This window comes from Monodelphis domestica, chromosome 3, assembly GCF_027887165.1.
Source record: "Monodelphis domestica isolate mMonDom1 chromosome 3, mMonDom1.pri, whole genome shotgun sequence".
NCBI classification, from domain to species: Eukaryota; Metazoa; Chordata; class Mammalia; order Didelphimorphia; family Didelphidae; genus Monodelphis; species Monodelphis domestica.
In genome coordinates this window covers 415,701,728-415,773,816 of record NC_077229.1, presented here as the reverse complement: position 1 = coordinate 415,773,816, position 72,089 = coordinate 415,701,728, and the positions used below count along the sequence as shown (strand labels likewise).

At 36.6% G+C, this 72,089-nt stretch overlaps 1 long non-coding RNA gene across 1 annotated transcript; it reads left to right on the top strand.

The window, feature by feature from the left end:
* Positions 1-14,479: 14,479 nt before the first annotated feature.
* On the top strand, positions 14,480-70,381 carry LOC130458485 (uncharacterized). The gene is made up of 3 exons (XR_008917826.1): positions 14,480-14,644; positions 16,926-16,983; positions 70,101-70,381. It is a non-coding gene; the product is annotated as an uncharacterized LOC130458485 (long non-coding RNA).
* Positions 70,382-72,089: the final 1,708 nt, after the last annotated feature.

Here is a 72,089-nt window from a genome sequence, read left to right as displayed (position 1 = left end):
GCCTCAAGATATTGGCTTTCATAAGGCAAGGAGGTAGCGACTATATTTTAATTTTCCAGCATTTTGGCAGCCTTTTTTTCTCATAGTAAATTCACAGCTCCTCAAATCCCTAATGATAGTTAAGTTTAATCGCCAAAATATTAGGAATCTCATTTGGGGGAGGTTAAATTTGCATTGGTCTACAATACATTGGAGCTAAAAAAGGATACCTTGAAGAAATAAATGGCAGGAGAATAGCAACATATTCTGGGATATAAGTGGAATGAAATATTGTTGCATTATTTTTAAAAGCGAATATGAAAAAGTCAGAGAAACAGAGTATGATTACTGGAATTGATTTTGAATGAAATGAGCAGATGACTAATATACAAGATGGCCACAAAAATAAAGTGAAGGAAAACAACTTTGAAAAACCTTCAGAACCCAATCAAAGCAGTGAGAAATCAGGACTTCAGAAGGCTAATGATGAGGCATGCTTTTCATTCTTTGAGATGAGGTGTTGGACTGGAGGTGCAAAAGGAGATATGTACTCACAGACATGTCTAAAGTGCTAGTTTATTTTGTTTGACTATACATATATGTGTAAAGACATATGTATGTATGTACATACATATATGTATTCTATATGTATTAGAGGGTTGGTTTGGGTATAATGGAGGAAAAGTAGATGATAAATGTCCAGAAGACAGGAGGGTGAAATGGATTCCCCCCTTCAGTCTTCCTCAAAATATGTCTCTCCACTAACCCTGTCTTTATTCCCCTCTAATAACTGATTTTAATGAGTGAACCTCTTCCCTTGGGGAAAGAGAGAGAAATCAGCTCTCTCCTTTTCCAATATGACAAGGAAGTCAATTTAAGAAAACTGACAACTTTATTCTAACAAATTTTCATTAGGGGTAAGATAAGCAAGATCTCTGCAGGTTGGATTTTATAGAAAAGAGGGTAAAGGAAGTCCCTGTTTGTCTAAAATATTTTTCCCTTCCTCCAAAGTTGAGAGACTCAAGCTTGCCAGCCTGGTATCTAAAAGGTTCAGGGTTTTGTGACCCCTGGTCTATCACAGCAGTGCCAATGTCTAGACCCAGGGTGCCACAAGAACTGTGTGAGATCTTCTTATGCTGTTCTTATTCTTCTTTGTTTTTGCCACAATTCTTGGTATTTGGGGGAGGAGGATGGTGATAGGTTCAATGAGGGATTTGAATAGCTCAGGAGAGAAATCTCTGAATCAGACTGTCACCTTGGCTTTCTCAAGACATAGAGAGAAATCAACTGCCTCCCACCTGGAATCTCTCTTCCCTCAAGATTCCAAGCCTCCTCAACCATCCCCTACTGTGGATGGAAACCTTTGTATGTCTTCCAGGCTCTGTCCTCCAAAGTCTCTGGATCATTCCTCTATCACATATATTACACAAAAACATTTCTATTTGGAGGGGTGGGTGCAAAGAAGAGCACTAGCAAAGTGCTTTATAAATGCTTAGAGGAAAACAAAAGAGAGTAGAAGCAGACACAAAAATAAGCCATATAAAACAGGTTCACTTTCTTATATAATGCTCTTCCTGCCCCTCCTCCCCCACCATATTGCAGTGTTTGTATACGTTGATGATTTCAAAAACTGCCTTACAGAGTCACTGAATGTCCTAGCTGGGAGGAACCTCTATAGATGTTCTGAAGTATTTGAAGGGCTGCTGTATTGAAGGGGTAGTCAACATGTTTTTTGTGGACCCATAAGACAGAACTAAAAGCAATGGTTAGATTGGCCATCTGGCCTAACTGGAATCTGGCCTAATTGGAATAGGCATGCCCTCTATAATACTCATCTATTAGCTCCTTGAAGACCTCCAGTAATGGGGAAGCTATCCCTTGGGTGATTACCAAGACAACCTATTCCTTTTCAAATTGCCCATATACCCAATGTCGTACTAAGATTCAAGATATTTCCTGGACTTTTCTCAGTCTTCTTGAGTTCTGTTATTACTTTAAAGCCAAATAAAGTAAGTTCTTTCTCCTTTGTGAAACTTTCCATATCACCCCAGGCCATAAAATTCCCCCTGGTTCTAACCTTTCTGAGCATTTATTGGGTAGATATAAGTGTACATATATCATGTCACTACCTAGATGGAAAAATCTTTCAGCTTAGGGAACTTGTATTATATTTCTTTGTATGTTACTTAAAAACATTTTCCATGGCATATAGAAGGCACTTATTTGTGGATTCCTTATATTTTTTTGCTCTCCTAGTAATATAGTTTTCTTGCATTCACCCTCTATTAATAATAATCATAGGATCCTTTTTCTCTCATCCTGCCTAACTCAGGCCAAGTGAAGATATCATGTCCTAGGTAAATTATTTCTGGAAGAAGCTGATGAAGCCTCTAATCTCACCAATAGTAGCTTGTCACCTAGTCTCACAGAAGTAAGGGAACAGAAAGCACATGCCATCTGTTGCTGTGGATTGATTTTCAAAATTAGACAATTATCAATCAATATACATTCATTAAATACCTACAATGTATGAGACACTCTGCTGGGAATACAAATCAAACCAGGAATCCAAGTCAGTGAAAACCAGTTGGTAATCATGCTTTGGAAACTAGTGATTGTTGTGACTCTCATTGGCAGGTAGCCAGGGTGACCAGGGAACCTCCAGCTGTTCATCTTACTATGGAATCTCCCATAGAACTGGACATGTGGTCTGACTCTGTGTAGACAGATATGAGTCTTCCTGGGATGACTCAAGGAGCTCTTGATTGGTGCCCTAGTGACTTCCATACCTCAATAAGACCACCAGGAATAAATTCCTACTACTCTAAAGATGGATTGGTCATTACAATTAACAATCCAGAGACCTAACTTTGGAAGAGTTGACTATACTTACATACTTTAAACCTCCAGCTAATACTTCATTCTTTGAATTTTGACTTCCTCTTTATAGCCTATAGTATCATAAGCTGCCGTGGCTTAAAAAAAAAATCTTTTTGGTGACAAAAGTCTCTGATTGTGAGCCTCTTTGAACCAACCTTGACTGGTTCTTAGACAAAAGCTATCTAGTCCATCATGGGGTCCATTTGAATTTTCTTTGCTTGGCAGGATCTGCCAGAGCTCATGCCCTCTTGGCATAACATTCACTAACTCATGAGATGTAAAAATGCCCTACAGGGGGAAGAAAAATAAGCTTGTTAATTAGTTAGAGTCTACTGTATAGTCAATTCTATTGTAGAAGACTCAATTAATATTTGTTGAATTAATATTGAACTACTTGAAAACCATTTGTTAGCTAAAGGAACTACACCTTATTTACTGCAATTTGCTTTCCATGTGCAAATGATGAAGGACCTTAGGCCATATTAGGAAAGGAGGAAAACATATTTGAAGCTCTTCATACCTCCTCTTTTTGAGTCTCCCAAAAAAACTTTGCAGAGTCCTTTCCATTAAAACATGATACTGTACAGACCTATATCAACCTCTATATTCAAATTTGGTCCTCTTACATTCCATGCCTTTTATCCTCATCTCTAATTTCAAGAGGCTAACTACCTACCTTGTAAATTAATCTATACTTCTGTGTTCAGGGGTAATGGTATGTAAATGGAGAATATCAGTCCCCTTCTCTGTTTCCATTTTCATATTGGTCTCTGGAGATAATAGTTAAATTTCTCTAAAGGATTCCAATAATTCCAGGTGCCATGACTTACTTGGGGGTTAGATACTTTAGTTAAACCAGGTCCTTCTGGTGCCCTTGAGATTCTACTTCTCAGGCATTTAGCAAATCACTTACTCAAAAGATCTGTAAAGCATCCCAAAATAACTTTCTTGAGAAATCAAATTACATCTTTTCTTATTGACAGATATAAATAAATGGAATGGATTAAAGGGATCTTCTTTAAAATAAACAAGTGATTGCAATTAACAATGAAAGTATAAATATGACCTTGCCATTGGTCTTGATGTTTTTAACCATAGTCTATAAGTTGAAGATGGCAGATAGGAGAGATAGAAGAGAATCCCACCCTCTTGCCTTGTTTGTCTTGGGTACCTGATTTTAGAAACCACTAGAGTTACTGTGTTAACGTTGCCAACCATTGCGGAGCAATTTACCTTGCCAAAAAAAATCCCAAATGGTTCTGAAAAAAAAGGTTTTTATTTCCTCTCTAACCAAACACTGATTCAGATTTCAGCTCTCATGATCCAAAGAAAAGAACTTTTTCTAGCCTTGGTTTCTAATTCATGTTTCATTTCAACTCAATATTATGTTATAGAGACTCCTGGTCAAAATTATTCATGGGAAGGTGATTAATAAATGTTATTTAAGGGAGCAACTAGGTGGCTCAGTGAATTGAGAGCCAGACCTAAAGACAGGAGGTCCTAGGTTCAGATCTGGCCTCAGACATTTCCCAGTTGTGTGACCCTGGGCAAGTCACTTAACTCCCATTGCCTAGCCATTACCACTCTTCTGCCTTGGAGCCCATATACAATATTGACTCCAAGATGGAAGGTAAGGATTTATTTAAAAAAATAAATGCTATTTAATTATAATGATACTATGTCACTTTATCTATATAGAATGTAATTCTGATTTATAGCAACCTAATAAATATTGGGGCTGTATTTATTGTTTTAATACTCCAATATTAACCAAAAGTGAATTTTAACAGTTTAATCTTCTGTACACAAAGTGAGCTGTTCATTGACATTACAGAAAGCAGACTTCACTCATTTTAAATTCTTTTATAATGTCCATAACTGTCCAAACTCAGAATTGTGATAAAACAGGAAAAAAGAAGATGCTGGGTCTTACCATCCTTTAAGCAGGTGTCTTAACCTAGTCAGATAGGAAAATACATCAGGGGCAGTTAGGTAGCTCAGTGGATTGAGAGCCAAGCCTAGAGACAGGAGGTCCTAAGTTCAAATCTCACCTCAGACATTTCCCTGGGCAAGTCACTTAACCCCCATTGCCTAGCCCTTACCACTCTTCTGCCTTGGAACCAATACACAGTATTGATTCCAAGATGGAAAGTAAGGGTTAAAAAAAAGGGAAATACAAATATATTGCCTATGATGTTAGAAGGCTTCATCAATGTATTGAATCAAATATGTGGAATAGACTTGATTTTCATCTTCAGAACTTGGAATTACAGTGAAACTAAAAGTTTCTTTGTGCACAAATCAACTTTGACTTGGAGAGCAGAGGGGTGGAGTAGAAAGATGGTTTCTTGATGACCCAAGTGCCCTATAATTCTTTCGACAGCAAACATGGCTTTCTTCATGTGTCTAAGACACTGCTATTTAGCTGTCACCACTTCCTGTTGAGTAAATTTAGTTTAAGAGAAGACCAGGCTTGCTTTCCTACTCTAAGATCCCAGCCTGACCAGATTCCAAGCTCTTTAAAGTTATGTTTAGTTGAAGAAATTGTAGCAAGCAAGGACATAGTCAATTTCCAAGGGTTGGACCTTGAGGAGAAGAGTGGGCACCTGGACTCTGTGTCTCATCATCAGTTTAGGTACCTTCTGTGTCAGCCAACTTATTTGTTTTAGCAAGGTACAGCCCATTTTTCTATGCCAGGTATTTTCTCCACAGACCTATTCTAATGGTTCAAATTCCCACCATAAGAACCCACTTTCTCATCTGCGGAATGGAGATAATTGTCTCCACCTCATTAGTGGCTCAGGGTTGGTATAATAAACATATGAACTAATGGATATAACAAGACTCCAAAGAGTTAAACCTGTCAACAAATCAGTGGTACAATGGAATGAGAATTGATTCTAAAGTCAGAGGACACAAGTCTCTTAATTTCCTTCAAACTCAGTTTCTTTATCTGCAAAATGAAGCGTTGAAATAGGTAGTATACAGAGTACCTTCTAGCTTTAGATCTATGATCCTATGATTTATTATTATTACTTGTGTTGTCAGAGGTATATCATATCTTAATATTAGAGTACATTGAAGTAACTTTGTTTAAAGGCTACCTTCATGCCTGATTTGCTACTTATTCCATTTTTTCCCACTATTTTATTCCTAAAAAACCTAAACAAATAGCAAAATATTACAAATGATTTCCACTGGATTTAAGAAAGTAATAGAGTAAAGGAAATATCTGTAAACATAAAGAATACAATAAGAAGCATTATGTAGATGTAAAAAGAAGCTGAAATAATGCCAAGAGAACAAGAGAAAAACTTTATAGTTTGTCTCAAAAGAATTATAAAATTAGTGGATAAAGGCTATGTCATTTTTTATATACGCATTTTGCCAATGGATGTGATAAAGTATCTCATAATATTTTACTGTACTTGTAGACTGTAGGCAAATTGGCTCAATGGCCTATTACACAGGCTGTGGAAAGGCTGAATGTCTTTGAATGAAGATATGCTGGTGAGCAGTTCCAATTTTTGGGAAAGAGGTAGCCTGCTTTGCTGCATAAAGGAATCAGGACACATTGAATTGTTACATAAGGGTCAGTAATGAAGTTTGTGTCCACTGAAGAACTCTTCCTTAGGGCTCTAGTCTAAGGATCAGAGCTCATGCCCAAAGGGGAAAGGCCACTTTAATTAAGACAACCCCTCAAGAATCTACCACAGCTGTCCTTTTCTCCTTTTATTTCTGAAGATACCAGTCCCTACCCCACTTTGTGCTCAGTAGCCAAAACCTGAGGCTGTGTCTGTCTATTCAGGGCATAAGGAACTGAAGGAATTCAATTCTTATAGCCACCTTGATGACTCTATTCTGATATTTTGTGTGGTAAGAAGAAACAGAGAATTGTAAATAAAGACATGGATGGTGAGGCAGTAAGAGATCTGGGTCCAGATCCTAAGTCTGTCACTCCTTCCCCCCTAACTGAAACATCTGTAAAAGGAGAATATTACCTTTGCTACCTACTTATGTATGGTTGTTGTGAGGATTAAATATAATAATGAAGATGACATTTTAAAGCATGGTGTAATGCAAGGTATTAGTTGAAATATCCATGTTGTTTCCAGTCAATAAAGAAGAAATCATTTGATTATTGCATTGCTGAGAGTTATTTGAAAAGAAAGGCTAAACTTCTTAGATTATCTTTATTCCCTAGACAAATTCTCCTTTGTAGGAGGGAGAGAGAGAGAAATATTAGTAAAGAAAGGGTTTTGCAGGAGAAGAAGTAGCCACATGCCAGGAACCAAATGACAAATTCTGGAACTCAGAGAGGGGATTTAAGGGAACACCAACTGCTCCTGAGGGCTCTTGGCTTCCTGTCTCTTAGCTGAGTGGAGGTCTTGGCTTCCTGTCCACAGACCTGAGGAGAGTTAAAATACCTTATCTCTGTTGTTCCTGTTGGTAAAAGCTACATTGAAGTGCAAGTCAAGTGTTCCTGTCTGCTGAGAAGTACCTTCCTCACTAAGAAGATTAACCGGAAGAAGATCTGGGTAATAGGGAGCCTGACCTGATCCAAAGAGTGTTGGTGAAAGCCTGAGGCCAAACTTTGGCCTGGCCCAGCTGGGTTGAACTCTGCCATCAAGAGTTCAATCCTGACTCTATTTGGAGACCTGTTTCATCCTATAAAGGAACCTGGGAGGATTAATTAGATTCAGGTGTTGATAGTAAGGTTTGGGGAATCTTAGCCAGGGATAGGCCAGGGCTTAGAGGGTGTCAATATAAAGAAGAAATTCCTGTGAGGGAATTGTAGAAGGGGGAGGCTAGTGAGATTTCTTAGAGCTAGGGAACCCCTGTTCCTTAATCCACCTTCCTACTTCTTTGTTTATTATAAAATAAATCCCTGTTTCCTGTTTTTACCAATACTGTTTTGGAGGCCTTATGGAGCACTGGTCCTAGTGAGTGAGGCTATCAGCCTTACTTCACTGAGGAGTACTGAGGATTGAAATATACCTCAGTAAACCACATTATTATTATTTCACCTTCATGATCCTATTCTTCTCCTAGGCACTCAAGTCCATAACCTTAGAATCACACTTCACTGCCCCCCCCAGCCCTTTCTCCTTCATTGTCCACAGTCAATCATTTTCCAAGCATCAGAGTTTCAGCCTCCAGAACATCTTTCACAACTCTCTCCTTCTCTCCATTTTCACAGGTGTCACCTTAGTGTATCACCTCTAACATGGAATATTGTCAGAGGTACTACTAATTTTTCTCCCTGCTTCCAGTATCTCTCTCTTTCTAATCCATTCTTCCTATAGTTGTCAAAATAATTTTCTTAATGCTCAGATCTGACCACATCATTCCCCTACTCAAGTACCTACAATAGCATCCTTTTGTCTCCAGGATAAAGTATGAAATCCTGAGTTTGCCACTAAAATCTTTCATAATCCACCACTAGACTCTTTCTAGACACATTTTCCCATTATTCTCCTTCATGTACCCTTCATTCCAAATAAACTAGACTCCTTGGTTTCTCTGAACTCAGAACTCTATTTTTCCCCCTCCTATAGTCTTTGGTCTAGCCAAACTGGCCTTCTTGTTCTTTTTAAAAAACAATACTTCATCTCTTATCTCATTAACCCTGACAGTCCACATTTGTGGAATGCATTCCTTCCTCAGCTCTGAGAATCCTAAATTGCTTCAAAGGCTAAGAGCGATGTAGCTTCCAAATAGGACCTTTCCTAATTCCCTCCCTCCCCATTCAATTATTATTTTTATTTCCTTGTTCAAATGTAATGTCCCAAGAGAATGCAAGAGACTGGAAGACAGGGACCATCAGTCCCATCTTTACATCCTCCTGGTCTTAGTACAATATTTTGCATATTGAACAAAAAAGTGAAGATATAGCCCTGTGATTTCATTGGCATAGGTATATCCTAGTAGGTTAATTCTCTCTACCCATGCAGTTTTGCACCTGGTCTACAACTTGTATTCTTGGGAGTAGCTAGGAAGCCCTAAAAGGTGATATGATTTGCCCAAGGTTACACAACCAATATAAGATGCTAGAAATGAATCTTCTTTTTTGGTATTGACTTTTTATCCACTAAGTCAAAGTTTCAAAAACTGTGCTCCAAGGGGAATGTGGAAAAATGAGGAAACTAATGCACTGTTGGTGGAGCTGTGAACTGATCCAACCATTTTGGAGAGCAATTTGAAATTATAGCCAGAGAGTTATAAAACTGTATATACTCGTAGTCCAACAATATTGCTGGGTTTGTTTCCTAAGGAGACTAGGAAAAGAGGAAATGAACCCATATGTTCCAAAATACTTATAGCAGCTCCCTTTGTGGTGGCAAAGAATTGGAAATTGAGTGTATGTCCATCCACTGAAGAACGGTTGAATAAATTGTGGTAAATAATTGTGATAGAATACTACTGCACCATAAGAAATGATAAACCAATTTATTTTAAAAAAAACAAACAACAACCACAAAAAATCTGGATTAGACCAGAGAGACAGAGCCAAGATGGCAGAGAAGGTACAGGGATACATCTGATTTCTACCAAATCACCCTCCAAAAAGCAATGATATAATGCCTCAGAATTAATTCTGGAGCATCAAAAAACCAAGGTGAAGTAATTTTTTAGCCCAAAACAATGTAGAAGGCCAGCACAAGGTGTCTAGTAGATGGAGGGAAAGTGCAGCAGACCAGGATGGGGCCCACAGAGGTAATAGGCCTGGAGCATAACTGAAACAGCCAATAAAGCTACCGGAACTCTCAGCTTCAGAGGGTAAAGTGGGGTTGAACAGTTACTCAGAAGGAGATGCTGGGTTTGGGAGCAAGAATCTTGTCTCATTGCCCATATGCAGAACCAGGTTGTAATTCTGGGGTGCAGTTTCAGGGTGACAAGGAACAGTAGGGTACATCAACACTTGGAGGTAAAGGGGAGCAAGGGACATAGTCACAGTTCCAAAAGAGTACTTGGCGTTACTCACAGATCATAGCAAATGTCAGGGGAGTATTAAACACATCTCTTCTTACAACATACCACCTTGGAAGAACTGAACGCAGATAGATGCCCAGAATCAACTCTGAAGCTACTTCACAAAGAACCTGAAGCTTAGAATACTGCTCCCTGCACCACAGTTACTGATCTCAACTTCAATAGTTTTTTTTTAAACTAAAAGAAAAGAAAAATGTAGGAGAATGAGCAAACAATAACAACAAAAAGAAACTCAACATTGAGAATTATTTTGGTGACAGGGTAGTACTCAAACTCAGAAGAAGGCGACATAATCAATAATGCTGAATCCAAGGCCTCCAAGAAAAATACGAACTGGTTTCAAGTCCAAAAATAATTAATGAAGTTCCAAAAGGATTTTAAAAATTCAAAAAAAGAGGTAGAAGAAAAATTAGGAAAAGAAATGAAAGTGATACTGGAAAATCATGAAAACAGAGTCAACAGCTTGGTAGAGGAAGCACAAAAAATAGTGAAGAAATTAATATCTTAAAAAACAGAATACATCATTTGATAAAAGAGGGACAACTATCCAAAGAAGATAAGAACTTCCTAAAAAGCAGAATTGGCCAAATGGAAAAAAGATATGCAAAAATTCACTGAAGAGAAGAACTTCTTGAAAGATAGAATTGGCCCTTTGGAAAAAGGTACAAAAATTTCCTGAGGAAAAGAATTCTTTACAAAGTAGAAATGATCAAATGGAAATGGACATACAAAAGCTCACCTAAGAAAATCATGCCTTAAAAATTAGCATTGGGCAATAGAAACTAATGATTTCATGAGACATCAAGATATAACCACAGTCAAAACAATGAAAACATAGAAGAAAGTGTGAAATATTGCATAGGGAAAACAACTGATCTGGAAAATAAATCCAGGAGAGATAATTTAAGAATGATTGGACTGCCTTAAAGCCATGATCAAAAAAAAGAGCTTAGACATTACCTTTCAAGAAATCCTCAAGGAAAACTGGCCTAATATTCTAGAACCAGAGTCCAAAATAGAAATTGAAATAATACACCAACTACTTCCTAAAAGAGATCCCAAAATGATAACTCCCAGGGATATCATAGCCAAATTCCCAAACTCCTGGGTTAATGAAAAAAAAAATTCAAACAGACAAAAAAGAAACAATTCAGATATTGTGCGGTCACACTCAGAAATAACACAGGACTTAAATTCCATATTAAAGAATTGGAGGGTGTGGAATATGATATTCCAGATTGCAAAGGAACTAGAACTTCAACCAAGACTCACTTATCCAGCAAAGATGAACACAATCCAGCAGGGAAAAAATGGACATTCAATGAAATAGAGTGCTTTCAAATAGTCCCAATGAAAAGACCAGGGACACTTGGAAAATTTGACTCTCAAATAAGACTTAAGAGAATCATAAAAAGAAAAACAGGAAAGAGAAATAAAAAGACATTCAACAAGGTAAAACTGTGTACATCAATAATTCTAGTCATGCCAAAGAACTTTGTAAATATTAGAGCAGTTAGAAGGAATATACAAGGGCAGAGGGTGAGGGTGTGAGTTGAATATAATGGGCTGATATAAAAATTAAATTAAGGTATGAGAAAGAGATATGCATTGGGAGGATGAGGAAGGAGAAAATAGAATAAATTATTACACTTAAAAGAGGCACAAAAGAGTGTTCCCAGTGGAGGGGAAAGATGAGGAAGGTGGGAAGGGAGCATTTGAACTTTACTCTCATCTGAATTGGCTCAATGAGGTAAAAACATACACAATCAATTGGGTATAGAAAGTTATCTTACCCTCTAGGGGAAAAAAGGAGGGGAAGTAAGTAAGAGAAGGGGATAGAAAAGAGGGTAGTAGGTTTTGAGTGATAATATCTGTATAACCCAGGGGAATTGCTTATCAATTCTGGGCAGGTGAAGGGAAGAGAAAAGGGAGACAATCATGTAACCATGGAAAAATTAAAAAAAAATTGAAAACCCAAAGAGATAAAAAATTTGGGGGAGGAGGACCTATAGGCACAAAAATATTTAAAGAAGGTTTTTTTAGTGGGACAAAGATTTAGTAAGAGAGGGATATCAATCAATTGGGGAATGGCTGAGTAAGCTATAGTATATGATTATAATAGAATACTATTTTGCTTTAAGAAATGACAAGCAGGAGGAGCTCAGAAAAACCTGGAAAGACTTATATGAACTGAAGCAGAGTGAAATAAGCAGAAACAGGAGAACACTGTACAGTGACAGGAATAATTTATGATAAGCAACTATGAAAAGCAACTATGAAAACCAACTATTTTCAGTAATATGATGATCCAAAACTATCCCAAAAGACTCATGATTAAAAAAAAATGCCATCTACTTCCTGAGAAAAAGAACTGAGTCTATACCCAGATCAAAGAAAACTTTTTCGCATTCTTAGTTTTTTTCTATGTGTTTCCTACCACAAAAAGATTATTATGGAAAAATGTTTTACATAATTGCCCATATAAAATTTATATGAGATTGCATACTACCTCAAAATGGGGGCAGGAATTTGGTATAGGAAGGAAGAGAGAGAATTTGAGATTCAATGCTCTTTGAAAAATGTTGGAAATTTTTTTTACATGTAATGGGGGAATAAAATAAAATTTAATATCTTAAAAAACTAGAAAGAACTATACAAGATAATGAACAGTTTAATGAGTGGAACCGGGAAAACATGCATAGCAACAGATCTAGTAGTAGAAGAATAAACTGAGAAGTTACACCTAGAAAGTGAACAGAAAAATGAAGCAAGAAAGATTTAAATTTATATGAACATGTTGGCCTCCATGATGATATCCTATATGATGTAGGGAGAGTGAGGAGGCGTTAGGACACTAGTGGACATGGTCTATTATGTAGACATAAAGAAGAGTAAGTTAAACATATAGATTTGTGATTTCATTTGTGTAATATCTTATTTTTCTTCATATATGGAAATGCTTGTTTTGTTTGGATTTCTAAACATTTGTAATTATAAAATAAAATAAAATTGTGCTCCAAGGAATCATGAAGTACCCTAAGATGATTGTTTGTTTGTTAATGATCCTTGTATTAATGCTGAAATAATTTTAGAAGATTTGACCTTAGTGATTTTGTCAAAATTTTGCTTTAAATAGAGGATTTATATCATTGTTAAAAAAAAATTAAACCTTTTCATGTGCCAAGCTATGTTTCATGTTTAGCACATAATAGGCATGCAAGACATTATTACTGAATTGAAGTCCATTGAGCAACTGGGGAAATAGGTGACCTTTGTTCTTGTAGCATGCAACCTGACCTAGGGACCTTGACATTTGGTTTGTTATATGGAATGATAGACACTCTTGCTATTAATACCTAATTCTAACACCTAGCTTCCCCTGAACAATTTACAATTGGATTTTTAGCTGGCTTTGACACTCATACTCACACACACTGGCTGATATCCTCTAAAATGTTAGCATGTCATTGTAAAAACAGAATTATGGAATCAGGAAGGTAGATTGCTCTTAATCTATCTTATTAAAGGCCTTGCCAACATTGTCAATGTTCATTTTAGGACAAAGGTGGCTCAGTGACATGAATAGAATGCTAGATGTAGAATCAAAAAAGCAAGGAAAAAAGGAAAGAAGAAAAGAAGGGCAGGGGGAAGTAGGGAAGGAAGAAAATAAGACATGGAGAAAGAGAAGGAAGATGTATTTAAATAGTATCTAATTAAGTATCTATTATATGACAGACATTATTCCAACCCATAATGGCATAAAATAAAAGAGTAAGATAGTTTCTGCTCTTAGGGACCTTACATCCTAATAGAAGGAAACAGTGCATAAATGGGAGGGGTGGCCAAGGAAGGGAGGCACAAAAATGGGGAGCCATTGGGTAGATCATTATCTAAAAATGATAATGTTGAGTTGATTACCATTGGGACAGAGATGATATGGATTTGGTAGCAGAGCAGACAAGATGTCCCAAGATGTGACAAAATGTAAAATATAGTCTGGGGGTGCAGACACTCATAGATCAATCAAAGTCAGTCTAGTGTGGAGTTTCTAACTAAAATTCCTACCTAGAGAAGAAAACATGCTTTCTTCTTTGCTTTGGATAGAGTGATTCTAAGTGGAAGTGGTAGGACAATGACTGGGTAGATGATAAAATATCAAGATTTAGCTCCATAATTAACTGTCTGTATGATGCTAAGCAATTCATGTCATGAATCCGAGATATGATTATATAATTTGTAAGGTAAGAGAATTGGATTAAATGATTTCCAATGTTTGTCTTTCAGCTCTAGGAGTCTATGGCTTCTTGAAGAAGGAAGATGAGATTAAAAGCAATACCAATGGTTTATTTTTATTTTTTTTTTTTTAAGAATGTAATGTCCTTGTTGGAACTATTTTTAAAAAAAAAATTTCACTTTTCTTTTAAATTTAGAATACATTTCCGTGGTTACATGATTCATGATTCCTCCCCCCACATTCTTTTCTTCCCCCTCCCAAATCCGACAAGCAGTTCCACTGGGTTATAAATGCATCATTGTTTGAAACCTATTTCCCTATTATTCATATCTACAGTCGTGAGATCCTTTAACATCAAAACCCCAATCATATCCCTATCACATTATGTGATCTATCTGTATTAGGTGGTTATTTTGTTAGGTGGTTTATGGTAATAGGGGCTGCTGAGCAAGCACACTGAGCAATAAGGTAGTGAGAAGTCAAACCCTGTCTCCCTCCTCCCCTCCCACCAACTTCCATTGTTCTCTTCTGTTGGAGTGAAGCTGGGATTCAGACTGAGTAAGTTAACTGGAAATCTGAAAGATAACTCACTCTCTAAATTTGTTAGAAATGGGGTTTATTTTAAGGAAAGAGGGGAAAGGAGGTTGGATAGGAGAGAGGGGTTAGGATTTCCCTAATCTAGATTAAATCTTAAAATAAGTAACTAAAGTATATATAGTCTTATAAGAGGGATGTGGTAAATAGGTTTCAAAGGTCTTCAGAGTCAAAACTGCAAGGGTTTCAGAGACAAAATCAGCAGGCCACAGGCAGAAACAACTCCTGGGCTTTTCCTCCTTTAAGTGTTAGGAAAAAGAGTCCCCAGCAGCAGTTTGGGTCCCTCTGCTTAACTGCCTTCTCCAGGTCACATTCTCCCCTGGAATCTTCCTTGATGGACAGATCTCCAAACTTCCATTCATTGCATCTTTTCTCCAGGTTTTCTGCAGTATTATTCTCTTACAATGTATTAATCTTATATATCATTTATTTTTCTAATGCATTTCTGTTTTCACCGTTCTTTCTCTGGATGTGGATAGTGTTCTTTCTCACAAGTTCCTCTGAGCTGTCCTGGGTCATTGCATTGCTGCTAGTAGAAAAGCACATTACATTTGATTGTACCACAGTGTATCAGTCTCTGTATACATTGTTCTCCTGGTTCTGCTCCTTTCACTCTGCATCAGTTCCTGGAGGTCCTTCCAGTTAACATGGAATTGCTTCAGTTCATTATGTTGAAACCAATTTTTAAAATCACCATTATTGTTATTTGCTTTTCTTATCAATTCATTCATTAATTATGCTTGCTTATTTTTATATTTATTTATTCATTCATTTACTTACTTATAGTACAGTATATTATACTTTTAAAGATGTATCTTTTAACAACTGTTCTTGGCATACTCCCTGGGAAACACACTAGTGGGGTCTTGTGATCTACTGTGTTAGATGCATACCATAAAGTTACCCTTAAAATCTTAGGAGCATATAATAGGAATTTAGCAAATGTTTATTGATTGATTGATGAATAAAAGTAATTGCACATCATTAGCTTTGGTATCTATTGAAGAATAAAAGAAATGGCAAGCAACACACACACAAAGTAAATGAATGCAAATTTGGAACAGAAGAGGACATCAGAAAAGAATTTTCTTAAGAGCTGGAAACAGTTGGGTTTTGAAAGAAGTTAAGGATTCTAAGAATCAGAGGTGATGAGGAAGTTCTTCCCAGACTTGAAGAACAGTCTATGAAATGAGTAAAGGCAGGATTTGGAACACCAAGTGAGAGGAACAACAAATAGACCAGTATTTCTGTACCACAGAATGTGTGAAGGTAAACAATGTGTAAAAAGCCTGGGAAGAAAGAGACTGAGCCCAGGTTTTGAAGGTCTTTAAATATCAACCAGAGAAATCTGTATTTGATCTTGGAGGAAACAGGGAGTCACGGGGGGCTTCCTTTATGTGAGGAAGTGAGGGGTAGGGCTGGACAAAGAATAACATGATTAGACCTTTCCTTTAGGAAGGTCACTTTGGGAATTATTTGAAGGTCCTGGAAAAACTGGGATTTGAACCTTGGTTCCTAATTCCCAATTCAGGGATCTTTTTCATTGTCAATATTCAGTGATGTAGTCCAAAAGGTCAACCAGGTATTAAAGATTAATAGAAAAAAATAACTGGATTTGGAGCCCTGAAGAATCCAATATTTACTAGCTATGTGACCTTGAGTAAGTGACTTGATCCACTGAGCCTTTGTTTCTTCATTAGCAAAATAAAGATAATAATACTTTTGCACTGCCTACCCCACACAATTATTGTGCACAAAGTATTTTGGAGGCACTTTATAAATATTTGTTTTTCTCATCATCATCATCATTATCAAAAACTTAATTTAAACTTATTTAACTTAAACTATTTGGGGGGGAGGGAAGACCCTAAATACAACAATGTTTTCTACTGCAGGGACTTAAGGAGTTCTTTACTATGTCTACTCCCTACTCTAAATATCTCTTATTATACTTTAGGCTTATTTTCCCCCTGTGGGTGCTCTTTAAAAAGATAAAGTACCTGCTACCATCTATTCTGTAAGTAGAACACTTAGAACAAATTTGGTCTAAAAGTTACAAATTAGAATGTGAGGATGTACCATCAAGGAAGATGGGTTCTACTCTTGGTTGCTTTCCAGTATACAGTTTTATGTGATGACTCTACCCAGCTAAGAGGAATTTGCAATATGAAGACTGTGCACATTTAGCCAGTGAAAAGAAAGTGAAAACTCCCCATATGAATTTAGCTTTTCCCCTCTCCTACAGAAAACACAGCTGAGAACCAGGATGGAAGCCAAAAAAGATCTCTGAGCTGCCAAAACAGGTAAAATCTATGCTCTAAAACTTGAGCAATTTACTCAAAGAAAAATAACCTTTCAGGCCATTTCTCAGAGACAATATATTACTAGTTTACTCATATTTCTAAAAAGCTTGGTTACCTGATGTCTAAGTAAAAGACAGATTAGAAGAGGAAAATTAGGTAGGAGAGGGACTGCTAGAAGGAAGGGTAGTGACAGCAATGAGAAGTTGTTTGCACAAGAGCAATGTAGGAACATAAATATTGCAAAATGTAGAAATGAAAACAAATAACAAACAAAATGAAGATAGAGCTATTTAATGCAGGGGTCAAATGATCTATGGGCCATCAAGAAAAGGCTAAATTATGTCCAATATAGTTTGCCTAAGAAGTCAGACTTAATCAAAATATTTAAATTCAAAATGATTAACACTTGAAAAATATTTTGATATTTTTAATCAATAAACCCATAATTATCAAAAATGAAAAACAAAACAAAACAAAAAAAACCCAAATACTGAGCTATCCAGAATGAATCATGAATTGAGAATTCCAGGTAGCTAAGGTTAGTTACATTGAATTCAGCTCACAACAACAACAGATGAGAGAGACAGAACATAAAGAAAAAAATCCTCGGCAAAAATAAATGAGAGTTAGACTGTATATAGGATTTTGTCTCTATGTACACATGGCAGCACAGATGTATATACAGAATGAAAATACCTTCCTTTTCTAAAGGCCTTGTGATTTAAGGTTTAAATATATATTGTGCATTGGCAAAGTCATAGTGTGGCATGATGTATCATCAGTTAGACTTTCTCACCAAATCAGTACAACTTGTTTGGCTCTCTGTCCAAGTGAACCAAATCCAAGAGTTGAGCAAATAACTTTATAAGCTACAAATTTACAAGCTGCCTTTGTCCTTGGTCAAGGAGAGTCCATTCTAGAGTCAAGCCTAAGTCACATTTAGAGTGATGCCCTTTTGTTTTGCATGTTTCATGTTTGTAATGGATTTTATTTTCTTGACTTCTCACTGATGGGGGAGGCAGAAGGAGAAATGAGAGGGAGAATCTGGAATTGCAACTAAAATGAAATTCAATTAATAAAGTGATACCCTCATTTGTAGACATGGAACAGAGCTCTGAATTTCTCTGGCACAATTGTTTATAGCAACAAATAAGTGCAGGACAGAGCTGCACTGGAGACTTCATCACCATCATTCAGGATGTCAGATGCTAGAGACACAAGAATTTTGATATTGTTTCCTGAACAAGAAGTAATCAAAAGTTTGGCTCCACTCCCTGTATATTACATATTTCATATGACATATGTGTCCTTTTTTTCTCTTGTTCAGTTCTCAAATACCCAGAAGAAATATGATTTCATCGACTGTAGGAAAATCCTGGTATGAGCATTCTATCCAGTAATGCTTATTTCTATCAGTCTTTGACCTAGCAGACAGGGAATGCCTGAGGGAACCATTGGTTAAATAATTTGCTCAATCATCTCACCATTCACAGTAGAATGTCCTGTGTGCGTCCACCTCCAGATAAACAACTGATACCTCAAAATAAGTAACACATAGTTTTATATATTCATATATCTTTTTTTGTCAAATGATGCCTTCTCTAATGAGGAGAGGGCAGGGAAGGATCAACTGGGTATTTAAATGTAACAAACTAATTAAAAAGAAGTCACATTGGAACCCAAGGCTTTTTGATGCCAGCCCTAGCAATTGGTTGCTATGTTAGAATGCCACATTTGCCCAGTATTCCCTTTTCTTTTTGTATCAATTCACTATGAAATATTTATTAAGCTCCTGCTACCTGCCAGTCACTGTGATAAGCATTTAGGGTATAATTATAGAGAAGAAATATCCAATTTCTCTATATTGAAGGAACTTACATTTAGGTAGGCAAAAAGTACTTTGGGGCAGGTGGGTGCCTCAGTGGATTGAGTACCAAGCCTGAAGATGATAAGTCTTGGGTTCAAATCTAGCCTCAAATACTTCTTAGTTGTATGGTCCTGGGTGAGTTACTTAAACATTGCCTGTCCCTTATCCATCATCTGCCTTGGAACAAATATACAGTTTTGATCTTAAGACATAAGGTAAGGATTTAAAAAAAAACTACTTATGTATGAACAGAAGAAATATAATGGGGATATAAATATTTTGATAAGAAGTTGTTAAATGCAAGGTAGTTTGGGAGAGTTGGGACTAACATTTGGGGCAATCAAGAAATATTTCCCATGGAATGTAGTGCCTGAGTTATGACTGAGAAGCAGAGAGTGATTCTGTGAGGTGATGGTGAGGTAGCCTATTAATTAAGCAAACATTAATATCACTTATAGTAGCTAAAATTAGAACAATTAAAAGTGCCAATTAATGTCAGTGTGTGCAGTAAGGAGATGCTAGGAACAAAAACTAACAAGGAGAATAATAACTATGTAATATCAACACATACTTGTTAGCTATTTGTTAACCGCTTCCTGTAAAGGAGATTACTGGTGCATTGTCTGCTGAAGTTTTTTTTCCAATAGTGGATGAGAAATCCATATTTCCTCACCCAGTCTGAAGTATGCAGTGGACAAAGTACTGACAAGGAGTCAAATCACTGTGGTTTTACTCTTTGCTCTGCCATTTGCTGGCTGTCACTTTATCTCTCTGAGCTTAAGTTTACTCATCTGTAAAAGAGAAAGGTAATAAGAATTGCCCTCCCTACTCTATAGTTTCTGTGAGAATTAAATAAATATTTTCATTTTATGAAAAGACTGTAAATAATATAATATGTAATTGAGGAGGAATTTACCCATTCACCATCTACCTTTAATTAATATAATCACAGAAGTGTCAGAAATTACAATTGTATCAATTAATCCTGTAAAGTAGGTGTTTAGAAGTTTTTCAGCAATTCCACTATAATTTGTAACTGAGTCCATAATCACTTTTAGAGGATTAGAGGATTTTGGACATTGGATAAAGGCACAGTACCACACAGGAAACATCTTGTGGTTGGTTAAGAGAATCAGACATATCTCTGGGTCTTTGTTTAAAAATAGTAAAGCAGAATGGAAGGTAGAGCAACCCACAGTTGATATCTTCAAGTTTAGGAATCAAGGATTGCCATTCAAGAGTGGAGTCAGACAACTGATAGAGAATTGTTATTGTGATTATTTTATGGTGGCATGGGTAAGTGGAGATAGTGTCTCTCTCTCTCTCTCTCTCTCTCTCTCTCTCTCTCTCTCTCTCTCTCTCTCTCTCTCTCTCTCTTTCCTCTCCTTATTCCATTGACCATGTCATTAGAGAGACTGGACTGTGAATAAAAGAGGATGCAATTAATGCATCCTCTTGGGAACAGAAAAGCTAGACCAGAAGGAGACAATGTGAAGAGACATAAGGAGGACAAATAGATTCAGAGAGATAGTCACACAAAAGGATTTGTGTGAGGAAACTACAAAAGAATAAATGACTTTCAGTTCCAGGAGCTGTGAGGAAGACAGCTATGGGAAATATGACTGTGGCTGAACTTCCTTGTGGCTGGAAGAATTTTCATTTGTGAACTCTAGAAAACCACAGATTCTAAGATTCCAACAGAGTTTCCTACAGGGAACTTTGTAGGGACTACATTAAAGGGAGAAAAGTCTGCCTGTACTAGCAATTGTGAATTCGCCTTATGTATTCTCCACATGTATTCTTAACTACCACTGTACTCTAAGTTTGAGCCTACTTATCTTATGGATGCTATTTGTATGTGTGCGAGTACTTACCCCAAACTTTTTGGGAAATATTTTGCAACTATCATTCTTGTTTTATCATTTTAGTAAGTGCCTTTGCTCAAAGCTAATCACATCTAATGTCCAGTTGTTACTAGGAAATATGCTGGTGTGGGCTCATGAGATTGTTAGAAGTATAGACCTACAGTATAACCTATCGAACGGAGAATCTTATCTGTCCTTTGTGGACTCCAATGCATAACTTTGGAGGAGTTGTCCAGAATCAATGATATACATATATAATAAATTCAATCAATTCAAATAGACAAGTATTTGAGTGCCACACTTAAAAGTGCATTAATATGAAAAAAATTAAAACCATTTTTAAGAATGCATTAAGATTTTTGGAATATCTTATATTAACATAGAATTGTGCAGATCTAATAAAAAGAACTTTAAAATGAAAAGGAAATAGATTTGACAAGTCTAGTAACAAAGAGAACAGTGAAATAAAATAGAATTGTAGAAATAGACATGGATTCTAATTCTATATAGGAAATATTCTGACAATGTGATCACAGGCAAATCAGTTCTCTCAGACTCAGTTTGTTCATTTGTAGACTGGGATTAATAATAACTATTGTACCTAGTTACTATTGCAACTAGTACCCTCATAATGTTTGATATTATGATTAAATGAGATAATTTATATAACATGTTCTGCAAACATTAAAACATTATATTTATATATGGAGAAAGATAATTTCAGTTACTATCATTATTACTCATAGGAGAAGAGAGGACCAGTTATTAACAGAAGACAATATATAAGAAGAGTAATAATAATAAAACTTGTCCTAACAAATGTCAATATAAGAGTGCATGAAGCATAGAGAGCTAAATAGAAATATAAGTAAGGAGATAAAGTTGACATAAACATCACTGAGGATAAGTAGGATGAGACTTAGATCTGGAATTTGGCTCTAGAAGATAATATCTTATTTTAGAGGACTATAACATAAAGAAAAACTAAAATATCATTGTATATTAAGAATTTATCCTCATGTGAGGAAACCTGGAACTGGAGGTAGGGACATGATGGAGAACATTTGGGGGAGGATCAACAAAGAGAGAAACAATATTTTTCTAAGGGTTTACTATACACCACCTGGAAAGGTGGAGGAATTAGTTGAGGAGTTTGGGAAACAAATCACAAATCTGTCACAGATCCATGGCATTGTCATCATGGGACATTTCAACTAAGCAGACACCTGCTGGTACTTTCTCCCTCTCTCTGCCAAAAGCAGAGCAGCTGATACATTTATGGCTTGTCTTAATGATAAGTTTATCCTTCAAAAGAGAGGAGAAAGAATACTGAGAATTGCTATGCTGGACCTGATTTTAAACGAGGAAAAAGAAAGAGAGTATATAGTACAGTGGAGAGGAAGGAAGAATTTGGACTGAGAAGACCTAGGTTTGAATCTAGTTTCACAATGTATCTGACCATAGGTAAATCACTTTACCTTACTGGATCTCAATGCCATTTATTTGTAAAATGAAGAGTTTGGACTAGATTACTTATGATTTTACGTCCTGCTCTGAATTTGTCATAGGAATCTTACAGTCAAATGATTATTTCATCATGAAATATGATAAAGAGAGAAAATCTGGGTATAGTTTGAAATACATTCTAAACTTAGGGAAAGCAGATTTATTTTTTAAATTTTATTTATTCAATTTAGAACATTATTCCTTGGTTACAAGAATCATATTCTATCCCTCCTTCCCCTCCCCCCACCCTTCCCCTAGCCAATGCGCAATTCCACTGGGTATTATCCACACATGGGTCCTTAATCAGAATCTATTTCCATGTTGTTGGTGTTTGCATTAGGATGTTCACTTGGAGTCTACATCTCCAGCCATATCCTCCTTGACCCATGTAGTCAAGCAGTTTTTTTTTTTTTTGGTGTTTCTATTCCCACAGTTTTTCCTCTGAATGTGGATAATGTTCTTTCTTGTAGATCACTCCTGGTTATTCAGGATCACTGCATTGCCACTAATGGAGAAGTCCATTGCATTAGATTGTACCACAGTGTATCAGTCTCTATGTACAATGTTCTCCTGGTTCTGCTCCTTTCACTCTGCATCAATTCCTGGATGTCATTCCAGGGGAAAGCAGATTTAAAATGATACAGAATGTGATCAAATAGGATTCAATGGGCTAATATTTTGCTGGGGAATTCTGAAGTGAAAGTCGGCCTAAGAGGAATGGGAAGCTTTCAAAATAAAATTTGAAAGATGCAACCAAAACGAATTCTGAGAAAAGAAGGCCATTGCCTAAAAAGAACACCATGGATATCCAGAAAAACGGTTTGGCTGACTCAGATTTGAAAAAAATATCTATAGAAGATGGAAACAAGGGCAAGTAAAAGAGCATGAATATAAAAGCGTAGCATTTCATCAGAATTTTGTCACAAGCACTGAAGCCCAGAATAAACAAAGGCTAGGGATTCATGGTAAGGACAAGAAAATGTGACTTTCATGCTAAGAAAAGAAAAGAAAAGGAAGATCAAGGAAGGGTAAAATTTCTCTTTTGAGTAGATGGGAGGATGATAAAGGTAGGGAAGCTGATTCACCCAATTTTAACTTGCTTGCTTATTTTATTCTCTCTCTTCCTCCACCCCAGTAAGATCATTGTGGATTTAGGAAGAATTGATTAGAATGGTTACTATAGAATGGAAATCTGAAATAAATAAGGAAATAGTGAATTAAAGTTCAAATCACCAAGCCTGAATGAACTATCTCTTAGAATTCTAAAACAATTAGAGCTGTAATTGTGAAGCCACTCTCAGTAATCTTTGAAAGTAACTGGAGAATATGAAGTGATGTGTAGGATTAGAGAAGAATTAATGCATCTCTCTTTAAAAAATGGAAGAGGATGACATCAGCAAATTATCAATCAGTATGCTTGACTTCTATTCCTGATAAAATTCTAGGACACATTTAATAAAAGGGAATTGTTTCTGGGTGCTCAGTAAGAGAAGCAATGATTCCTGAAATCCATCAAGAAGAGATCAGGCCAGACTAATTTCAATTCCTTGGATATTACTAGGTAACTAGACTGGCAAATTATGAGAATGAAGAAGATTTAGCATCCTAATATTTCAGGAAAGTATTTGACAAAATGTGTCATGCTGTGCTTTTTGATAAACTATACAACTATGGGCTAGGTTATAGTCCTCTTAGGTGGATATGAAGTTGATTGAATGGGTCAAGGTCAGCTTGGAGGAAAAAAGTCTATGATGGAATGCTACAGGAATCTGTCATTGAATTTTTTATCAATGACTTGGATGAAGGCATGAATAGAATTGTTTTGAATTGTATCTATAACATGAAAGCAACCAAACTATGAAAAAATCAGGGTGCTACAAAATATCAATGGGGCAGAATGCTGGGCTAAATTGAATAAGATTATACTGAATGAAGGTCAATGAAAAGTTTTATATTTGGTGTCAAAAATCAATTTCACAAGTGTAGAATGGGGAAGAAATTGCAAGTTTAAAAAACAATTTTTACTGAAAAGATCTGGCTGTTATACAATATATGTGGTCTCAATATGTCACTGGGATGAGATAGTAGCCAAAAAGGCAAATTTTATACCACATGAAATTAGAAGAAGCATAATGGTGAGAAGAAAGGAAGTGATAGGCCTTGATCATACCAACCTGACCACAGTTCTGTGTACCACTTTCTGTGATTCTATAATTTCCAAGTTTCTTGGAATTGTTTTCATTAACACTTAAAATAATAGCAATAATAGTAGTTAACATTTATATAGCACTTATTATGTACCAGGACCTGTGGTAAGTGTTTTATATTGATAACATTTTAATTTCACAACAATTTTGCAAGGTAGAAACTATAATAATTCCCATTTTATAGATGTTGAAATTGGGCTAAATGGGGAAAGGGACTTGCTCAGGGTCACACAGCTAGTAATGCCTGAGGCCATATTTGAACTCAGGTCTTCTGAACTCCTTGATCAGTATTCTATCCATTGTGCTTCCTGGCTTTTCCCTCAAAGTCTGACCCACTATTATGGCACTGATCCTCCCTCAACCAAACTTCTCATATTATTGAGTAGGAAGGAAGAATAGGCAAAGATTGGCATCATATTTGAAAGTAAGTCAGTGTCCAATAGGCCAGAGCTATTCAGAAAAGACAAGACTGAGAATTCAGCTAAGTAGAAGCATTAAGGCAAATGCTAACCTTGAAATTAATGAGAAGAGTTTGGATGGAGGACTAAGAGAAGGAGGCAGAGACAAGCTAGTCTGGAGTGTGTCCAGATGAGGATGATCAGGTTGATAAAAGGAATAGAGAATGTCACAAGAGGTTCTGATCGATTAAAAATCCTGGGGTTGTTTATCCTGGTAGAGAGAAGATTTAGAAAGGATATGATAGCTGTCTTCAAGTCTTTGAAGAGCTGTTCTGTGGAAGATGGATTTAAGGGATTAGATTTGTTCTGCTTGGTCGATGAGTGTAAAAGCAGGTATGCTGGGCAGAAAGGGACAAGGCAAATTTGGTATTGATGTGAGGAAAAACATCTTAATAATCAGACTTGTCCATAAGTGTAATGGGCTTCCTTTGGAGATAGTGGGGTCCCCCCCTCACATCAGAGAAAAGCTTGGATCACCACTTCTTAGGAAGGAGGGAAGAAAACAAGTATTTTTATAATGCTTACTATGTTCTGGGAACTGTAATAAGTGTTTTACAAATAATTTCTCATTTGATCCTGAGAACAACATATATGCTATTGTTATCCCAATATAAAGTTGAAGAAACTGAGACATTCAGAATGTAAGTGACTTGCCCAGTAACACTGATATTACTTGTCTGAGGAGGATTTGAACTCAGGTCTTTCTGAACTTAGACCCAGCCCTCTATCCACTGCACCACCTGGGTTGGACTAGATAGGCTTACTTTTGAGGTTCCTTTCAACTCTGAGATTCTGAGTGTTGTCAATAGCAAGTTGCTAAAATGTGCAGCATAGAAGATTGGACAATAGAAAGGAGTGTTTATTAGTAAGTAGTTTAATGTAGACAGTAGAATCATAGATGGAGAGCTGCAGAATTTTTTATGATGAGGGTAAACAAAAAATAAAAGTTCTGGAGATGGTAGCATGTTTCATTTAAACTGAACTCTCACTGCTGAAGCTAGTCCAAATAACACACAAAAGTATAAAAAAAGAAGGCAGAGATATCCTTCTATAACACTTACAGAAGGGAATTAAAATTCTGTTATAAACAATTTCTTCTCAGGTTTGTGAAAATAGGATTAATGCTATATATTAGGAAGGCCTAATGATTGTCATTTTATTATTAAAGTCTCACAGGCAAAAAGGATTTAGAACTTATGAAGAACATCAAAGACCATCTAAGCCAACTCCCTTATTTTGCAGATAAAGAAACAGAGGCACAGGAAGGATAAGTGTCTGTCTCTTCAACATCAGACACCTCTTACAGAATGTAAGAACAGTAGATCCTAAACACTGGTTTTTTCTTGCAAAAAAATCAGATTATTGGGGAGGTCCTATGATGGCTAGGAAGAAAATGTGGCATGAGGGCAGTGATGCCTATATCTAGTAAAGGGGTGGTGCCATCAGGCATGGGAAAGATATTAATAAAAGAAGTGAGAAGGTGCTAAAGAGAGGGAAAAAAAAAACTACCTGCATTCCACTTTTTCCTTGAATCAGATCCACAACAGCTACAAGTCCAGTCCTCCATTTTGAGTTTCAGGGAGCTAAGCTCCTCTCCCTATATGCTTTGCAGGATGTACCCAAGAAAAACAGCCTCTGGCTGTACACAGGTGGCACCTGAGGAGCTGAGGGTGGGGTGATTAATGCCAGTATGTCTGTGGTGCCCCTCCATCACACCACGTTCTTTCCATTTTTCTCAGCTGCTGAGAAAATGCTTTTCACAGCTATGATGACACAGCCAGAAATATCACCTTTTGAAGACATCATAACGGTGAGATATGATGCTCTTTTGGCCGTTAGAGGGTTATTTGCCATAACCATTAAATACAGTCCTGTCACTCCCACTCTCCTGAGCCATATTTCCTTCCTCAATAGATTATCCATAAATATAGGCTCAGGTACAAATAGAAATAATCAACATTCATAGCTAAAGGATACGTGCTTGGCCAGATCTTGCCAGAGGGCAAGTTGTACCCTGGGGGAAGATTAAAATGCCCTTTACACAGGAGTCAAAGCCAAATTCTCATCTGACAGAATTCCTATGTGTTTGGGTCACCCTTTTCCCCCTCCAATCCATGGGAATGGATAAAGACCACAGATCACTCTACCCTCCTCTGACTTCAACCCACCCAGATCTTGACAATAGAAATATAAACCAAGACACCTAACAGATAGCTTCTTACTCTTCTAAATACTATTACCAGCTTTTGTATCTTTAGCTTTGGATTGATACAACAATTCATCAAATCTATGCATATATACTCTCTTTTTCTTTTACAAGTATTATAGCTTCTAAACATGAATAAATCCATAGTACAACATATCACTAACCTGAGTGCCAGGAAATCACAGTACTATATGTTCCTTGCATATATAGAAAATAAAACTATATGTATATAATAATAATTGAAAAGACAAAAACAGGTGAAGGAAATGCTCAATAATTGATTTTCTTTGAATCCAAAGAGAAGGCTTCTGTCTGTCATTAACATTTCATAGAATGATAGGAAAAGTCAATGACCTAGTCCCAGGTTGGCAAACCTATGAAACCCATGCTGGAGGGGGCTGCTCTCCTTCTTTCCACATGTACCTGAGGACCTTTTTCACATCACCTATCCCTCTGTCCAGCAGCCCAATGGGAATGCTTCCTCCCTCTCCTCTCTTTGGTAACGGGGAAGCTCACATGTGTGCAAGGATCATAGTTTGGGCACTTGGTCTCTAAGTCTCTAAGATTGACAGGGCTGTATTTAATGGTTATGAAAAATAACCCTCTCTCTAAAAGGTTCACCATCACTGACCTAGTCTAATGTCTTCTTTTAATACAAAAATACAAAACCAAAATTCAAGATAAATTAGATCACCTGCCGAAGGTCTCACATCTAATTTAGATAAGTCAATATTAAAACTCGGGTTTTCTGTCTCCTAGTCCAATGATCTTTCCAAGGCATAGTTATTTTCTATTATTATTCCCAATTGAACCATCCTCCTAGCCCTACTCTAGACCAAGTCCATCCTAGAAGACCAAACAAAGCACATAATCAGGCATATGGTGAGGCCCAAATAAGATAATGGATGAGAAGAACTTTGAAAACCTTAAATTGTTATAAGAAGGTCAGTTTTTATCATCATGATTGTTACATTATTATTATCCCACAGTCATGCATTTAGTGGTGACTTTGTTTCTTTAATTTCCCATTAGCATAACTGCTGAATTCAAGCAATGTTTATAGAGCAATACAGGGGCATGTTAATAAAAATTTAATATCAAGGCTCTGAGGACTAAGGGGAGTTTGTACACACACACACACACACACACACACACACACACACACACTTTTAAGTTTAATTTACATTGACATGTTTCCCATCACTTTCTTAAGTCTAAAAGATGAATAGAATAATAAATCAAGCCTTGATCTGTAAAAATTTGTAAGCCAGTTAGAACTGGTTCCTATACATCCTTGGGTAACTAAATTTACGGGTACTATCTATAGCTTGGGAATAGAGAAAATCAAGTTTCAAATTAAGTTTCAAATCTATAACCTTAACTTCATTATAATCTAAGCTCCATTTGATTGTAACTGACACCTACTATGAACTTTAAAATTACTCCAACCTACTTAGACATACTTTAGGGGAAGATAAAGTTGTAATCTCCTGATTGAACAATGAAGGTACTTAGTTCTCACCTTATAGTGAAGCTAAAACTTTGAGCTAATTCTATTTTTAGGTCTTAATACAAAAAGGTGTTAAGTAACTATAAAGGTTAAATTAATCACAAAAAGGTTAAGTAACTAACAAAGGGTGAACTTAACAAAGTGTTAATTAACTCAAAAGATATAATCAAAGAAGATGAGAACTAAAAGTATGGGCAGTCCTGGAGAAAGCCTTTGATGTGATTGGTAGATGGGAAAAATTAGAGGAGGGGACACAAGGGTGAAAGGTCTATATATTTGGAATTTTGCGTCTCTCAGAACACTCTTTCCATGATTGGTGATGGAGAGTTAGCTGAGAGCAGTGTGCTGGCCTTTCGTCATCTTAGCCTGACTACAAGCTATTGTCCGGTTCAGTGATGAGTTTCTGACTGATTTCCCTCCTTTACTTTTCCAACTTTATCCCCTTAGAAGCTTCTAACCTTCTTCAGAGACCTAGAGGTGGGGATTTTAAAGCTTCCCCTGGCACAGGCCAGGCAGGAGAATCCTATATCCTCTTCCCTCCTTCTCCTTAAATTCCATCCCTCTATATTAATTAAATTACCATAAATTTCCAGACTGACGGGTATTTTATTTGGGATTTTCCCCAGTGACCAATTTACTCTAGATCTTTAAGTCATAACCCTAAAATTATCTTTATACTACCAACCTAAAGATACACATGCATAATCAATGACATAAAACAGGACAGAAAGCAAATAGTCTCTGATCTACCATTGGAGCTTGCTTTAGGTGCTATTTTTTACTAATGAGTGCTGCTTTCCTTGGTGTGTCTTTCTCTGACTTCCTGAAACTTGTGTATCTAACTACATTGGTTAATTGACTAATACAGATCCCAGATTTCTAACAGAGGTCTCTTTATAGACAATCAACAAACATTTGCTAACTGACAATTATGTGCTGGGCACTGTGCTAAGTGCTGGGAGTACAAAGAAAGGCAAAAAAAAATCTAGATTCTAACAGAACTCATTGTATAATGGGGAGACAATATGGAAACAACTATACAAAGAAATAAGATATATATGGAATACATTGGAGACAATCTCAGAGGGAAGACAAAATTAAAAAGTGTTAGGAAAGGCTTCTTGCATAGGGTGGAATTTTAACTTAGAACTGAGGGAAGTTAAGGAAGTCAGGAGGCAGAAATGAGTAGGGGAAAGAGTTCCAGCCCTGAGAGATAGCCAATGAAAAATGCTTGGAGTTGGAGAATAGATTGTCCTCAGTGAGGAATAGCCAGGAGACTAGTGCAAAATAGGGGGACAAGGGATAAAATGACTGGCACAGTTGGAAGGCACAAGGTAATACAAAACTTAAAAAGCCCAATAGATTGCTTTATATTTGTTTGTTACATTGAAGTTTCCAGATATCTCCTCTCCTTCCTCTCTCCTTGCACTACAGAAGGTATCATTTGACCAAAAGAAAAGTATATATAAGATTGTTTCTTGCATGAATTTCAGTTCTTTTTCTTCAAACCACACACACACACATATTTGCTGTATATAATGTTCTGGTTTTGCTTTTATCATTTTTCATACTTGCTAGTCATTTCTTAGCATGCTTAGCATGTTTGATTCTGGAGATAAAAGGGAGACATTGGAGTTTTTTGAATGGTGACATTTTGATACCTGTGCTTAAGGAAGACCCCTGAAGGGGAAGGGAAGCCCAGGGACTATAGTTAAGTTTTGGGAGGAGATTAATAGACAATCCATCCCCTGCACGGGTCATAGGATCATGAGATGATTGACCTAAACTTTAACAGACCTCAGAGGCCATCTAAACTAATCAATTAATTTATAAATAAAGAAACTGAGGTTATGCAACTGTGACCTACTTATAGTTACACAGATATTTAGCACTAGAGGCAGGATTTGATTGAGTTTCTCTAATAATTCTCTAATAATTCCTTTCTAATACTGATTCCATATGTTTAATAACCAGCAATGATCAAGAAAGCCAACTTGTTCCAGCGATAAATCTAAGATAGAATGATATATTGTAGAGTGAAGCTCTCGAAAATCTCTGGCTACTTATGGGTAACTAGAAAGATTGCTGAGATCCTGGCTTTTATCTGGTCATGGTTCATGGGGCATTGGTTATTATGGGATGAAAACCGGGCCTTGACTAAAGTTCTGACAATGTAACTTTGGAGTTCTCCCATTTCTACCATCAAGGAAAAGTTGTGGAAAAATGCAGTACTAACTCATTTGCATGCTTAGTCTTTCATTGATGATAGACTCTTGTACCTGGACTCCTTACCAGTCAGTTCTTTAGCGTGAAAATGGACTTCAAGAAAATCCACAGTAGCTTGTCCTACATGTGAAGTTCTCACAGCACCTAGTTAGCCTGTGTCTGGGCCATTTTCTTGGAAGAGGGCTGGCAAAAATGTATGCCCTTCCCAAAAGCTCTTAGATGAAATTTTATGATTTGCTTCCATGTCAAGCCCAGTTTGCTGGCCATGTAAAAACCCTTGGTATGTGCTTGGCCCTATGGCCTGGGCTCACTTGGCACCACACCCTCTCATAAGTTAAGCCAATTAATTCTTCCATCAGCACCTTTCATTGACTTGCTGGTCTTGGATATCTGCCCTGCCCTCCACCCTGTATTACAGCCTTGGCTGCTTATGAAACTTTGAGGTCCACCCACAACCCCATCTCACCCATGATTCACCATAATAACAAGACTCTTCACTGAAAAGCAAGTGAAAGTGCCTTCTTTCAAAGGAGCAGGGACTCCCTGGATATTATGCTTTGATGAGCTTTTCCCTGCTCGCTGGGAAAAAAGACAAAGGTCATTATGAATTTTGTAATCCTGATGAGTCTAAAGAAGAAATCAAGTATCTTTTAACTGAGCTGCAAAGTTCCTACTCACACTGTGACAAACAATGGCACAGCCAGGGTCCATTTCTATTCCATTCCATTCAGTTCTTCTTTTTCTGTTCAGTTCCATTTAGTTCCAATCCATTGCTCCAGGTCATTCTGGTCTTCTTTTCTAAAACTAATTATCATTTGTCTCCCATATGCCCAATGATGTGCTCATTTATAAAGACATAGTTCAGATTTTCTGACCCCAGACCCCTATATTTTAACCTTAAGACTTTAGCCATGGGTTTGTAAGAAGAATCTACCAGCATAATATTAGGTTTAGAGAGGTATGGCAACCCAGAAAGGCTAATGTGATATATATCTTCACTGAAACTTAGTGTTTGGAATGGAGAGAGTACACAATTCTAGTTTTGGAAGGATTACACCTACAGACTAGTTCTGAGTGCCTCATTTTAAGAAGGTCATTGATAAGATGGAAATTGACTAGAGAAAGGTGACCAGAATGGAAAGAAACTTCAAGGCATTTTCATTTAAGTATCTGAAGAAAAAAGAATGAGGGCTGTTTAACTTGGAGAAGAGCAATTTTTAGAGGAGGGAGAAATTATTTCTGTCTTCATGTCTTTAAAGGTTTGTAGGCATGAAAAGGTATACATGTCTATTGCTTGGCTCCTAAAACTAGATTTAGGAGCAATTGGGTAGAAGTTGCAGATTTAAGCTGAGTTCTAAGGAAAAACATAAGAATTAACCAGAAGAGGACTGGGCTGCTCCTAGGATAGAATCTGGAACTGTTTAGATCCCTTATGGCTCATCCTGTAAAGAGGATTCTTTTTTTGGTGTGGATAGATCTAGTTGACCATTGAGATTCTGACTCTGAGATTCTAAGGTTCCTGAAATCCCTTTCTAAAGACCCCTACTTAATTTTCTTTTCCCAGAGTGCAAAAGAAAAAAATAGAATGATCCTGTTGAGTGTTACTACCTTGAGTCAATATATTGAAAATAAAAATGATAGTAACAATAGGTTTTGTTTATATTTTTCATTCAGTCTTGCTAGTTAGAAATGCCAAAATGGCAGTAGCCAAAATATTGATATTTACCAAATACAAGAAGATAGGAAGTAATATTTTAATTTCTAATCCCATCCTCTTCCACAACCCCTTCTACAACACCCAAGGTGAAGTGAATTAGGCATTTCCTTTGGATCCATTAGGTCTTGATATAGTCTAACTAATCTAACTAAAAAAACTAACTAATATTTTGACCTTTTGGGCATTACATTAGAATGATGTAAATTACAACTGATTGAAAGGTCTTAAGTATGTGTTATTAGGCTGGTATTTGAAGCAAACTTTTCTTAAAAAAGGAAAATATTTAAAATTATAAAAATGATGTTCTATTATATAAAGTATGGATGTTGGACACAGAATAAGAAGACCCAGATTCAAATTCAAATTCCTCTATTTAGTAGTCATAGTTTCAGGGAGCAAATCCCTTAATCTCCTCTTGTCCTTGGTTTTTTATTGGATATTAAGAAGATAAGATTTTCACCCCTCCTCCCCTATCACATGCCTTCTTTGGAAAGAAAGTGCTTTGTCAAATATAAAGTGGATAAATGTTGGCTTCCTCAGTAATTAATGTCTAGGATTAATACTAATTTTGTCACCAACAAAAAGCAGCCCAGACAAAATATCTTCATTCACAATGTCATCTGCACTATTTCCATTCTATGTGTTATTATTGGGTCAGTTAGATGAGTCAGTGGATAAAGCACTGGGCCTGGAGTTAGAAAGACCTAAGTTCAAATCCTGCCTCAGACACTTACTAGTAATATGAAACTGAATTGGTTACTTATTCACTGTTTGCCTTAAACCACTGGAGGATTTTGCAAACCACTCTATTAGTATCTTTGTCAAGAAAACTATATGGACCTTTTGGTCTACAAGGCCATGAATAATTGGACATGAATGAATGATTGAATGACAACAAGCCTTATTGCTGCCTCAAACTGCTGCTTGATTTTCCCTTAGAATGCAATCATAGACCTAGTTAACTGTATTTGATATGTGATACTTCCTTATCCTCATGACCTTTTTACTTGCTCCTCCCGGCAGTGTACCGAACTCCTTGTTCCTTCCCAGAGTTCCAGGTATGAGTTATCTTAAAGCACCACCTTGTTTATTTTGCAAATACTACATTGGCCAACAGATAAAATATGCTTTTATACTTCTGCTCAATGAGGGAAGTGGAGCAAAAGAAGGGAGGAGTTTGGAGCGGTTATCAAACTCCATTGGCTCTGAGAAGTTATCAAAACTTTTCAGAGAAAATAGAATAACAATTCTCATGTTGCTTCTTATCTCTCTGTCACAAAAACTGATCCTTGGACTAAAGGGGACAGAGAAAAATGTTGAAACCCCAAATTCCTGACTCTCTTAATTGTTAATACTCCACCATTCATTCTAAATTTGCTTTTTACATGTTTTATATTTATTTATATGTGTTCATGATGTTTCTTCTCAGTAGAGTATAAGATCCTTGGGGGTAAGGACTGTTTATCATTACCTTTAGTGCCTATTCCAGTGCTTGGCACCATATGGGTGCTGAATAAATGCTTATTCAATTGAATTTAAGATAAATAAGAAGTCAGTAAGAGAGCATCTATTTTCCCATGATCATGCAAGTCATTTGGTAGAGCTGAACTACATGCCAGGATATGGAAAAAAATTGGCAGATTTTATTGCTGAGCTATGACCAATGACCTGTGAAAGACTATAAAGAGTGGAAGAAATGTGAGAGGAGTAGACAAGAGTAAATTTATCTTGATTTTTAAATTGAAAGAAAGTGCAAAGAAGAGGCCAATGAGTTTGATGTTGATTCTTGGCAAAATTATGGATTATATTTTAAATGGATGGTTTGTAAACATCTAGAAAATAAAATACTAATAACAGCATTGTATAGCATCATAAAGAACAGGTCACATAATCACCTAAAAAGCGAGTGGAAATAATTAATAACAGTAACGAAGTTGCAGGATTCAAAATAAACCTTCATAAATTATCATATTTCCATATACTTCCAACAAAAATCAGCAGCAAGAATTAGAAAGAGAATTTCCATTTAGAATCACTCTAAACAATATAAAATATTTGGGAATCTATCTGCCCAGACAAATAGGAATTATATGAACACAAATGCAAAACAATTTTCACACGAATAAAACTAGATCTAAACAACTGGAAAAATATTAATTTTTCATGGGTAGGATGAACTAATATAATAAAAATTTCAACCCTACCTAAATGAAGTTACTTATTCAGTACTATAGCTATCGAACTACCAAAAAAACAATTTTACAGAATTGGAAAAAATATCAACAAAATTCATCTGGAAGAACAAAAGATTAAGAATATCAAGGGAAGTAATAACAAAATATGAAAACTGTTGGTCTAGCAGTACCAGATCTTAAACTCTAATATGAAGCAGTGATCATTAAAATAATCTGTTACTGGCTAAGAGATAGAAGGGTGGATCTTGGTATAGACTAGATGTAAATAACCTTAGCAATCTTGTGTTCAATAAATTCAAAGATCCTAGCTTTTGTGATAAGAACCCACTATTTGACAAAAACTGCTAGGAAAACTGCAAAATAGTATGGTGAAAATTAGCTTTAGATCAATATCTCATATCCTATACCAAGATAGATTCAAAATGGGTATATGATTTAAACATATAGAGGCCTATTATAAGTGAATTAGTTAACATGGACTAGTATACCTGTTGGGTCTATGGGGGAGGAAAGAATTTAAGATCAAGCAAGAACTAGAAAGTGTAAAATAGAGATTTGAACCCTAGACTTTAATTCCCAGAAGTCCTTGACAATTCCCAGAATGCCCTATAATCTCCCTGAGTCCTCTTCTGAGTGTGAGAACACAATTTGTATTTAAACTGACTCTCCGCCTACTTCAGCCCTCTCTAGGCTTCCGCTTCTAGGCTCATGCATCTCTCTACCAGGCAGGCAAGATGTAGGTTGCACATGCTTTCCTTATTTTGTATTTTCTTTTTTTTATCTTTAATAAACCTCATAAAATATAATACTTTTAGCAGAGAAACTAATTTTAACTGTTACAAAAGCATTACAAGATATAAAATTAATAATTTTGATTATATTTAATTTAAAAGTTTTTATACAAACAAACCAAATGCAGCCAAAATTAGAAGGTAAGCAACAAGCTGGGGGGGGGGGGGCGAGGATGCGGGGATTATAATGAAATTCTCTCAAAAAGGTCTAGTCTCTCAAATATATAAAGAACTAAGTGAAATTTATAAGAAATGAAATCTTTCCCAAATTGACAAATGGTTAAGGTATATGAATAGGCAGTTTTCAGATGAAGAAATCAAAACTATCAATAATAATAATAATCTCCTGATTAGAGAAATGCAAATCAAAACAACTCTGAGCTATCACTTTATACCTAGCAGAGTAGCAAATATGACAGTAAAGGAAAGTAATAAATGTTAAGAGGGGAAGTGGCAAAATTGGGACACTATTGCATTGTTAGTTGAGTTGTGAATTGATACAACCATTCTGGAAGCCAGTTTGGAATTATGCCCAAGGGGCTTTAAGAGAATGAATATCCTTTGATCCAGCAATACCACTACTAGGTTTGTATCCTAAAGAGATTTAAAAAAAAAGTAGGCAAGGTTCTGTTGGTACAAAAATATTTATAGTTGCACTTTTTTGTAATGGCAAAAAATTAGAAAATGAGGGCATGTCCCTCAGTGGGGAATGGCTGAACAAATTGTGGCATATGTTGGTGATGGAATACTATTACACTATAAGGAATGATGAAGTGCTTGATTTCTATAAGTCCTGAAAAGATCTACATAAACTGAGATGGAGTGAAATAAGCAAAACTGGGAGAGCATTATACCCAGTAACTGAAACATTGTGGGATAATCAAATGTGATTGACTGCTAATAAAAGCAATGCAGTGATCCAAGACAATGCTGAGGGACTTATGAGAAAGAATGCTATCCGCATCTGGAGAAAGAATTGTCAAAGTAGAAATCCATAAGAAAACATATGATTTGTCACCTGCCTAAATGAGTATATGATTTGGGGTTTTGGTTTTAAAAGATTAATCTATTACAAAAATGAATAATATGGAAATAGTATTTGAGTAATAATATATTATAACTGAGTGAAATTACTTGCCAGTTCTGGGAGGAGGGAGGGAGACCACAAAAGTTATGTAACCATGGGGAAAAAATTAAAAATGAAATGAAATAAAAAGGGGAGACGACTGAAAAATAAAAAGAATAGGTCACATAGGGGCAGTTACCTAGTACAGGGCTGGAATCAAGAGGAGCTGCATTCAAATCTGGCCTCAGATACTTTCTAAGTATGTGACCTTACATAGGTCACTTAACTTTGATTGACTAGCCCTTGCCACTCTTCTTTGTTAGAGCTGACACTAAAACAGAAGGCAAGAGTTAAAAAAAGAGTAATTTATGTCATGTAAAATTCACTTGCATTTTTGAATAATTTAGTAGACTTTCAGATCAGTAGAATGTTTAATATAGAGTGTAATTTATGTAAACTTCACTAAATCATTTGAGGACATCCCTTGCATTATTCTTTGGGAAGAGATAAAGAAGATGAAGGCCAACAGATGTGATAGTTGCATGTTTTGGAACAGATTACAGTTCCAGGATCCAAAAAGATATTGAGGTGAGGCTAATAAGGTGAAATTCATTACAGATAAATGTCAAGTCTTGACATTTTGGGTTCAAGAAATAAACTTCACAAGTATTAGTAAAAAGAAGTGTGGCAAATGGCAAATTTCATGATAACAATCTAAGGATTTTGTTGGATATTTAGCAAGTTCCATATGAATCAACAGGGTAATATAACATTTTTTTTACAAGTTATTAAAATATGTCTATATCTAGGATAGGCATAGCTATCATTGAGAAGAAGAGAGGCAATAGTCTTGCTTTAATGTTCTTTAATCAGACTATAAATGGAATATTGTGTTCAGTGACAGAAGAGGACAACCAGGGTAGTCTTGAAACTAGTTCCATCAAGAATTAATTGAAGAATTAGTTGTATCCAAAATTAGAATAGACTGCCTCAGAAAATAGTCTGAACTGCAAATGAATTCTTCAAGCAAAGATTGACTATTTGTCTAATATTGTTGCAAAGGGAATTCTTGTAAATTATAGGTTACACAAGATGGCCTCTGAGGTTCCTTCTTGATGTTGTCTAATTGCCTTCATCTATGGGTGTTCTGGAAACAAACCAACAGTTTAACAACTGACTTTTCAGGCACAAGACATTTCTAAGTTTAATCTGCATTATTAACATTTTCTCCATCAGTTTCTTAAGTCCAGACAATCAACAGCACAATAAATCAAGTCTTGATATGTAGTTCACTGATTTCCAGGGAGTAAACATTCACACTAAAGATTTAACTGAAATAGGAACTGGCTCCAACAGAATCAATTAAGCTTTTCAAATATATTCATTCATGTATTCAGTCAGCACTCATGTACTGAATAATCACTGTGTGAAACACCCTGAATTAAGCACTTTAGGTCATAAAAGGACAATAAAATACAATCTCTGCAAAAAGTAAGGGACACAAGATTTGGAGTCAGCAGACAGTTCCTTGAATGCCTTACTAGCATTGTCACTTGGACATGTCAGTATTTTAAGTTTCAGTTTTCTACTGTAAAATGGGAGAGTCAGAATGCATGATTTATGAGTTCTTTTAGCTATACAATTCTATTATCCTATTGGCAGATTAGGGTTTAAATAGAGAAATAAAACATGGAAGCAACATGCTGTCATGGAAGGAGACCTGGACCAGGAATCATATTTCTAGACACAGAGTCATGATGAATCAGTTGTTCAGAGAGATCTTGGATGAATTCCTTTAAATGATCATAACTGCAATTTCATCATCTACAAAGTGAGGAGGTTTTTACTAGATAGTCTGATGGTATTTAGAACTAGATAAAGTCTATAAACAGTTCTTACAGAAATATAGATTATATACACTTAAGAACACTTAGACTTTTAATATGTTCTGAAATGTAATCGTGGAATTTTGTTAGGGGAAAGAACAAGAAGGAAACATATAAAAATCAGGTTTATTTTTGGGACAGGGAAGAGGGAAAAGGGTATGGAAATTATTACAATTAATCTTAAACCCTAATTTCTATAAACCTATCTTAACCTAACATAACTAAACTAAAAACACTAAGTTTCCCCAACACAAAATCTCACAAATGGAATCCAATCAATGGGCCAGGATCTTAAGATGAAAACTGTCCAAAGCAGGTCCAGTAGAGAAGTGGGTCTTTAGTCCTCCTTTCTAGCTGCCACAGCCAGTCCAAGCAGGATTCCTCTCTCTTTATCTGGTATCACCAAAAGGCCAGAAACCTGATGTAAAACCTGCAATCTCCAAGATCCTTCAGGAGAGAAGTGAATCTTTCTGTTGGGACCTTAGAATCTTTACCCAGGTCTTGACCCTTAGGTTCCCATGTGACTCTCTGGCACATGTTCCTGTCAATCACTTGAAATTTTGCATTGCGAAGTTCTTTTGCAAACATTCTCTTCCTATTATATTCCCCCCTTTTGCACGAAACAAAAATCGTGTTTGAAACACGATTTTTGTATTTGTGCACAATCTAAAATACTTAGCAATTACCTAAACTAAGATATTTACCCAAAATAATGAACAACCCTCAACTATCTTACTCTAACTAATACTAACCTATTCTAGGGAATTTAACAAGGAAAAAGGAAAAGGAAAAGGAATTAAATATTGAACAATTACAAATGTCAAACAGAAGCAAAAGCATAACAACAAATAACATCAAACAAAAGATGACCATAATTTCCATGCAAACATCAAACTCAAAATACTCTTATCAGCTAATACAGAAAATTGTGCTACTATTGCAGTACAATAACATTAAACTTAGAGAAAAATTTTTGAAAATTACAATAAGACAACATTCCATAAGTTTTACACTGAAAATCAAACCAAACATTAAACTCACTTATGCAAACACATGTAACAATAGATATAAGTGGGCTATGCATGTAATTTACATACATATGCATATAGTACATACATATAATATATACAGGTATGCTATATACATGCACATATACTTCATATTTATGCATATATTTTACATATATACATACACTATGATATAATTAATATACAATCCTATTATATACCCTACTTACATATGTTTACATATTTATTTACAATTTTGTTTGATATGTGATGTCATATGTTGTTTGTGTTATGTAATGTATGATATAGTGCAAGTCAGTATCTAATTTTCTTATCTTATTTTCCATAATCTTACCTAATTCCTATCTTTAAAATTCTTCTGACTAACTAGATTTCTATACATAAACTAAATCTAAATATCTAACTACATTTTATTAGTAACTAACTTATCTATAGCTAATTATAACAGTTAGTACCCTAACTATACATTGTTTCACTCATTTAAGTAGTGATTCAATGTAACCTAGGCAGGTTTATATTTTCTGTTTATGTTTTATTATGTTGTTACTTTTGCTATGTCATGTTGTTTTGCTATTTTAATGTCACTGTTACTGTTATGTTGGTTTTATGTTACTGTTGCATGCAACATAACCCTACTTCAGATCTTTCTTTCTCTTATCTCCTCCTTCATGAATAATTATTCTTCTGCAACTCCATAGCAGTAAATATATTTGTGTTTGTATGTGAATAAATGCTATGTTATTTTGTACTATAATACATTACCCCACAGTATTAATTCATTAGTCCATTTATCCTGTAATCTTCATTGCAAATTTCTCAAAGTCTTTTAAATTTATAAATTTTCAGTCTTTTAACACTGTCCATTAATTTCTGAATTCTCTTCTTCATCTGCATTATCCTCTTCTATCCTCTTTTGCAGGAATGGTCCTCTCCTTATGGATCTTTTTGACTGCAGACTCAATTTAACTGATGATTCAAACTTTCTGCAATCTCTTCTTCATTTTCTTCTTCAATGATTTGTACATTTTCTTTTTTAATACCATGTGCTAATTTTATATGTGAAAAATGATACCATGAATCTCTACCCAAAACTTTTACTAAAGATGGAGAGACTAACACAATAGTGTAAAGACCTAACCAACTTTCTTGTGTTGCTGATGTTTTAACAAAATTTTTTACATATACTATATCTCCTGGTTTGTAATTATTAAGAGAATAATCCAAAGGACCAGTTTGAATTAATACTCCCATACCATGTAATTCTTTTAGACTTTGTTGTAAAGCACTTAAATAAGAAGCAAGTTGACAATCTCCTCCTAAGAGAGATGTATAGACTATCTTACAAGTTTTTGCCTGTAGTGGAGCATGTCCAAAGAGCATTTCATAGGATGATATATGTAAATCTGCTCTTGGTCTCCTACATAGGTAAAACAAAGCTATGGGAAGAATCTCTGACCATTTTAGATGAGTTTCAGCACAGATCTTCCCCACCAACGTCTTTAATTCCCTATTTACATACTCTACTTGCCCTGGACTTTGTGGATGATGCAGAACATGATATTTTGGTATTATTCCTAGATTCTCATAGACTCTTTTCAGGATGTCTTGAGTAAAATGTGATCCTTTATCAGAGTCTATGGTTAGTGGTACTCCAAATCTAGGTATAATTCCCTTAATCAACACTTTTGCCATAAAGCTTGCTGTATTTGTATTTGATGGAAAAGATTCAGGTCATTTGGTTAATCTCTCAACAATTACCAAGAAAACCTTGTATCTTCCAGATTTTGGCATACTGATATAATATATCTGCAGACTCTCAAATGGACAATATGTTCAAGGTCTACCACCTAAACCTTTCAGTCGGAATGCCCCTTGATTTTTTTGGGAAACAGAACAGCTTGAGCAGATCTTATTTGCTATAATACTTATTCCAGGAGCTACCCATTGTCTCTTTACGGTGTCATTTACAGTTTGAGTACCAAAATGACCCTTTATGTGAATGGCTTGATACAAATAAGTATACAGGTCTTTTCGTAACAACGACTTTCCAGAATTTGCTAACCATATACCATGTTTTTTCTTGCTCCAAACTTTTCCTTTCATTTTTGCATTTCTGAGTCTACATAAGGTTCTTCTAGATTATTAGATTCTATAGTTGATAAGTTCATGACATACACTGGAGCATTTCTGGCTGAAAATTTCACAATTGTATCAGCTCTATGATTTCCTTTAGCAATTGAATCTCTGTCATAAATATGACTTCTACAATGGATTACTGCTATCTGCTTAGACTTTTGGATAGAATCCAACAACTCAGTTATTATTTCTGCATGAGCAATAGGTTTTCCTGATGCAGTAATAAAACCTCATTGTTTCCAGATCTTTCCTGTAGCATGACACACTGAGAAAGCATAACAGGAGTCTATATATACATTTGCACTTTTACCATCAGCCAGAAGACATGCTTGCTTCAAAGCAACCAACTCTTCACATTGAGCACTAATGTTACTAGGTAATGATCCATACCACAGTGTCTCAAATTCTGTGACAACTGTAGCACCTGTACATCTGATTCCATTATACAAATATCAAGAACCATCTTTGAATAAAACCAAATCTGGATTTTCAATAGGAGTGTCTTTTAAATACATCTTCAGCATATACACTAGATCTACTACTTCTACACTTTCATGTAATGGCTCACTGTTCTTTGGCAAATCAGGAAGAAGTGTAACCGGATTTAGTACACTACATATTTTCAACTTGACATTTTCACTACCTAGAAGTATAATCTCATACTTAGATATTCGTTGGTCTGAATATGCTTGAGTATGAAATTTCCTCATTAGTGCTTCTATTTGATGTGAACAAAATATCGTCAATGGACATCCCAAAACTAAATCTGATGACTTCTGAACTAACACAGCTGCAGCAGCTATACCCCTTAAACAAGGAAAAATTGGATCTAGCTGACAACTATAGTATCCAATTGGATGATAACTTTGTCCTAAAGTCTGGGTCAGTACACCAGTGTAAAAATGGAGATGTGAACCCCAGACTTCAATTCCCAGAAGTCCTTGGTATCTCCCAGAATTCACTATAATCCCACCTGAATTCCCATCTGGGCCAAGAACAGAAATTGTATTTAAGCTGACTCTCCGCCTCCTTCGGTCTCTCGGCTTCCACTTTTAGGGATACGTGTCTCCCAAGATGTAGTAAGTGAAATTGAATGGGCCTTTCGGCCCACCTAGCCATGTGCTTTCTTATTTTGTATTTTCTTTATTTCTTAATCTTTAATAAACCTCATAAAAATATAACACTTTTAGCAGAGAAACTAATTTTAACTGCTACAACAGATGCAATTCCTTTGGTCTCATTCACAAATAATTGAAAAAGGTTTAGTATAGTATGGGATTCCAAGAGCTGATACAGATAAAATAGCTTCCTTAAGCTTACTTAAGGCTTGCCGATGTTCAGGTTTGAGTTTCAGAGGTTCTGGTTCTGTATTCCTGGTTAGATCTGTTAAACATTTAGTAACTTCACTATACCCAAATATCCATTGCCTACAGAAACCAGTTGTTCCAAGAACAGGTTTGAGTTGCTTCTTGGTCTTAGGTGCATACAGTTTCTGTATATCAGCTATTCTTTTCTGAGTGATACTTATGGAACCTTCTGACAACACAAAACCAAGATATTCAACATGAGGCAATACCCACTGAAATTTTGTCTTAGAGATTTTATGTCCTCATTTATATAATTCAATCAAAAGAATCTTGCTGTCTCTTAAACACACTTTAGCAGATGGAGATGCTATGAGGATATCAACAAAATGTACTGTTACTCTCCTTGAATATTATTGTTTTAAGGTCTCTGTTTAAAGTTTGTGAGAATTGACTCTGACTATCACAATACCCTTGTGGAAGATGCACCCAGGTCCACAGTGTTTTCTCCCATGTGAAAGCAAAGATCTTTTGAGTATCCTCATGAATTGGAATCAAGAAAAACGTTGAACATAAATCTACCATGGTGAAATGTCTTGCTTGATTTGGGATGAATGAGATTATAGCAGGATGTGTCTTTATTACATGACTGTTTACAGCTCTCAAATCCTGGATGAATCTGTAGATGATTCTGCCATCTTGATCTAGCTTTTGCTTTTTTTATTGGAAGTATGGGTGTATTGTATTCTGAGAAGCATGGTGTTATGATCCCTTGTTGAATTAGGGACTCAATGATAGGTCTTATCCCTTCTATAGCTTCTTTACTCAAAGGGTATTGAGGAACACAAGGAAAAGGTCTTTTCTTGTTTCTCACTGTTACTGGAGTAGCTGATTTCAATAGGCCTACAGCTGTGGAAGATTTTGACCATAAGTCTTCTGGTATATCCTCAGGAATAGGATAGATGGAATCCAACTCATTCTCTGCACTGACTGAATCTACGAACAACAATGGAAAAGCTTTCAGAGATTCTTCTGGGAGTTGTAATGATATATTCCCAGTGTCAGTACACTGAAGTATAGCTTGTAATTTAGCAAGCAAGTCCCTCCTGAGAAGGTTCATTGGACATTCTGGCATACAAAGAAATGCATGTTCCACAGATAAAGGTCCTAAAGTATTCATTTTAGGTTGTAATTTTGCTATTCTCTCTGGTTTTCCAGTAGCTCCAATCACTTCCATAGTACCAACAGCTTTACAATATTTAGGAAGACTTTGCAAAACTGATTTACAGGCTCCAGTATCCACCAAAAGATCATATATCTGATCCCCTATAGTTACAGAAACATAGGGTTCAGTGTTATTAGGAGATTGGAAGGTTTCAAGAATTGTTGCAAGCACAGTATAATCAGTACACAGCTCAGTCATTTCCTATCCATCCAAGTCTACATCTGCTTGAATTACATGAGTTTCCCAGGATTTTGTATCATCAGCTTTTATATTACCTATTTTATTTTTATTACTCTCAATTTCATTTATCCTCAACTCATTTTCATTTATACCACACTCATTCCTTGATTCATTTTTATATGTCCCTATGGGAAACCTTCATAAGGCACTTTTACCCTTGTTCTGATCACCTTTTACTGCCTGACTGTACTTTGGTCTAGCTCCAGAATTTACCCATGATTGCATAGTATCTAGATCTCGCTTCTGTTGACCCTGGTAGCAGGCATTTTGGCATTGATTAACATATATATTTTGATTATTATTATTATTATTGTTATTCCATCTGTTTGTATTATAATTATAATTTTTATTCCAGTAATTATTGTATTATCTATTAAAACCATTATTCCTATTAATTTGCCACCTGACTTGATTTCTGAACCTGCAATCACTGTCCAGATATCTGACCTGATCACAAAATAAACAGAGTCTAGGACCTGATCTCCTTTCACTAGACCTATAATTATTATTATATTTTGGCTGCACAGATCTCAAAGCAATTACTGCCTTTACTTCCTTAATTTTACTTTCCTTTGCTTTCAATTCAGCTTCCCTTAATTTTCTTTTAAAATCTTCAACAATGGAAACTCTATCATCAGCTTTTTCTTATGGATCATTCATTAAATAAGTAGCCTTTTTCCTCAACTCCTCCAGATCAAGCTCTTCCCAATCTGGGTTATTTGACTTAAAGAATTGTCTGACACTTGGAACTGCATTTTCCACAAATATATACTTGATGTGGGCAATGGTGCCTTCTTCAAGTGCATCCATTCCCAGCAGAATTTCAGCTACCTCGATTATCCTTTCCAGAAAAACCACAGGTGCTTCTAATACTTTCTGCTTTATGGTCTCAAACTAGGACCAAGCATTGGGCCTCTTTGTATATCTCCCTATAACCTCTAGTATTGTGTCCCTTGCTTCAATAAGCATATCATGTACCTCATTGTCTGCAGTATCCAGTTTCAAATTCTCTGTCCATGATTATAACAGAGGGTCTGATCTTGTCTCCTCTATAAATGCATTTCCTTCTCTCTTAGTTAGGACCTCTTTCATTAGGAGAGCAAAATCATTAAAATCAAGGTCATATAATTCAATTGCCCTATCCATCTCTTTAATAACTTTATTGGGCTCATCACTAAAATTTGGGGTTCTCCTTTTAATAGACTCAAGGTCCTCTGGGAAAAATATTTTGTGAGTTCTAACCTTATGCGCCTCATTCTTTGTAACCACTGGCAAGTCTCTAAGGGGACATAGATTCACTATTCCTGCTGCCTCTTCCTGTTCCAACCTATTTAGCTTTTTACCATTATTGCTTATATTGCTGTTATCATTTCCACATCCCAGGTTTATAGTAATGTTATTCATAAAGTGTTCCATTGTATGCAGTTGTTGTTTCAAGTGCATGACCATAATTTTCAAGTCAGAATCCCTTTTAAACCAAGCAATTAGATCCTTTAGCCAATTTCCACAAACACACAAAGAAGCATGAGACTTGTATAAAACACACGCACAGATAACAGTTAGGGGAACATAGGCCATTATATCACATAACTTAGTGTCCATTACATGTTTCATATAGTCCATTTGAAATGCAGAATGACAAAAGTTTGGGAAAATTACAAACATAACATAAGGGATACACATTATATATTCACAGAACAAAATCAACATATTGCTTAACATGCCTGATGACATGTTAATATCCATTGGTACAGTAAAATTTAACACAATGTTTTTATACATAAAATGAATAAGGTGTTACAATTTTTCAAATAAAAAAAACCCAGTTTTTCTAAGAGGGTCACCCCAAGATGGCTGCAGGGAGTGTGTGATGCAGTCAAAATAACCTCCTTAGGCAAGCCAAGCCCTCAGAATTCTATTTGGCTTTCCCCCTCAGCTCCTAGCATTTCAGAGATGGTTTGGAATGTTGGCTAAAACTGAACTTCCTATGGCTACTTTACTATAGTTAATAAATACTATAAACATACAATGAACATACAATAATCCTGGCTGGCTCTGCCAAAACTGTAATAGTGGAATTTTGTTAGGGGAAAGAACAAGAAGGAAACATATAAAAATCAGGTTTATTTTTGGGACAGGGAAGAGGGAAAAGGGTATGGAAAATTATTACAATTAATCTTAAACCCCAATTTCTATAAACCTATCTTAACCTAACTTATCTAAGCTAAAAACAAAAAAGTTTCCCCAATGCAAAATCTAACAAATGGAGTCCAATCAATGGGCCAGGATCTTCAGATGAAAACTGTCCAAATCAGGTCCAGTGTAGAATGTGAGAAAGGAATAATGCAGAAAACCTGGAGAAACAGATGCAATGAATGGAAGCTTGGAGATCCATTCATCAAGGAAAATGCCAGGGGAGAATGTGACCTGGAAGAAGGCAGTTTCTTCTTCCTGACACTTGAAGAGGAAGGGCTGAGAAGGTTTCTCTGCCTGTTGGCTAGTGAATTTCTCTCTGTATTACCAGGAGTTTGACTCTGAAGATCTTTAAAACTATTAACAACATTCCTCTTCTAAGACTATATAATTTCATTTAATCATTTTTAAGATCTGCTCTACAGATCAGGGAAACCCTAACCCTTCTCTCCCTTTCAACCTCCTTTTCCCCTCCTTCCTTAAAATAAACACTTTTTTCTAACAAATTTTACAGAGTTAGTTATTTGTCAGATTTTCAGTCAACGTACTCATTCGGAATCCCAGCTTGATTCTAATCGAAAAGACTAATGGAAGTGGGTGGGAAAGGGAGGAGGGAGACAGTCTGACTTCTCACACTACCTTACTGCTCTCTGTGCTTGTGCTTGCTCAGCAATCCCCTATTACCATAAACAACCTATGAAAAGAACCACCTAATACAAGAAGTAGGTCTTTAGTCCTCTGTTCTAGATGCCAACAGCCAGTCCAACCAGGATTCCTCTCTCTTCAGCTGGTATCACCAAAAGGCCTGATGTAAATTCTGCAATTTCCAAGGTCCTTCAGGAGAGAAATGAAATTTCTGTTTGGGACCTTAAAATCTTTACCCAGATCTTGACCCTTAGGATCCCATGTGACTCTCTGCCATGTGCTCCTGTCAATCACTTGAAAGTTTGCATTGCAAAATTCTTTTGCAAATGTCCTCTTCCTATTACAGAAATAATCATAAAATGAGACAATGAGTTGAAAGTCATGTGAAAGTGTGTGAATAATGTGTGTGAATAATAATAAAGTGAATAAAGTGAATAATGGTGTATAGGAGTCAAAGGAAACAGACATTATTTCCAGTTGGGGTAAATTTTTGTTGAAGTTCAGTCTTGATGGATGGTTAGAATTTGATTGTACATAATTTAAAAAAATTGAAGGCAATCCACATTTTACAAATTATTTTCTGTTCTTTAGGAGATTTTTTCCCCTTTGGGTCAGTGTGGCATGATTTTAGAATCAATCTAGAATAAGAATTTCTGAATTGGAACCTTCCTTTGAATCAGGACAGTTTTCCTGTAGAACTAAGAATGGCTTTTTTTCTGTTAAGCTAAGAAAATGCACTTCTCTCATCACAGTTCTAGAATTTAATTCTATGAGATCTCTGTTACTTCTCCAAAGCATTAGAGAAAGAGACAAACTTGGTTAAAAGCAGGGGAGAAACTCTGAAATAAACTTGTCTGAGGGCTGAGGTTGGGGTGATATTCAACTAGTGGGTGATTTGCAGCTATGTGCCCACCTTCAAGTTCTGTGCTCTGTACAATGGCATCCCTTCACAATTAGTACCTCTGATGTGAAAGTTTAATGAACCCTTCTCAGGGCTGCTTTCTTCTGTTAGTGTCTACCTGCTACCTAGCTCTCACCAATGGTTCCAAGAAACTGCACAGCAGCCCTATTGTAAGCCAACTTGGCAGGTAGTCTAAACTAGGTGGATGATAATTGAAAGTCCTCAAATCCTTCAGTCAGTTAGTGAGTGTCTACCTTAGACAAGTGAAGATTTCCTCTAGTGGAAGGATTGGATAAGAACAGTTTATTCCAATAGGCAGGAAGGCAGATGAAACAGGAACTATGAAGTACTTAGAGCTTGTTTAGGCATTGAAGATGTCAGGGTCATATACTGCATTCTGAGTCATCAGTCAGTCATCTTGACTTTTTGTCTTGCCACTAGACTTTGATGACTGGAATAGAGAGTGAGTTTGTCAACGAAACTCTCAGATTTGTTTTTCACAAGTCAAGACATCATTCTGAGATGTCATTGGTCCTCTTTAAAACAAAGGACAGACAATAACAATAGGGCCATTGAGGAAAGAGTAGGAAAGACCAGATTTAATAAGCCCTTTATTTCTTTGGTAATGAGCCAAGCAAGGAGGGTAGGGCCATTACAAACTCCTGTGAATTTGGTGGCTTTCCTCTTATTTTAAGAGATGTTGAAAGCTGATCTATTTCTTAATGTCTCTTCCACCTGCTTACTCTAATACCTAAAATTCTTATAATTCAGTTAATTGTTTGGATTATAGTAGTGTCTTTTGGAATCTCCTCTTAAAATATAAGATGTTAATGTGCAGAGTGACATGTGAGCATATCACCTCTCATGAACACATTCTATCTGATATCTGAGAGATTAAGGTTCAGGTATAAGATTTAGGTCAGAGAAAATTTAATTGAAATGGAAAAGATCAGAAGCATGGGATATTGCCTGAGGTAAGTTGCCCCTGGAATACCCTAGGGAGACAGAATACCAGAATCTCAAATTTGAAAGGGAACACAGAGGCCATATAATTCTATTTAGACTTAAATAAGAATTCCTTTTCCCCAAACTTGACAAATAGTCACCAAGCCTTCCCTTGAAGATCTCCAGTGAAGAAGAACCCACTTATTTCAGAGGCAGCCCATTCCTCTTTCACACAATTCTTAATTGACAAGAAGTTTTGCCTTCATATAATTTAAATAGGCTTATTTTTCAACTTCTATTCATTGCTCTTAATTATGTCCTTGCTCTTAATTACGTGGAGTCAGTCAAAAAGAATGGAACCCTCCTCCAAATAAAAGTCCTTCAAATATGAATGCATCAGAAGTTTTTATTTCGTACCTACTATGTTCCAGGTGTTGTTCAAGGTATTGAAAACATAAAGAAAAAATAAAAGTTATTGATTTCAAAGTGCTTATATACTACCAGAGGAGATAGGATGTATAGAACTAAGTATTTGCAAAACATAAAGGATTTTGGAGGGAGGGGAAAGAGGGTCCATTTTCCTGAGACAGAAAAAGGCTTCTTGTAAAATAGTGTTTGAAAGAAATACATTCTAAAAGACAAAGGAGAGGAGAGAGTGAATTCCAGGCAAGAAGAGCATTCAGAAGAAAGGTATGGAGACCGGAGTTGCAGAGTTTTGTACAAAAAACAAAAAAGGCCACTTAGGCTAGTCTTTGATATGTACAAAATAAAAATTTTGGAAAGGTTCTTGAAGACACAGTTATCATCCTTCCCCTTCCAATTTCTTCCCCTTCATTCCAAGCTCTTGATTGTAAGATGAGGTAAGAAAGAGCAATTTTATCATGCTGGGTCTCTTGCCTGTCCTATAGCTTCCTGAGGGGAAGAGGAGAGAAACACCATTTTATCAGCATTAGACTCCTCTCTTCCAGAGGAAAGGAAAAAGATTATTTTATTAAGTCTCCAGACAGTCTCCTGCTGGGGGGGGGGAAGGGGAGGGGAGTAAAACTGTGTCTTCAGCTCCTATCACTTGTTCCCTCACCTGAATTCCCTTAGACCCTAAGAAAACTCCACTCAGAGCCTCCTTTGTACAATGGAAACCTACCTGAACTCATTCCTCAATGATAAAGACTGTTCATAACTTCCTCATCCCTGTAATTATAATATCCTGACTGATGCTCATCATGTAAATCCTCTTCTTGAGACTTCATTCTAATTCCCCTCAATCCAAAGCTTCACTCTGAACTTGCCCAGCTTTTCCATTATGCTCTCTGAAATGCCTGTCCCATAGGTAACACACTTGTTTTCATCTTAAATCTTTTTCTTTCCTACTTCTTCCATTTTATGACTCTCATTGAACCCTGGCTCCCTTTTGCTGACACAGTCTCCCTGCTTTACCTTCTCATTCCTGGATGTATGTTTTACTCATTCTCTCAGCTCACTGGTTGAAGTTGGGGAATTGGAATATAACTTGTCCTCTATTTCTATTTTCACACTTTCCCTCTACTACCATCACTCAAAAACCTCTCTTATTTTACAGTTCATTCAACCTAACCAATAAAAATTCTTGCAGTTGCATTCCAAACTTCAGGACACTTTACTTATTTCCTACAATGAATTCAATGCTTGGTTCACAAATTTTCTCTCCCTTTCAGTTCCTTTGCTTATATATTGATAACCCCATAAATGCCTTAACCTCTCAATTCCTTGATTTACTCATTTTATACAACCTATTGCTCAATCCCACCTCAGCCATATCCAAAGACAGCTTTTATCTTTTCCCTCGCCTACAAATGTACCACTTCCATGATTATAAACTTTGAAATTACCCTAACAGATCAAAATCCGTTGTTATTCTATTTCACACTGCCTAGAAATCCCAAATCCTGTTCTTGCCTATACCATGACATCCAAATCCTGTTCTTGTCTATACTATCACCTCTAATACCTCAAACTCTGTTCTTTTTCATGTCTGACTAGCTATATGACCTCCTCTTTCCTTCCTCATAATAACACCTTGGTGAACCAATTCCACTCTATGTTGTTCTCTTGAGTCTCTTGGTCCCTTTTGATTTTTCCAATCATGAATCATGGCTAAACAGCCTTGGATCATTCTCATCATCTTCTATTTATGTTCCTCCACATATGCTGATGAACAAAGGAGATGGAGAAAATAATGAATCTATGTTGACTGGGCCCATTGCAAATTTATATTTCTTAACTTTAAATGGGTCCTCACTGCTGCAAGACAATCCTTTTATAACTCCATAATTAATTCACTATCTCACTCAAGGTGGCAGCTTTTTTCAAACTTTTCATTCCTCTTCAAAACTTCAATGGCTCTCCTTCCCTGTCACTCTCTCAGCTGAAAGCTTTGCTTCATTTTACTGCTTAAACGCTGCCTATTTATCCTGGATGTTCCACAGTCCTCTTTTCTTTTCCTTCTATAGTACTTCACTTGGTAACCTCATTAGCTCCTGTGGATTAAATTATCATATATATGTTAACTCTCAAATCTACTTATACAGTTCTAACCTCCCTGCTGACCTCCTCTCACATTGGACATTACTATTGGACATCTGAAATTAAATGTCCTAATAGACATCTTAAACATAATATATCCAAAATTGAACTCATTAACTTTTCTTCTACTCCCCTCTTCCTAACTTCCCTATAGTAAAGTGAATTACCATTTCCCAGTCTACCAGACTCTTACAACCTGAGCATTATTCTTGACTTTTCAGTTTTTCTCATTTTATATCTAATTTGTTGCCATGGCCTATGAATTTTGTCTTTATAACCTTTCTTCTATAAACTCTTTTCCTTCATCTAAGATTAACACCACCCCACTTCATGTCTTGAGCCCCTCACACCAGGACTATTGTAATAATCTTTTGGTTGGTCTCCCTTTCACAAGTCTGTCCACTCTGTACTATCTTTCACTCAGCTATTAAAGTGACATTCATATCTCTTATTCAATAAACTTCAATTGCTTCCTATCACTCTCAGGATCAGATAAAATCTTTGGTTTACTATTTAAAGCAATGTGATATGAAAGGAAAAGGGACTACTACCAATTCTACTACTTTCTATGAGTTTCTAGGAGATTTGGATGATTACTAAGGTTTGTTTCAACTGAACTCCACCAGAATTTATTTATTTGGTACCTACTGTGTTTAAGCCATTGTGGGAATTCAAACACAAAAGAGATAATGTTCTGCCCTCAAGAAATTTATAATTCTTCCCAACTCTAAAGGCCATTATCTATGACTTCAAGATTAGAACTTTAGTATTATTTCCATAGAAGCAAAATGGGTCCCCTATAGTTTGATGGAGATATGGTGGCAAAAGTGTTCTGAGACTGCACATATAGAAACTGTCAGATACCCAAGGCACTTTTGTGTTAGCTATAATGCTATTAATATAATAGTTTAGTGAAGAAAGTAGAAATCTGGAAGCCAGAAGACCTGGGGTCTAGAAATGGCCCTGTCATTGGTTATCACTAGCCAGGCAAACTATGCAATCTTTGTGCCAAGGGTTCCCTATTGGCAAAATGGGAAAACAACCCCCCCCCCCAGCACCTACTTTACAAGCTTCTGAGTCTGTTGTGAGGATCTAGAGAAAAAAGAAATGAAAATGCTTTGAAAAATTGAAAGTACTATTTGCCTGTAAAGTATAAATATAACTACTTCTTCGGTGTCCACAGGGACAAGCGGTCTGGTATATGAACTCTAGCAGGACAGCCACAATAAAGGAATTCAAGGAAAAGTATAGGAAAACTGACCTTTTTGTTTTCTGTTTAATTAACCAGAGAGAAACTAGAGTAATTAAGCCCACACTCTGATGCTTGATTTTGTCAGATAACAAAAATAGGACATGGAGAAGAGAAACCAATTCAGGAGGAGGTGTGGGAGCAGTGAATAAAAAGTAATGAGGTTGAGTTATCTAAGTGAGCCATCTTAGGAGTTGGCAAACAAAGTGAGGCATGTACAGATTAATGATCTGGGAAACTTGATATAGCTAGTAACAATGAATTAGTTTTAGTATTAATATTATTTAGCACTTACATAATTCTTTTTTTCCTAAGCTTTTTATAGTTGCTAATTAGTTAATTACCTTCTTTTGAATTAGGTCAGCATTGTTATTTCTTTTTAACTCCATTAATCTCCTTTCCTCCATAGAGGAGAAGGCCTCTTAATCACCTAATCAGACTTATATCCTTAAGTTAGTTGCAAAAAAGACCAGAAGTTCCACTGGCAGGACCATATAATAGAGATATGATCTTTTGCTTTGGTTCCAGGCAAATTTATTGGATCACAGCTAGGCTGGATTTGAACTCTGGTCTCCCTTATTCTAGGTCCAGTGCTTTATGCACTGGGATACCTAACTCTCTCTAGATTAAAGATATAATACTTATGAAAACAGCTGGATTTTTCAGCCATCAGATATACATTCTAAGCCAGATGCCCATCTAATCCAAGTCCTTCTTGATTAGTAAGATAAATTCCAAATATGTCTTTATTTTATTTTTAAAGAGAAAATTCAAATTTAAGTTCTAATTTCTTCTCATTATTATTTTATTTCTTTAGTTTTGTGCCTGATGCTGGTTACACAATAATTCCATAAATGCTTGCTGAATTGAAATGAATTGCAGGGAATTGCTCCCTTAGTTTTACTTTCCCAGGCTAGAATGAACTGAAAGACTAGTTGGAAATTTCATTTCATCATTGACTCCTGGGATCCTTTTCTATTTCACACAAGCTCCATTGGGCAATGCTATGTTTAAGGAGGAGCCACTAGATTGGGGAAATTTTGATTTTCTGGGTGTGAGTGTGTGAGAACCTAAGTTATATTGAAAGCTTACCTATAGGTAGAATAAGTAGTGGCTTGTAGAATATAACTATTGGGAAGAGATTAAAGCACATAATGAAATAGAAACACCACAACGCAATATACATTCATATAAGCTCTCTTTTACAGAATGAATATAAGCAGGATCAATATCAATATTTGTCTGGAATTCTTATTTTTGATAGGGAGCAGGACTAGGTGATCTTTAAGTTTCTTTCTAATTGTTATGATGATGTTGGATTGAAAGGAAGGGGACCTGAATGGGAACGGGGAAAATATTTAATAACATCAATATCACCTCTAGATTATAGACAGGGCACAGTGAGAGACTGAAAGCTCAATGAAAGTGGGGCAGTAATCCTTTGCAGGAGAGAGGCTTTATAATCATTGCACCTGCTATCAAATGGTAAAGTTGGCTGAAAAAGACATAGACCTCCCTTGGAGAGAATGGAGTTGCTTACTAAAAAATCCATCTGTGAGTAGTAAATGGGTATAAGGCAATTCTGAAAATCATTAAATAACTGAAGACTAGTTGGAGTAGGAACAATATGTTTGGCAAAGAAGATAAGGCACCCAAGAGGGAGTAAGACCAGCAGAGAACAGAAAACATGGGCAATTCTGCAGTTTTAGACGTGTGAATTCACTCTCGATGCAGGTGTGGGTTGTGTATATGTGTGACCCGCAAATGATATTTACGAATGTCCACTCTTTCCACTATTATTAGGTGTATGTGCGTTTGTGGTAAATATAGCTCCAGGTTTATGGAATGTCTTGTCGGCATCTTATTACTAATGCTATTTTATATATGCATTTGTTTTGAACTAACTCTGTCTTCTGGCTTACAATTAAAAGTACATCATGTACAAAAAGTACATCATTACACATACACAGTGGAGGGTATGAACTCTGGCTTGGAGAGGATTCTTTCCCACAAAGTAAGGAGAATGGGGCATATGTTTCAGGAGGTACTAAACAACTAGATACATACCCTCTTATAGACAAGAGTAATAGTTCAAGGATTAAATAAAGGTGTTTTTGAGCAATGTGTTAAGAGGCTAAGTGGATTAAGACTATATTAAAAGAAGCAGGCAAGGTCTATGGGTTCAACAATGAAAGAATTCCAGCAAAGGAAAGTTAGCAAAGGCAGGAAACTTTCCAGGAAGTTTCTTGGTCTTTTCAGCCAGGGAATTAGAGTAGAAGAACTTAGAGAATTAGTAATGGTACTACAGGTAAATAGATTGAACCAAAGTGAGAGCTGACCTGAGGTCACAGACTATTTGCCTCCTTCAATCAAACTTCCTGCTGGGTGTGAGGAGGTAGGAGCTCCCACATGTGTATTGGCAGCTAGAGGGAATGACAGAGAGCTCCATAGGGGTTTGCTTCTGTTTAAGCAGGTTAGACCTTCTGGGATATTCTTATAGTAGTTAAAGAATGTTTCAAGTTACATGCTTACAACATAAAAAGGCAACATAAGTTTTATGTCTTGGTCAATTAAATTTTATTTTGGTTTCAGATATTGAAAGTAATGAGTGAACTAGCTATCAGATCATTTAAAACACATTCGTTATGAGCTTGAAAATTTTTAGAAAAACCAAGTTACCACTTACATGATTTTGCAAAGCCACTGACCTCTCATGTGGCATTAGAAACATGAGGTGGCTGAAAAATGCCACCCTAGTGCTTCTTGAGCTCTGACTTGTTTTCGAGAGGTTCAGTGTCCACTTGCTTAGCACCTCCAGAAATATACACCAGATTCTAGTTACCTTGTGGATGGGAATCTTCTCCAAACAAAATTCATGCTCTCCCAACTGAGGTAGTTACTTTAACAGTGAGCCAAAAAACATAGTTAGTGTATCAAGGAAAGGTAGCAATTGCAAATGATTGGCAGGACTTCGAATCTCATGAGCCTACTGGGTCAAGTTTCCAAGCAGTTGAGGAGGGGTTTTTCCAACTACCATACTCTCTGGAGGAACAGGAGAAGGAGTAAGGTGTGTGACTGAAAAGATCCTGATCATCCATCAACAACTGACCTTTGAGGATTTCAGCTGGGGTGAGAGTATATCTAGTCAGCCTGCTGGACAGCCTGACTGGAGAAAGACCTCTACCCTGCTGGGAGCGTCTGTGAACATCAATTTGTGACTCCTGGTTCATCCAGGACTCTTGTGTGTGAGACTCTGTTACCCTGTTGGACTTAGTGTCAAGAAGCTTAGTTATTTAGCTTTAGGATAGGTATTAGAGGGTTTAATATCTGGGATAAGTGTTAGCAGTTACTCTTGCCTTCCTTCTATTCCCAAACCCTTCATCCTTTTTCCTGTTAATAAAATCAATATTTTTATATGTTTCCCTCTGTATTATTATTCTTCCCCTCACCCATTTAACATATTGTAATTATTAAAACAGTTTGGCAGAACTAGCTAGGTTTCAAAAGTCATAAAAATTAAGTTTTATTTATGTAAGTTAGAGTTCAAAGCAAATGAATTACAAGAGTTTCAAGGATGTCACTCATATGGTACTCATTCATTCAACATGTATTTACAAAATGCAAGTTACTGGCAATACAAGGAGAAACTGTAAACAATTCATGTCTTTAGGGAGCTTATTTTCTATTAGAGGAGAGGGTTACAAAAAGCACATTGATAAGTGAATGCAAAATATATTCAAGGTAATTTCAGGGAAAGATTATTTTCAAATCTGGGAACAGCCTCTTGCAGGAAGTAGCATTTGACTTGAACCTCGAGGAAAGCTATAAATTCTAAAAAAGCAGAGAGAAGGGGACACATTTGGGGCATGGTGGGGAATGTGGAGGCTAGCATGTACAAATATGAGGAAGCAGGACATTGTATATCCTATACAGAGAATAGAAAATAGACCAGTTTGGCTAGACTGTAGAGTGTATGCTAGATATTAAGATGCAATTAGCCTGGAAATATGGGTTAGAAACTGATTACAAAAGGTTTTCAGTGACAAATGTAGGAGCTAGTATTTTAATATAAAGGCAGTAGGGAGCCACTGAAGTTTATTGAGCCAGGAAGTGACCTGGTCAGATGTGAGCTTTATGAATATACATTTGGCAGCTTTGTAGAATATGGATTAGAGAAGGTAGAAAGTGGAAGCAAGGAAGCTATTGATTTGTCTAGATGGTAAGTAAGGAGGTCCTGAATGAAGGTGGTGGCTGGGCAAATAGAAAGAAGAGGAAAAAGGTGAAGGAATATCGTAGAGATAGACTTGACAAGACTTTTTAACTAATTGAACCAAAAGGAGTAAGGAAGCAGGAACTCCTCAGTTCTGAAGCTAATTAACCTACACTCTTCAATCCTTCAAGGTCAGAGAAAGAACAACAAAACCCAAGACTTTACTGATATCATATCAAAAGTCTTTATTATATAAAAATGATCTGCTCTCAAATTGTGATCCTTTTAAAAAGCACCATTACCCGGTTACACTAATAGGAGAATTTACCATGGAGATCTTTCACAGGCCTGGGAAGAACACCAGAGACTATAATATTCCAGCACTTTTCTCCCATAGTTTGAGACCTAGCTGGCTGTTTCATATGAAACATTCCCACCTCTGCAGCATCCTTTTCCCATATATTAAGTCATGTTCTATTCTCTAACTTCAGTGCCAGGGTGGTAATATATACCACAAAGCTATTCATTGAGAAGACATACATGTTGGGAAATGGGTATGGAGTCATCACCTCTCCAGATTGGAAATTAGCATCAGAGACCCAGGAAAGCTTCACTGGTCCATTGTAGAGATAATTTCTTATAATTATCCGAGACCATGGCAACACCTAATTGGTACTTTTAAATGATGCACTTTACCCAATTGTCAGTGCAGTTGCTGTCACGTTTGTGGTAGACCCATATTAGGGTTTTGCTTGCCCCTTGGCTAAGTGAACACCTGGCACTGGGCACCAGCTAATCAAAGGGCAAAAAAAAATTGGGTGACATCCCCCATCAAATAAAATGAATACTGGAATGCTACATATATAGCAAAAACAGAATGTTTACAATTTGCATTATCAGAAACCAGTTAAGTTTATCTAACCAAATCTTTAAGAGTACCAAATATTATTATGTATCATAATAAATCAATGGGAAAGAATCTATTAAGTGTTTACTATGTACCAGGAGTCATGTTATGTGAGTGCTGGGGACAGAAATAAAAAAAAAAGTAAAAAGTCCCTGCCTTTAAAGGAGTTTATATATTGTTATGGAGGATACAATGCACATAGGAGAGTAGTGGTCAGAGAGGGACACTTTGGTCCAAAAATAAAGGCATAGTAAGTAGGGTCACAGATAAATAATTTGATACAGCCCATAAAAGAATGATTGAAGAACTAACATGATTATGTTCATGGTCCACATACAGGAGTCTGGGAGGTATATAGATTAAAAACTAATATCCAAAAATCTCTAAGTATTATATTTAATAAGATTTATTAATAATTTGAAGCAAAAAGGAAAAATAAAAGGCTAGAGAAAAAGAGAAGAGCTCCTCAGAATGGGAAGCCTTTCTATTTATTATTTCTGCCCTACCTCAATAGTGGAAGATTATCTAATAAACTGGACAAAGTAGTAATCAGAAGACAATTAGGAAAACCTTTGGTTATCCTTTCTCCCAGCCTTACCTGATGAGCATAACGGTCTTAGAAAGTAATGCATTTGCAAGATCTCTACTTCTATATATTCAGAGCTCTGTAGAAAAATTATATTAGAATTCCACCCACTTTGGACTTAGCCATTTCTCTCCCCTGTTCTAACTGATCTTATGCTACGGTTTTCTTGTTCTCTTGTTTCACCTTCATTTTCACTAAGGTTCTCCCTTAAGATACTAGGACCCACAAAAGTTTTGCTTTTTTTTTCTCCAAACCCTCACCTTCTATCTTAGAATCAATACTCTTTATTGGCTCTAAGGCAGAAGAGTGGTAAGGATGAGGCAATGGGGGTCAAGTGACTTGCCCAGGGTCATACAGCTGGGAAGTGTCTGAGGCCAGATTTGAACCTAGGACCTCCTGTCTCTAGGCCTGGCTCTCAATCCACTGAGCTACCCAGCTGCCCCTTTAAATGATTTTCAAAGTACCTTCCACACCTACCTTTCTTCTGAGTACTTAATAGCATAGATAATAAGAGCATCCTAGGACCCTTTTCAGGCTATAGGAAGGGAATATCCTAGCCCCAAACCAAAACATGAAGGGGAACAAGAAGAGAATAGAAAACAATAATATTTTACTTTAAAGTTTTGCAGATCTAGGTCTGTAAACAAAATCAAGAATATATTGATTTAGCAGGAAGAGCATGCTCCAAGGCATGTAACTTGAACCTAGTCAACTGTGTGACACTGGACATGTCAATGAAACTCTTTGGGCCTCATTGTCCTGAGTCTGTAAAACAGGGATAATGACACTGTGCTTCCTCACAACAAAGGGCTGGATTGTGTTATCTCTTTGTACCCTTCTTTTTCAGTGAGCAGCTTTCAGGGAGTGTTGTGGGAAAGGTCTTTGTCCTTAAACTGAGTCTACCTTCAGAATTCCTGAAGACTTCTGATGTCACAAGGAAGCCTTTGGAAGCACTTAGCACACAAAGCCACAAACCTGTGGGTTTCTATGAGTTCCATTTAGATCAACCCCTCCCCATTATCCTGCCCCTTCCCTAGGCAACCCTATTGACATCCACTGTCACCTTTCCCTTCTGTCACAAGCAGCAAAGCTATTTGGAGTTTAAAGACCTCAAAGAGGCTTGAAACCCAAAGCTCTTTGACAGCTCCCATAGCTAGCTGCAACCTCCTTCCAGGCTCACTGAATTCCCACCTAAATGAAAGTATTTCCTGCTGGCAACCCCAAGGGAGATTATGACCAGCCCAGGAGGCAGCAACATACACCCCATGGCTGGCTCCTCTCCCCAAATAAGCTTATCTCTGCTAACTACCCATCTCCCTTGGGGATAACAGGCTTATCTTCCTGCTTTACATATAAGTAATAGGAGGAAAATACTGTAGTTCCCACAAGCTGTCAGTTAAAATTATAGTTTTTTTAACAGTGTGGTTGCAAGCCTCACCAACTTTAAAATGCTAACGAGCTTCCTCAAAGGTGTGATCACAGAAGATTCAGAAGCAGGTCCCTATCTGGCTCTCTAAGGACCAGGGTGAGGGGCTACAGCTTTGCACATTTTAAAAATTTCTTTCCTCCCTCCCTCCCTCCCTCCCTCCCTGCTTCCCTCCCTCCCTCTCTTCCTTCCTTCCTTTCTTTGTTCCTTCCTAGCTTCGTATGAGAAGGTGGAGAAATCTTCTCCTGCCATAATCTCATCTTGCTGCTCATGTCCAAATGTGTTTCCTTTCATTTCTTTTTTTTTTTTAATAAAAACCCTTACCTTCTGTCTTGGAGTCAATACTGTGTATTGGCTCCAAGGCAGAAGAGTGGTAAGGGCTAGGCAATGGGGGTCAAGTGACTTGTCCAGGGTCACACAGCTAGGAAGTGGCTGAGGCCAGATTTGAACCTAGGACCTCTCATCTCTAGGCCTGGTTCTTAATCCACTGAGCCATCCAGCTGCCCCCTCCTTTCATTTCTTTAAAAATATTAAGTAATTAGTTGGTTGCATTAAAATTCCCATGTATATCCCTCCTTTCCCCCACTGCCCTAGAGAAGGCCTTATTTAATGAAAAGATATATGAATATGTAAAACTGTGTCCTGCTTGTTTCTTTTTATCAGTTATTCTTCTGGAGGTAGTCAGGAACATTATTCTTCGCACGCTATTTCTGTTGCTGTATATAATGTTCTTTTGGTTCTGCTTGTTTTACTCTTTATAATTTCATGTAGGACTTTCCATATGTTTTAAAAATTAACTGCTCAGCCTTCCACTCCTAATTTAGATGCTATGGTCCACTCTAACTGGCCTCGTGGCTTCCTTTTGCTCTCACATCTTGTTCATGTCAAAGCAGAAATTGGGAAATTTTGTTTCTGACATACTCCCATTATGCAGTTGAGTGCTTTTCTCACTCCTCCTTCACTTTCCCATCCTTTCTTCTCTTTCCCACCTTCCCCTAACTCTCTTCCCTCAAGCAATCCTGCTCAGTCCACAAGCTGGTTGAATCTTCCTTTTTAGTTCATCTCTTGCTTTTTTCTCTCACTAGCTGTAACTACTTATACACAAAGTAACTAATTTACAACATGTGTTAATGGCCTTGTGGGTATTTCTATTTTAAAAAGAGAAAATTAATTTACTCAGTAAAATGAATCTTTAAAGACAGAATTCAAGGTCTAAGAAAGAAAATAGTTTTCTGTTAAGGGGTCCCTGTCACCCCTCAAATCACACAGGTGAATGACCTGCCTATGGCTAAATCCTGGCCTGTGGTCTATGGCAACAGCGGGATAGATTCATCTTAGGGAAGCGGCTTTGAGAGAGGCAGTTGAGAGGGAAGCTACAGGGCTAATTCTCACATCTAATGCAAGTCATTTAACCTTTTTGAACCAGGGTTTCTTCATCTGGGAAATGAATATAATAATACCTAATGATTATTTCACAGTGTTGTCCAGGGAATGAAATGAGACAGTATATGATAAGGGCTTCATGAAACTTCACAAAACTATGTAAATGGCCATGATGATGAAGATGATGATGATATCAGAACCTAATTGTCTCTTTCCTTCCTCATCTGTAAGAGGGGAGGAATAATATATGGCAAACTACATTGGGCTATTGCTGAGGAAAACAAATTCTAAGTAAAGCTTAAGGCACTCTCTAAGTGTCATTTTGTAGATCAAAGGGAGAAGAAAGAGGCAGGCAACTTGAAAATATTTAAAACTTCCTGCAGAGATTCTTCACCTTTTTTGGAATCATAGATACGTTTGGAAGTCTGGCATACCAAATGGACCACTTTTCAGAATAATGTGTTGAAACATGGTACTGATTCCAAAGCCAGGCAGGCCAAAAACAGAGAAAGAAAACTATAGGCCAATCTCCCTAATGAATATAGATGCAAAAATCTTAAATAGGATACTAGCAAAAAGACTTCAGCAAGTGATCAGAAGGATCATCCACCATGACCAAGTAGGATTTATACCAGGGATGCAGGGCTGGTTCAATATTAGGAAAACTATCCACATAATTGACCACATCAACAAACAAACCAACAAGAATCACATGATTATCTCAATAGATGCAGAAAAAGCCTTTGATAAAATACAACACCCATTCCTATTAAAAACACTAGAAAGCATAGGAATAGAAGGGTCGTTCCTAAAAATAATAAACTGTATATATCTAAAACCATCAGCTAATATCATCTGCAATGGGGATAAACTAGATGCATTCCCAATAAGATCAGGAGTGAAACAAGGATGCCCATTATCACCTCTACTATTTGACATTGTACTAGAAACACTAGCAGTGGCAATTAGAGAAGAAAAAGAAATTGAAGGCATCAAAATAGGCAAGGAGGAGACCAAGTTATCACTCTTTGCAGATGATATGATGGTCTACTTAAAGAATCCTAGAGATTCAACCAAAAAGCTAATTGAAATAATCAACAACTTTAGCAAAGTTGCAGGATACAAAATAAACCCACATAAATCATCAGCTTTTCTATATATCTCCAACACAGCTCAGCAGCAAAAACTAGAAAGAGAAATCCCTTTCAAAATCACCTTAGACAAAATAAAATACCTAGGAATCTATCTCCCGAGACAAACACAGGAACTATATGAACACAACTACAAAACACTCTCTACACAACTAAAACTAGACTTGAATAATTGGAAAAACATTAACTGCTCATGGATAGGACGAGGCAATATCATAAAAATGACCATCCTACCCAAACTTATTTATCTATTTAGTGCCATACCCATGGAACTCCCAAAATATTTCTTTACTGATTTAGAAAAAACCATAACAAAATTCATTTGGAATAACAAAAGATCAAGGATATGCAGGGAAATAATGAAAAAAAAAACACATATGATGGGGGCCTTGCAGTCCCAGACCTTAAACTATATTACAAAGCAGCAGTCATCAAAACAATTTGGTACTGGCTAAGAAACAGAAAGGAAGATCAGTGGAATAGACTGGGGGAAAACGACCTCAGCCAGACAGTATACGATAAACCCAATGATCTCATCTTTTGGGACAAAAATCCACTATTCGATAAAAACTGCTGGGAAAATTGGAAGACAGTATGGGAGAGATTAGGAATAGATCAACACCTCACACCCTACACCAAGATAATTTCAAAATGGGTGAATGACTTAAACATAAAGAAGGAAACCATAAGTAAACTGGGTAAACACAGAATAGTATACATGTCAGACCTTTGGGAGGGGAAAGACTTTAAAACCAAGCAAGACATAGAAAGAATCACAAAATGTAAAATAAATAATTTTGACTACATCAAATTAAAAAGCTTTTGTACAAACAAAACCAATGTAACTAAAATCAGAAGGGAAACAACAAATTGGGAAAAATCTTCATAGAAACCTCTGACAAGGGTTTAATTACTCAAATTTATAAAGAGCTAAATCAATTGTACAAAAAATCAAGCCATTCTCCAATTGATAAATGTTCAAGGGACATGGATAGGCAGTTCTCAGATAAAGAAATCAAATCTATTAATAAGCACATGAAGAAGTGTTCTAAATCTCTTATAATCAGAGAGATGCAAATCAAAACAACTCTGACAAACCTCACACCAAGCAGACTGGCTAGCATGATAGCAAAGGAAAGTAATGAATGCTGGATGGGGTGTGGAAAAGTAGGGACATTAATTCATTGCTAGTGGAGTTGTGAACTGATCCAACCATTCTGGAGGGCAATTTGGAACTATGCACAAAGGGCGACAAAAGAATGTCTACCCTTTGATCCAGCCATAGCACTGCTAGGTCTGTACCCCAAAGAGATAATGGACAAAAAGACTTGTACAAAAATATTCATAGCTGCGCTCTTTGTGGTGGCCAAAAACTGGAAAATGAGGGGATGCCCATCAATTGGGGAATGACTGAGCAAATTGTGGTATATGTTGGTGATGGAATACTATTGTGCTAAAAGGAATAATAAAGTGGAGGAGTTCCATGGAGACTGGAACAACCTCCAGGAAGTGATGCAGAGCGAGAGGAGCAGAACCAGGAGAACATTGTACACAGAGACTGAAACACTGTGGTATAATCGAATTTAATGGACTTCTCCATTGGTAGTGGTGTAATGTCCCTGAACCATCTGCAGGGATCTAGGAGAAAAAACACTATTCATAAGCAAAGGATAAACTATGGGAATAGAAACACCTGGGAAAAGCAACTGCCTGACTACAGAGGTTGAGGGATCATGACAGAGGAGACACTCTAAACGAAACTCTAATGCAAATATTAACAACATGGAAATGGGTTCAAATCAAGAACACATGTGACACCCAGTGGAATCACGTGTCAGCTATGGGGGGTGGGGGGGGAGGAAAAGAAAATGATCTTTGTCTTTAATGAATAATGCTTGGAAATGATCAAATAAAATATTATTAAAAAAAAGAATAATGTGTTGAAAGGTTTATGTCAGTTAATCAAGAAACATTTAGCAAGCTTCTCTCCTAAAAAAGTTCCCAGACTCAGGGGGGAAGATGAGAGGAGTTGGGGGAGGAAGCAACTCAGGCAAAAAGCATGATGTAGAAGAAGGCTGCAGAGCACTGCAGCCTGATAGGAAATACTGAGATGGCTGCCCCAGGGCATCTTCCTTAAATGGAGATTCTAGGAAGAACTTGACCACTTTATTTTCCTCAAACAGATGGAGGGACCTTAGGGGCAGGGGTTATGGAGGAGTAGTCAGCTCCCAGGTTAGAGCAATCTTGCAGGATCATGATGATGACAAGGCATATTAGTGGAAGTCCAGAGGAGGATAGCTAGTTAACTAGTGGAATAAATATTCTATATATTTATCATATATATTTATTTATATATATATATATCATATATAATTCTATATATTTATCTCATGCATGTATGACAAATATATAGAATTACAAAGAAAATGAAATATATTGAAATAGATATCAGAATTTTAAAAAATGTGTTCATGGAACCCAGGGTATGAACCATGGTTTATTGGGAAGGCAATTTCTTAGAGGAGCCTGGCTTCCTTTCTTAATTTCTCATTGATGCCCCAATTTATTGCTATCGGGGTACTGGGAGCTCACAGTCCTTTCCCCACCCCATAAGGGAGCTTCCTTGTAATTCCTCAGTCTCTAATCATGATGAGATGTGCAGAGCTTCTTAGGAGTCCACAGATTAGGACTTAGCACTTTGCTATCACATTTATTTATTACCTGCTACATACATGTATTGTGCTACTAACTGGGATACAAAGATGAAAAATAACTCAGTTCCTGCCCTCAAGGAACTTACTAAGATGGAAATTGTATATATTCAAAAGATATCTTACAAGGGTAACTGCTGGTGCAATGGGCATTACAGAAGTAAATCCACAGTATGTTTTTATTTGGTATTTGTGTTCCTTGTGAAGTAGAGGTAGTTAAAAATAGTGGCTCTCTGAAACTCAAGGTCTGTTCAATAAACCAAAAGAATCTGATGTGGAATTTCCATTCTTGGTAATGAAGGTTCAGAATGTCATTCGTGTCTTCCTTTACCTTTATGTATCTATCTACTTATTTATTTTTGCATTTATTAGTTTGCATGTACCTCTGAACTACAATGAAGGAGGAGAAAATTCCATCTTGGTATTTAGGAGTAATATTTTCCTCAAACAAATTTATTTTCCAACTCAAAAACTCTGGCCTAGCCAAGTTGGCTGCATGTCTACTTTTTATTTGTTTTTTTTTTTCAGTTGATATATTGAAAGATTTTTTTTTTCAATAATCTAGGTGCATCAAAAATTCCAGTTTGGGGAAAGAAAGCATAATATAGTCAAGGTTTTACTGAATGGACATTTTAACAGTGTCTTTTATCTCTTACTTTGAGCATTAAAAAATAAAAGTTTATCCTTTATATGACCAATGTTTATATCTGTTAGGAGACTATATGGAAAAGTTGCAGTATATTAATGTTTGGATATCTATCATGATTATTTGTCTTATAACAAAGCATGTCTCTAAAAAGTATTTTAATGCTTTGTAAAAGAAGCACATAAACTTTTTACTTATTAACTTTGTACTGCCAGTACAGGTGATGCTCAATAAATGTGTAATAAATGCTTGTGGACTATGTATTCCTCACCACTTGAGGACTAAGGCCCTCTAGCATTCTCCTCTCTATTCCAGGTTTAAACCAACTTTTCAGAAGACTGCAGGCTAGTGAATATGTTTTTTTTTCTCCTCAGAGTAGCAGAGTGATAATGAGAAAGGTCAGAAAAAGGTGAAGGTGGTGTGTGGGGAAGTAATTCAATAATTTATGAATTACGTTTCATGCTCTTAGTGTCATCTCTGTTTGCCTAATGTGACTTCCCAGTCACAGTGATCTCTCCTTCCTGAAATACTTATTAACTGTCTTACTACTCATTTACCATTTCACATCTGCACAAAAATGTCAGAACTGCCAGGGGCCTTGGAAATCATCAGGTTTAATTGCTTTCTTCTAAATATGTGGAAATTGAGGCCTATTGGGGTACAATGACTTTACCAAAGTCAAACAGCCAATTAGTTTTGCTAGGATCAGAACACAAGTCTCCTGAATCCAATCTGGAGTTCTTTGCTCTTATCAAAAAACATTTTGTATTGTTAGTTCCCTTTCTCTGTTTGTATGTTTCCATAACAACAACAATAACAAGAACAAAAATATCAATTATTTAGAGACTTAAGGTTTGGCAAAATGCTCCTATATATACAGACATACATAATTATTTTATTTAATCCTTATAACAACCCGAGGAGTTATTATCACTCCCATTTTTTAGAGGAGGAAACTGAGGCTGAAAGGATAAGTGACTTGATCAGTCATAGAACTCATAAGATTTGACCTTAGGTCTTCCTACTTCTAGGACCAAAGCTTGATCTAGTATATCACTTTTCCTCCCATGATTAATAGCAACTTGATGGCAGGGCCCATGTCATACACTTCCTCACTTCCTTGTATCCCCCTTTCCCTACATGCTCTGAATATCCCTCAGACTTAGTAGGTATGGAGTAAATTCTGGTTTGCTGACACATTGAGCATATCTGTAATCATAAGCATCAGGAATGACTCTTGCACCGCCAAAGCCAGACAACTGGCTCATTGTGTGATTTTCTTTAGAGCTAGGGGCACTCAGTGCTCCCCTTCCCTCCCATCCATTTCTGAGAGCTGGAGAAAAATGGTCCTTTCTGCAGCATCTGCACCCCCCCCCCCAGTTGCTGGGCCATCAGCACCTAGGGGATAAGAATCCCTTTCTGACTTCCTCAGTTATTAGTGCATGCCCTGGAGCCTGGGAAATCTGATTTCCCTTATCATGGTCTTAGAGACAAATGTTATTAGTGGTCATAAAATAATTATCTGGGCCTGTTTAAACATTCAGCCCAGGCATCCATCTCGATTAACTCCCAGGGCAGACTATTCCACAGGTTGATTATGCACTTCATATATTCCCCTTCGCCATCCTAAATTTACTGCCCTTAATTTTGCTCTCCACCCCACACCTCCTGTAATGAGCAAGTTCCTAGGGAAGGACCAATCAATTTTCAGGCAGCACTTTATGAGGCTGAAGACCTTGGCCACATCCTCTGTTAACCTTTCTCCACTGGTATGTTAAACATTCATACATTTTCAAAATCTATTCACTTATGCTGAGTCATTTGGGCCCAGAATGAAGATATCTTTATCACTCTTCTTCTGAACTCTGAGGTTTTGTTCATTAGGTTCATTCATCAATACAGAATGCCAACAACTAAATGAAACTCTTGTCGAGGGGTGGTGACGGTATGGATCATAAGGGGGTCTTGTAGATCTTTTCTGGGATCTCCTTCCTTAAAGCCTCTGTGTGGTAGTAGAATATGGATGTGTGGATGTGGATGGTTTAGGACAGCATGACCTTGGGAGGGAAGGCAGACTGTTTGAAGATCTCTGATCTGAAAAGTCAAAAAGGAAAGTAAGGAGATGTCCTTGTTCCAGGTTCTGATATAAGCTTGACATGTCAAAAGAGTGGGAAATTGTAAGCTAAATTAAAAATGAATTCTAATAAAAGTATCATATTTGTCAACATCAGGAAGCCTGTGACCTAGGAGCAGAGCTCTGGGTTTTCATATTCTGGGATCTATCTTGGGAGTTTCCCCAACAAATGCTTTCTTTGGTTCATGCTCAGGATTTCCCATGGAAATGTCAAAACTTTATGTCTGCTACAGAAAAGTTAAAGGACTCTCAGATTCCATGAGAGTGTTCAGCCTGTCAATAAATTTAGTATATGACAGGTTTTATTTTACTGAACAAAAAATTCAAAGAACTCAACACAGCCCATAAATAGGTAAACAATTCTCTGCTCTCTGTTTCCCTGTCTGTCTCCTTTCTGTCTGCCTCTTCTGTGAGGCTTGCTTGGGAGGCAGGCAGGAAGGTGGCACGATGGAGAGAGACATGGATTTGGAGAATGGAAAACTTAAATTCAAGTGAGTGTCATTTAACTTCTCTCTGGCTTAGTTTCCTCTTCTGTAAAAAGGGCATAATCATAATGCCCACCTCACAGAGTTGTTGTGGGGATTATATGAGTTAACATATATAAAATGCTTAATGTTTACATATATAAAATACTGTAAGTGCTATATAAATATGCAACCTCTCATTCAGTCCTCCAGACTGACTCTCTGGGATTGAGATTCCCTCTTGAGGGAGAGAGACACTAAAAGCCTCATATAGATACTAGCTGTGTGACTCTGGGAAAATCACTTAACTCTGTTTGACTCAGTTTCCTCATTTATAAAATGAGTTGGAAAAAGAAATGGCAAACCACTTTAGTGTCTTTGCCCAGAAAACCCCAAATGGGATCATGAAGTATCAGACACAATAGCCTCCTTTCCCTCATACCTGAACAGTCTACATGGCTCACAACTCTAGGGAAGGAGTTGCTCTTCTGTATTGCACCCTTTTCCCCATTGCTTCTCCATTCAAGCTCCAGCTTGGTTAGAGAACAATTCCACAAGTTCAGATACTCCTCCACAATTCTTTCATGGCTACTGTACCTCTGTTAGCTCAGGCTCACAAAGATGCTGGTGTGTCTCAGGGACTCTTGCTTGCTCTGTTGTTGCCATCTTTGTGACTATATGATTTCCTTCTCTTCTGGGGTCCCATGTTTCTCCATTTGTGTGGCTCCCAGTGGAGTCTATGAGGTCACATGGCTTTATAGGCCTCTCTTCTGATAAGGGGATTCCATAGGGATCTATCTGGCTTCTTTCTGCCTAGTTTTCCTCTTTAAAGGTCTAGTCCAAAGATCTATCCCAGATGCTCTGAAACCAGCCATGCATCAATCAGTCAACCTTAATGTGGTGTCAATGAGCCAAGAGTACCCAGAGCAAGGTGAGTTTATACCTTAGCAAGAAGACTTCATCAATGTCAGAACAAGGAGTTAACCTTTTCAGGAAAACCTCACACCTCATTAAGGAGAAACATGGTGGGATTCTGGAGGACCTTACCAGGGTCTTTCCAAACCTCCTTTCTCCAACTGAAATCACAGGGGTTGGAAAAAGTTTGTTTTGGCTATCTTAAGAAGATTAAATCCAAATTTTAAAAGTCCATTCATATATAATAAGATTTGAAGGACATATGACAATTAGAGACCAAATACCTTGAGGAATTTATAGCTTATATAACTTACAAATGAAAAATTAAAGTATAATACAAGGTAAAAATCTTTTATTTATTCCTAAAATATAATTTGAGCACCTTTAGGGGAGGCAAGGATAAAAAAGAGAAACAAAAATGTGATAGGTATGATATTTGCCCTCAAAGAGTTTACAATTTCTTAGACTATACAGGAGAGGTTTATACACAACTATAATAAAAGAACAAAAGCTTCATAGAGGTTTCTAGACTTGAGCTGGGCCTTGAACAATAAATAATAACAATACTTGCTATTGTTTACATAGTACTTTGCTGTTTGAAAAGTACTTACACATTCCTTATCTCCTGTGAGGCTCACAAAATGAAATTTATTTAATAGGAATGAAGAAACAGACATTCAGAGAACGGGGGGCAACTTACCCAAAGAAGCAGAGCCGATGGGACTCATTCCATGATACCACAGCTGATTTCAAGAGGCAGAAATGGCAGCAGGGGCTGGAGGAAGTTCCAGAAGAAGGGAAAATCACAAGAAAAGGCCTTAATGAGAAGGAATGTTTGAAGATCCAAGGAAAAAAGGTAGATTTCATATTAAGGAATAATACCAGAGAAGGCTACAAAAGTAGGGGGCTAGATTGAAGACGCTTTGGTGATCAGTGTAGACAAGTGGAGGTGCTTAAGAAGGAGTTGTTATTCCTTCTTTGTTTTCTTTTGAAAAATTTTTTAATTTTTTCCAAAGTACACATGTCCATTCAATCACTTCCTGACATTTTGCAATCCATATTCTCTCCCTTCCCCCCTCTCTAAACAGGCTGGTAATATAATATAGATTATATATTTATTATCATACAACACATTTCCATGTTCGTCATGAGAAACAAGGCACATCTTGCTTACATTTGAGGAAAATTCATGGAAGAAATCAAATGAAGAATATCATGCTTCAATCTATATTTAGATTCTTTCAGTTCATTTGAAGGCAGGGAATAGCTTTTTTGTCACGAGTCCCTTAGAGTTGTATTGAATCCTTGCATTATTGATATAATTAAAGCCATTCACAGTAGAATATTGTACATTATTGTTATTCCTCTGTACAATTTTCTCTTGATTCTGCTCATTTCACTTTGTATCACTTCATATGAATGTTTCCAGATTTATTTTTTAGAATCATCTTGTTCGTAATTTCTTATGGAACAATAGTATTCCATTACAATCATATCCTACAACTTGTTTGGCCATTCCCCAATTTATGGACAGCACTTCAGTTTCCAGTTCTTTCTACCACAAAAAGAGTTGTTATAAATATGTTGGTACAAGTTGGTCCTTTCCCCCAATTTCTGTTCTCTTTGGGATACAGATCTAGTAGATGACTCTGAAAGAGTGGATAAGACTGAACACTGTTCAACTCTGCCTCACTTAAATCCAAGTCAAGACATCACCCTAGGATGTTATTGATCTTCCTTGAAAACAAAAGACAAACATTTTCAGAGTCATCTAAATCCAGTGGCAAGACAAAAGTCAAGATGACTGGTGGTGCTTACAAAAATGAATAATATGGAAATATGTTTTCATGATAATACATGTATAATCCAGATCAAATGGCCTGTCTGTACTGAGAAGGGAAAGGGAATGGAGAAAGGGAGATAAGTCTTTATGGAAGGGAAAACTTGTGTGGAAATTTGTTATTACATGAAATTGCTAATTTTTTTTAATTAAAAAAAGATGACTTTTGATGGCCTCAGATACAATGGATGACCTTGGAATCTTTGAGGTCCCATCAGACTATAAGCACTTTTATGTTCAGCTGCCTTTGTGGTCAGTGAAACAAGCTGTATTTATCTACCCATTCCACTGAGGAAGTCTTCCCAAGGTTGGATTAGATATGTCCACTAACTTGCTGATGGATTTGAGAACTGTCAATTATCTGTAACCTGGGTTAGTCTGTCTGTCAAGAAAGTTTTACTGAAGTGTGGCCAAACCTGATGCTACAGCTTCCTGGAGCCACAGGTAAGGAAAGTTGGGTGAACCATGGACATCAAAGATGAATGAATAGCCATGAAAAAGACTCAGCAAGCCTTCATATCAGATGTGCTAGTTCTTCATAACCACCTTTATTTGATCAAAGTGGCATTTAAAAAAATTACTAAGTATGAAGAAAACATTTCATGGTCCCAGGAAGAACAGCCATATAATGAACTTGACAACCAACAAGGCTATAGTAAACTTATTTGCCAGGTCCCAGAATTTCAGAGACAAGAACATTTTAATAACTCAATTTTAGGACAAATAAAATGTAATCACACTTTATAATTCATATATAGTTGTTGAATGGCTCATTTATTTATTTCATCTAATAAATATAAAATTCCCT